The 71,894-nt window shown below is 43.1% G+C and overlaps 2 protein-coding genes across 8 annotated transcripts in view; both read right to left on the bottom strand.

The window, feature by feature from the left end:
- Gcna (germ cell nuclear acidic peptidase) overlaps nt 1-2,498 on the bottom strand; it is a 12,745-nt gene extending 10,247 nt beyond the window's left edge. For 2 of the 5 annotated variants that reach the window (XM_076562885.1, XM_076562884.1), the window contains exons 1-2: nt 1,033-1,313; nt 721-849 (exon numbers count right to left, since the gene is read on the bottom strand). In XM_076562885.1, coding sequence (XP_076419000.1) covers nt 721-849; nt 1,033-1,164 — 261 coding nt within the window. In that variant the 5' untranslated portion in view covers nt 1,165-1,313. Of the gene's footprint in view, nt 1-80; nt 657-720; nt 850-1,032; nt 1,314-2,406 lie in introns of those variants that run through there. The other 3 variants (XM_042268984.2, XM_076562886.1, XM_076562887.1) reach the window with 3 other exon arrangements.
- Nucleotides 2,499-3,747: 1,249 nt separating this feature from the next.
- On the bottom strand, nt 3,748-47,732 carry Ogt (O-linked N-acetylglucosamine (GlcNAc) transferase). 3 transcript variants are annotated; one of them, XM_015999616.3, is made up of 22 exons: nt 47,443-47,732; nt 44,566-44,746; nt 43,524-43,767; nt 35,310-35,378; nt 31,756-31,872; nt 24,854-24,933; nt 22,889-23,084; nt 22,494-22,634; nt 21,882-21,982; nt 19,384-19,537; nt 19,200-19,301; nt 18,669-18,848; nt 16,883-17,041; nt 16,680-16,769; nt 14,365-14,490; nt 13,706-13,876; nt 13,479-13,595; nt 13,213-13,383; nt 10,864-11,016; nt 7,396-7,648; nt 7,021-7,144; nt 3,748-5,941 (listed from the first exon to the last, which is right to left on the bottom strand). In XM_015999616.3, exons 1-22 carry the CDS (start codon nt 47,477-47,479, stop codon nt 5,767-5,769), a joined length of 3,141 nt encoding a protein of 1,046 aa, XP_015855102.1. In that variant the 5' UTR covers nt 47,480-47,732; the 3' UTR covers nt 3,748-5,766. The 3 variants fall into 3 exon arrangements, with proteins under 3 accessions (XP_015855102.1, XP_006981186.1, XP_076418998.1); XM_006981124.4 differs by having other exon boundaries at nt 44,566-44,716; nt 47,443-47,695; XM_076562883.1 differs by lacking the exons at nt 3,748-5,941; nt 7,021-7,144; nt 7,396-7,648 and adding an exon at nt 8,884-9,028 and having other exon boundaries at nt 47,443-47,695.
- Nucleotides 47,733-71,894: the final 24,162 nt, after the last annotated feature.

Below are 71,894 nucleotides of genomic sequence, written 5' to 3' on the forward strand. Positions count from 1 at the left end.
TTCACACACAGTGGGGTTTTAAATTAAATGTACTACACTTAAGTGAGACCACTGCCCGCCTTAGCCCACCGTTTGCGTACCTGCTCTTGCGGTGTCTGGCACAGGTCGGAGCCACCACCCGCTCCTCCGCTCCCGAGCGGACAAAATGGACGGGGGCACGGGTACAGCGCCTTTTACGGGGTACAGCCCCAAGGCAAGATGGGAGCTGACGTATTGCCGCCTTTGATGTACCCACCTATCACGGGTGACTACATAGCCGATTTGAATTTTGTAACTGACTCCGTGACACGAGCTTCCGTGATACCAGCTTCCGGAATCCGGGAATCCAGGTATCGCTCCCGAGATACCGCTTTTCACGGAGTGCGCCAGGTTCAGCCTGCAACCCACGGCCAATTCTCAAACAACCACCGCCCCCATTTTGTTTTTGAGATCTGGTCTATGTAGCCCAGGCTGGCTTGCCTTTGCCTTTGGAGTGCTGGAACTACAAACACGTAGCCACCATGCCTGGGTTTTTTTTTTCTTTGTTTTGTTTTTTTGCTCCTCCCCCGACCTCCAAAGGGTTTCTCTGTGTAACAGTCCTGGCTTTTCTGGAACTCTTTGTGAACTAGGCTGGTCTCCAACTCACAGAGATCCGCCTGCTTCTGCCTCCCGAATGCTGGGATTAAAGGCGCCTACCACCGCCGCCACCCGGCTGCCAGAATCTTTTAAAAGTTCACCTACCTGGTGTTTCAACTGCTCCGAGCACTGGCAGAGAGGATCATCTAGTCTCCTCAGTAACACCAATGGGGAGCAACACAAAAACTTATAGCAACACTGAACTGTGGTGCTGGCGTCCATAATTGTTAGACCCTGGAGAAAAAAAAAAAGCAGTACACTTTAACCTTTCTTGTACCCACTCCAAACGCACCAAGAAAAACAAGAAATGATTTTTATACTTTACCATTCTCTGGAAGACACCTATATTGGACAAACAAAAGAAACATCCCATGCATTTGCTCGTCTAGGCATTGTACCAGGTGTTTTGTTGTATACCTTTAATTCCAGCCAATGGAAGGCAGAGGCAGGCAGATCTCTGCTGAGTTCGAGGCCAGCCTGATCTCCATAGTGAGTCCAGAACGACCACAGTGATACCGTCTTGAAAAAAAAAAAACAAACAAAATACATGAGGTGCTGGATAGATGGCTGGTTCCGTGGTTAAGAGCACTATTCTTGCAGAAGATCTGGGTTCAATTCTTAGCCCCCATACAGTGGCTCACAAACATCCATAACTCCAATTCCAGAGAATCTGAGGCTCTCTTCTGACCTCCTCAGGCACCAGGCACACACGTGGTACACAGACATACATGCAAGCAAAACCTCATACATGTAAAGAAATCTAATAAAAAATAAAATAAAATATAAAAAAAATACATATATAAGCCAGGAACAAAGGCACTGACTGGTACGTCACCCTAGTCACAACTACTCAGGAAGCTGAGGCCAAAGAATCCTTTGAGCCTGGGAACCCAGGAGCCCACCTGGACAACAAAAGGAAAACTCTTGTCTGTAAACAATTAAAAATTCAATGTGAGGGCCTGGGAAGATGGTTCAGCAAGTAAAATGCTTGCTGGACAAGCATGAACATAGAGCACAGCCACCTCTTTAATGTCAGTAAGTGCAGATGGGGCCAGGTAGGTAAGAGAGATGTAAGGTGGAAATAGCTAGAAATAAAATGGAGAATCACAGAGAGAATACAACTGACATACATACACTATACACCAAGTTTTAAAAAATAATGTAGGGCTAGAGAGAGGCTCAGCTAGCTGTAAAGAGCACTGGCTGTTCCTCCAGAGGACCCGGGCTCGAATCCCAGCACCCACAGGGCTGCTCACAATCATCTGTAACTCCAAATCCAGGGGATCCACTTTGGGCTTCTGTCAGCACCACAAACATGCAGGTTATGGACACGTATGCAAACACCCATACACATAAAAAGAAATATTAAAATGCAATGTTACATTTCTTAAGAGGCTGAACAACTAGAAAGTGGCATAGCTAGAACTCAATTGTAACAGTACTAGTTCCAAAATGCACTATAAATAAGTGAACAACTAGATAAGCTTCTTGAACTAATAAGAGTAATAGTAACTTTCTCCTCCACAAAAATGGAGATTCCTTGATTATGTGGATTAGAAGTATAGGTTAAGAGCCTAAATGGTTAAGTATAAGTAACACAATTCAAGCATTATAGTACACACCTATACTCCCAGGTTCAAGGCCAGTCTGAGCAATGTTGTGAAACTGCCTTAAAACAAAAAACTTCAAATAAAAAACAAAAAACTGCCTTCAAAACAAAAAACTTCAAATAAAAGTTAGGATTCAAACTAAATCTTTATAAACAGTTCAGCCAGGTACGGCGGCACATACCTGTAAATCCAGGTCAGGAAGGAAAAATTTGAAGCCAGCCAGGGTTATGCAGTGAAATCCTGTCAAAAACAAAAAAACCCAGCAGGACAAGGTGGCACATGCTTATAAATTCTCTTTAACACCAGCACATGGGAAGCAGAAGCAGGAGAACCTGAAGTTGGGCCAGCCTTGGCTACATGGAATCCTGTCTAAAACTGCAAAAGAAGTTCAAATTCAGGCATTTCAGCAATTACCCAAATTTCTTTCATCTATTCAGGGAACTCTTAGAGTGAAGGCAGAAGCTGCCAGAGGTGAGATAAATGAAGCGCACTTAGCAACATAAGGGTGAAGAACAGACTTTTATGACTAGCTGACTTCATCCCACACTACCGAGTCATGAGGCAACCTTTCTTCCCATACCATCCTTTTTGTTTGAGACAGTTTCACTACATAGCCTGGGATGTCCTTATACCTCTAATAATTCTCCTGTCTCAGCCTACCAGTGCTGGGATTTATAGCTATGAGTCAGAAGACACAGAACCCAACACCATTAATCATTGTGACCTAAAGTACCCAGATTCCAACAAACACAAATCTCATTAAGGCTTTGGGGGTACAATAAAATTGGTAAGTAAATTATATGAAATTTTACTTAACATTAAATATTTTTAAAAGTATATTATTATATATATGGGTTTTGCCTGGTTGTATGCCTATACATCATGTTAACGTAGAGATTTTTAATTTGTGTTTTGCTTGTATGTAAACTGGGCACCGTGTGCACACCTGGTGCCCAGGGAGGCCAAACGAGGGTATTGGATCCCCTGGAACAGAGTTACAAATCACCAAGTAGGTGCTGGGAGTCAAACCTGGGGCCTCTGGAAGTGCACCCAGAATTCTCAACTGCTGAGCCATCTCTCCAACCCCAAATGTTTCCCTTTTATGTCTCTGGAAAAACCAGAAGCCAATCTTGTGGCTGAGTTCAACCACTGTCCACAGTAGAGGGAAGAGTTCTGTCTGTAAATACCATATAAAGAATGAGAGTATACAGGCCGTCCTGTAGCTCAATCTGTATACACTTGCCTGACATGCATAAGGCCCTCTTCTCAATCCCCAGAATGGAAGGTAAACAAAAATGACCCTTAACAGCAAAGATAGTTATTTGGGGTTCTGATGTCCCCTTAATGGATTATTTAGTATCTCCAATCCTCCCATCAGACTTGGCTAAGAAAACAAAGTTAATTCCTAACAAGATCACACCTAAAATAGGGAAACACTTCCTGGTTGTGCTGTTTTGAGCTACTCAAGTGTAAGTTTTGTCAGTAATATTCAACAAAACAAGACAAAATACATCAAGCCATATTAAGGGGAAATCATCCATTTATTTAAAGATCGCAAGACAACATCTGTATTTCTGGAGCACAATTTAAATGCTTTACTTTTTCAATAAAGCAGAATATAATAGAAAAAAAAACAAATTAGTTTCCAGTAATATCTATAACTATCAGAATTAAGTCTTCCACAGACATGTTACCTGGAAATAAAAGCCTGTTACAATAAGCAAAGCTTCAACCAGAGCGGCTACTTTTCGTGCCAGGAAAAAGTTCATCCCTATAGGAGGAATGATGTGCTATGTAATATGGCCACAGATCACAGCCTTAGTGGTACTGGAAGTCTATTATCCAATCCCACATTTAGTAGTTCCGTGAATTTGGAAAGTCAGTTTACCTGTAACCATGCTGGCAACCTTTAACTGATATTTATTCAGTTAAAAAATAAATAAATCCCTTAACTGGTGTTCCTGGATTTACATTACTAAAGGTACACAGTTCATCACAATGTAATTCTGCTTCAGAATTACACACGAGACTCCTTGCTTAGGTTTTAACTAGCAGTAAGAATCACAAATTCAAGTTCTTAATTATCAATAACTTGTCAGCTAAGGTACATTCAGGCAACAGCTGCAGCTACAGAATAGGTGCACTGCCTAGGTGCTTTGGAAAGACATCGTCTAAAGCACTAACACGAAACTGACCTGTGACTGGAGAGGAGAAATGCAGTATTGTAGTAGAAACATATTCATATGGCGGCTTCTTTGTTTAAGCCTCAAGCCCTCTACCTTGTATTGAAATGCAAGAATTCAAGCTCCAGGAGGGCAAATGTCTAACTTGTACTCTAAACCAAGTAGTGATGCAAATTCACTACTACCAAGGTTGAATCCATAAATGTAGAGACTAAGTCCAAAAGATATATATTAACACAGTCTGAAAAATAACTGCCTGTAGAGATGGTCCTGCAGAGCTTTTACCTCGAAATCTGTCAGTGAACAATATTTAATGTACTGGAGATAACTGCAACTTACTAATCAAATATTTGAATACTTATACTTACCTGGGATTTCATTTCTGCTGAAAGAAATAGGAAGAACAGGACTCACTTTAAAGAAAAAAACAAACTTTAGAAAGGATGGTAAAAGTCTTATCACACACTATCACTTTTGGAAGCAGCATAGAAGGGGCAGTCAGGGGCTTAAACACTGGTGAAACAGGTAAAAATTAGGCAAAAAAAAAATCTACATTATTATCAATAACAGTACCACAACTGTGCCCTTCGTGATTAATATTCACTCCTCAGAATTCTCATTTGGCACCAGATGGCGTGTTTAAGAGAAACACTCGAGGATGTTTGAAACAAGACTTGGTATCGTTAGCAGTCACAGGTGAATTTAAATGGAGGTGGGAGAAAAGAAATGAGAAAGAGGCTGAAAAATCTGAGTCGCCATCTAAATCAACAAAGCATTGCCAGCGTCAAGCATTAGGTCAGACACTAAAACGACTGATATAGACTCCAGTGGTTTATAAAACCTATAAAAAGACTACACCAGCAAGGTCCCTGTCACCCTGTCAGAGTTCACACACTAAAACAGGAAGCAACATTTTAGTTTAAAACCTTATCTCAGAACAACCAACATCACTTCACATGAGTAAAAATACCTGAAAGCAAACATTTTTAAAAGCTCCAATACCCAAAATATAAAGAAAAAAAGATGGATCAGAAGACTCGATCAATCCATGGCTGGTCAATCTCTATCTCCCTCCACATTAAGCATCCCATGGAAGACCAAGGGAGACCAGACCTTCCAGACCTCTGCACCACCTGCTTGCTGCAACACACTACAGAGATTCCTTTTGGAATAGCAGTTTCTTATCTCGTCTCTCCCGATCATGCAGGAAGCAAGTCTGGCTGTGCTATTCTATTATCGTTATATATCACCCATCTGCAACACGGTACTGTACAGATAAGCACAATGCATGTTATCTAGTTCCCTTTCCCCCAGAAGGTTGAGGCTCAGGTATAGGGGTAATTCTATGCAGTCTTTATTCAGGCTGACTCAGTGACTTCAACAGGCTTAATCATGTGGTCAGGTTTGTTGCCAGCTGCATAGTGCTCCCACATCTGCAGATAGAGCCGCTCTAATTCCATTGTGTATTGTTTGGTGTTGAACAGAGGGCTAGATATTCTCTGTTTCCAGACTTTGCCACGAATTTTCTTCAGGCTAGGTAATAAAAACAAAGAAAACCAACTTTACAAATCAGAACAAAAACTCAGAACTAGACCCTATAAATACCTATTTATTTTGTGGTATAATATAAAAAAAAATATCTTTTCTGATTGGCCTGTCAACTTAAGATAAACATCTGAGAAGAGGGAACCTCAAGTGAGAAACTGCATCCATCAGGCTGGTCTGTGGGCATGTCTGTAAGCCATTTTCTTAATTAATGATTAATGGGGGAGGACCCAGGCTAATGTAGCCTAGCAAGCAGGCTGAGCAAGCCACGGGGAACAAGCCAACAAGCAGTGCTCCTCCATTTCTGTGCTTCACCTCTTGCTTCTAGGTTCTTTCTTGCCTTGGCATCCCTTCATGATGAACTGTGACCCTTTGTTCTCCAAGTTGATTTTGGTCATGGAGTTTAACACAGCATCAGAAGTATATTGAAAGTTGGCTTCCATTGGTTAGGTTCAACCCAACTGTACTCATATTAATATTAATATTAATGCTGTCTTTCAAACAAAACAAAACAAAAAAGACCCTATGGACTCTATTTGTGTATTTGGGTATCTATGCATGTGTTTATGTGTGCATGTAATGGCCAGAAGACAACTGGCCTTGAACTCACAGATTGCCTGCCTCTATCTCCCAAATGCTGGGATTAAAGGTGTATCCCTCCATCACCCAGAAAAAAAATTAATGCATTAAACATAAATAGCATGAAACAAAGACAAATTAGAAACACTATTTCATTGAATGGATGAAGCTCCATTTACCATAGCATGATCCCTCTAATTCCCACTCATTTTCAAGCAACTAAGTTTTTTTGTGCTTTTTTGGTGGCAGTGTTGGTTTTGTTTTGGTTTTTTTTAGATCCTACTGTGAAGAAGTGGATTATTAGGCTCAAACATCTGACACTTTGGAAAGTTCTTTACTAAAGTCTAGTGATGACTTGCGAGTTTAGATCATGTCTCTTCTCATCCAGAGAGCATACAACTTACTTCACCTATTTTAAATTATCCTTAACTTATGGCTTGATTTTAGCCACATTCTCAGATATAGTTTGTTCCTGGCAGTTTACTTACTATTCGAGATCAGTTCCCAGTTTTACAGCTATGTCTTCATATTCTTGTCTGCTTTTAGCAATGAGCTCAAGACATCCTAGGCAAGTAAGCTGAGAAGCTGCAACTCGAGAGGCAAGTGTCTCTCCTGAAAAGGAAAGACAGTAATTGCACATCTTCGAACGGGGAAGTCACATAGTCGTCATTGTTAATTGCATTGAAGTACCTACACAGTACAAACAAGAAGGGTGCTGCCAAGTACTCAGGCTTGCAGAAGTCCCATTTTCTATCCTCCTGCCTTAATTACTTCAAGTACATACAATGTCACCTTCAAGTATTCCTCTTGATCAAAAACTTTTAATGAATAAAGAAGGATGCAATGATCTACCAGCCACTTACCTGGCATAGTCACCATGGGTGTTCCTGCCCAGAGAACATCCATCCCTGTGGTGTGCCCATTACATAAGGGAGTGTCCAGGCAGACATCAGCCAGCTGACCTCTCCTGACATGCTCCTCTTTAGGAGCCACAGGTGAAAAAATGATACGGTTCTGGGGAAGGCCCATATTTTGTGCATATTGTTGAATATTGGGTTCTCCCACTGCTGGAAAACGCAACAGCCAAAGGACACTATTAGGCACACGTTTCAGAATCTGAAAAAAAAAGAAGAAAAAAAATGAGAAGATTAATAGTAATCTGCCCTTTCCCAGAATGATTCTATTTCACTTTATTCTTTCCATTGAGAAGCATACTTGGGATGTGGTGACGCAACTCTGCTAGGAGACTTTGCCTAGCACTCACAAAGTTCTGTGATTGACCCCCAACACCACCTAATAGGGGCATTGTGGCACACCCCTATAATCCTGGCAGAACTGAAGCAGGAGGTTCCTAAATTCAAGGAGACCCTGCTTGGGACCCAGGTCTTTCCCTCAAAGAGATGAATCGTGTCATTTGAGTTACGCCTTTTCTCTTAGGTGTCTGTCCCCAGAGAGTCTGAGGACAGAGGAAAGAACTAGAAAACAAAAGTCAAGTCACTAACTGTTACAATCTGAGGCAACTATATCTGGCAGGAACTAATATAGGCGGTGGTCTTTGTTAAAAATGCGTTTTTGGGTATCTTACATTTAAAAAAAGATCTTGACAATTCCATACATATTTTTGGAAGGAGTCATTGTCACCTCCATTATGTCTTACATTTTAAAAAGATCTTGACAGTTCCATACATATTTTTGGAAGGAGTCATTGTCACCTCCATTACTCACCTTTCCCATTTTGAGGAACCCCTCCTACCTTCATGTTCCTATTTTTGTGTTTATGAGCCACTGAATTTAATTGGGGCTGCTTACATAAAAGTGGGTGGGGGTGAGTTACTGGAACATGGGCAAATTACTACTACAGAAAATGACTCTCCCTCCCCAGGAACCATCACTACTAATAGTTCCCAAGGGGGCGGTGGGGCCTCTCTCCCTACTTTTGTTTTTAAGGGACAGGGTCTCATTAAGTTTTCCAGGCTGGCCACAAATTCATGGACTCAAGCAACTGTATCTCAGCCTCCAGAGTAGGTTGGAGTACCAGCACATTTTATCACATCCAGTACTTCGAATTTTAAATCCCAAACCACACCACATAAGGAACAGTAACAGGATTTGGCCAACTTGCCTAATCTAGATCAGAAGAGGCAGCAGACTTCTATAAATGACCAGATAGAAAATAGTACTGGCTTTTTAGTCCCATGGACTCTTTCGTAACTGCTTACTTTGTAGCTTGAAAGCAGCCATAGATAGCAAGTGTCTAAGTACATGCGTACGTCCCTATGTCAAAGTTTTATTTATGAAACGAAGCAATGAGAGGCTGGGGATGGAGCTCAACGGTAGAGTACTTGCCTAGCATGTGCAAGGACCTGGGTTCCACCCCAGCATCAAAAAGAACCAAGCAACGAGCCAAGCAGTGGATTTGGCCTCCAGACCAGTTTACCTACTCCTGATTCAGAAGTGCATTTATTCAACATATCACAGAACTTCACACTTCCTCCTCTGAAAAATGTGAGAATAGACAAATTTCCAAATTCAGACTACTTCACATTTTTAAACATTTAAAAATGTTGTACAATGTACATACATTTATCTAGCGCTCTTGGAAGCAATTCCTTGATTTTTTTTTTTAAAGCACATTAGTAGCTCTATATTGAGATGCAGGAATATTCATAAACAGAATTTAAAAAAACAAAACAAAACTGAAACTAGCCTGTTAGGTAAGTTTTGCTTTCAGAGTTTTAGCCAAAGTGAGGATTCAGGGATAACAGAGGTTTAATCATTCACTTCCTCTCTTTCTATATTATCCTAACCTTTCAGACAAATAGAACAGATACTTGGGAGTAGGGAATGAAAATCAAACAAGGAATGATTTCTTCCTAACAAAAGGTGAAATAAAAACACACCACTTCAGTGATACAGACTCAGGGCCAGCTAGCTCCATGTACTCAGCGTTGCGCTTCTGCAAACCAGGCTCACGAGCTCACTGAAAAGCAGGGTCATCGACCAACTCTTTCCTGGTTCAACCCCATAGACCTGCAAGACTGTTAAACATGGGCGGCCACACAGCAAGTTTCGCTATCAGTTTAGGCCAGGGGTTGGCAAACTATGGCCTGCGAGCCAAGTATGGCATGCAGCCAGTTTTTAGAAATAAAATTTGATGAACAAGACCATGGGTACATTTACATAATACCGAAGACATTTTCATGACACATAGGATAAATAGGAAAGATGACTGGATTACTAATCACAAAATTGCAAATGTCATTTACATTTTGAAGAAAAAGTTTGTTGACATCTGGTTTGGGCAGAACACTTTGAATAAATGTTTTATAGCATGAAATTTAAAAATCACAAGACTGAAATCACTCATGGTGCACACCTTTAATCCCGAACTCAGGAGGCAGAGGCAGATGATCTAAGTTTGAAGCCAGCCTGGCCTACATACTGAGTTCTAGGGCATCCAGGACTATATAGAGACCCTGTCTTAAGAAATAAAAATAAATACATCAAAAGCTCACTGGTACAGAGCTTGCCTACTGTGTATCACACCCTGAGCATGATCCCCGACACTGGAGGAAAATACAACATTAGAGGGTGAAATCAAAACTGGAAATGGCTGTGGACCTAGCTCAGTTGGTAGAGTTACTTGTCTAGCATGAAGGGAGCCCCGGATTAATTCCCAGCACCACATAACTAGATGTGGTGGCAAACCCCCGTAATCCCGACAGTCAAAAAGGAGAGGCAGAATGAACACAAGTTCAGTGTTATCCTCTGCTATGTTACAAGGCCAGCCTGGGGTACATTGAGACCGCATGTCAAAAACAACAATACAAGTAACGTCAACCTGACTACGTGGGTTGTATTTAGGCATTTAGGAATGCACAGGAATATACACAATTACCACCACCGCCACCACCACCACCAAAGAAAAAGAAACACTGGGCAGTGGTGGCACACACCTTTAATCCCAGTGCTTGGAAGGCAGAGGCAGGCAGATCTCTGTGAGCTCAAGGCCAGCCTGGCCTACAGAGTGAGTTCCAGGACAGTTAGGGCTGTTACACAGAGAAACCCTGCTTGTAACAACTACTAAGGAAAAGAATTTGAAAGAGAGAAAAGGGACATGGCAGGGTTTGGAGAGAAGAAAGGGGGAAATTATATTAATTATAATCTCGAAAAATGAAAATGATTTAAAGCAACAGAAAACTTCACAATTCTTGGAAATAAGAAATAAGCACAATAGTCCATAAGTAAAAAGGGGGCAGCTTCGCGAGACAGCCCGTGTACATACTCTTTACTCATCAATAGGCATTAATAACAAATCTACACATACTCACATTTGCCCACATCTGCAGGGTAGAAGGGTCGATTTTATATAACTGATTAAAGTTACAATACACAATGGCATCTTCTGGTAGCCCGTACTGGGAACGGGTGGTTACAATAATGGTACGGGGAACCTCCTCTCCAGTTGCAGCCTTATTATTGATCTAGAATAACGAAAAGAACATGGTGATTAAAATTAGAGTTAACACAGACCAAAGAGAATTGCAGATGTAGTCCAGGGCCTGCTGAGCAAGCAAGAATCCCTGGGTTTGATTCAAGTACTTCATAAAACAGGAATAGTGGTACACATCTATATATAATTGTAACACTCGGGAGATGGGAGAAGACTGATCAGAGATAAAGGTTTGACGCTAGCCTGGGCTATATGAGAGCTCCACCCCACAGAAGCCTTCCAAAAAAAGAGACAAGCTGAAGGATGGGGGTATATCTATAGTAGAGCATTGATCTAGAATGCATAAGGCTCCAAGGTGTGTGTGTGCGCACACACACACACAGAATGGAAACAGAGTGCAAGAGTGAATGAGCAAGCTAGAGAGATGGCTCAGCTGTTAAGAGCACTAGCTGCTCTTCCAGAGGACCTGGGTTTGAGTCTCAGCACCCACATGGTAGGACAGCTCACAACCATCTATAATTCCAGTTCCAGGAGACCTAATGCCATCTTCTGGCCTCCTTAGGCACCAGGCATGCACATAGTACACAGACATACATTCGAGTTACACCCATAATTTTTTTTTTTTTTAGAAAAAGAATCAATTCATAAGATATAAAATGGTGTAAGCATTTTAAGTCCTGTCCCCGAGTTGTAATGAGAAAATGTTTTGATATAGTTCATGTTTAAGACATCAAAAGCGATACCACTATTTTGACTTAGGAGGAACTGCCCTAAGAGAATTATTGCTTTAGTCAGTCAAAAGACTCTCTAAAGGCAGGGGGGCTGCCAAGTTTGAGAACAGCCTGAGCTACATAGCCAGGTCCTGTCTCAAAAAGAACCAAACAAGGCCAATGGTGGTGGCTTTTAATGCCAGCACTCAGAAGGCAGAGGCAGGAGGATCTCTCAGTCCAAGGCCAGCCTATTCTACAGAGTTCCAGGACAGCCAGGGCTACACAGAAAAACTCTTGCCTCATAAAACAACAAAAAGAACAGACGTACTCAAAACCCTATAACCAATAGAAAGTTTTTGTTTTACTCCATTCTTCATGGATAAAATGCCCTTCTCCAAATCACAGCCTGTCTCCAAGGCAAATTTCAGTTACTCCCCCTTACACTGATGGTCAACTTCTTCAAGTACAGTCTTATCTGCAAACCCCATACTTTTGAGCACTGTGTCATGCTTTATGTCATGCTTTATGCTTTATGACTGTGGGTATCTCAATAAAGTAAAACCCTAAGAGGTCTAAGATCCTTGCCCTCTTCCACTCTTATTGATAGAGCTATGTATTTACCTATTCAAGTATGCTATACGCATGCACACACACTCACAGACTACATATTACTGTGATTAAGACATGAGCACTAAAGTAATTCCGTCTGCTGAAGGATACAAACACAAGCATTCTACTGCACTGTGCTGAATGTAACAATGAACCCAAACTACTACAGAAGCACGGGAGACAAGTACCAACGAGTATAGAAAGAGAGAACAGAGATTAGTACAGGAACTGGTTCCTCTAAGAACTATCTGAACTGAAAGGCTGTGCAGGATTTGGCCAGGAAATCGGTGAGTTTACAGAGGCAAAACACCACATGGCGCCTACAGATAAGAGAATAAAGGCACAGACAGGCAAAACCAAGACATTGGCACAGTGGGCGCTCACTAAGGAACTTGATGGCTGAAGCCAGATGACTTTTTTTTTTTTTTTTGGTTTTTCGAGACAGGGTTTCTCTGTGTAGCTTTGCGCCTTTCCTGGAACTCACTTGGTAGCCCAGGCTGGCCTCGAACTCACAGAGATCCTCCTGGCTCTGCCTCCCGAGTGCTGGGATTAAAGGCGTGCGCCACCACCGCCCGGCACCAGATGACTTTTAAGACCAGACACAACTACAATACCAAAGAGCCAGTTTTCAAGGAGCTCATTTCCTCCTCTATAAAACAGTGGTTTGGGGCTGGAGAGATGGCTCAGCGGTTAAGAGCACTGGATGCTCTTCTAGAGGACCCGGGTTCAATTCCCACCACACAAATGGCAACTCACAACTGTCTGTAACTCCCAGGATCCAACATCCTCACACAGACATACATGCAGGCAAAACACCAAGGTACAGAAAATAAAATGAATACATTTAGAAAACAAAACACAGCGTGGCTGTAAGAGAAAGGAATCGATGCATGTACGGTCTTCTCCACCTGTGTAGTGGCCAGTCCATTGCTAATACTGAATCCATTAATGGTGATCTGAATCTGTCCTCTGTTAATCATCTCAATGACTGCTTCTGCAATTGTATTCATGGGAATGACAGGCAGATTAAGAGCCGTGTTACTGGTGTCTGCATTGTCCCCTCCATCGGGACATTTCATCTGAAGAAACAAAAACATCAATGAAATAAAACGCATTCTAAGAAAACCTCACAAATTTAGTTCATTTTAATGACAAATGCTGACTAGGTTCTGACCTTGACAATCTTCACATCTGGTAGACTATCAAGAAATGCTTTGAGATCGATGCCATTCAGAACTATCCGGTTGTCATAAATGTGCCCATTGGATTTAAAATCAATGACTGCTTTTTTCTATTGGAAAAAAAAGTTTCAGATATGCCTTTCAGGGTGCATATGAACAACAATAAGGAAAACATGAACACAGTTCTTTGAATTCCCCCATAGCATTGTTTTCTGCCTACCTTCAGGTGAGGGAACATATTAGCATGATCACCAATAAAAAAAGTATGGGGCATGTAAGCCAGTTTCTCAGAATACTGCTCTGCAACTTCAGCTGGGGATGTTTCCTGATCAGTGATGATATAATCCATGAACAGTGCACCACTAGTCCCAGGGTATCCCAGCCACATTGCCTAAAAAAAACAATCAGACCAAAAACTAAGAACTTGCATCCATCTGCGAACTTACCAAATTACTGCAGGGTTGTTTTTGTTTGTTTTTGCTTTTGTTTTGTGTGTAGCAATCATTTCACAAGTTTTTCAAAAGAAGATCTTTATCAAAAGGGTCCCAAATTATATATGTAAATAAATACTAGAGGCTGACTTCTTTAGCCAAGAGCAATCCAGCAGCCTTTCAGACTAACCTTCTAAGTGGTAAGGTATTCTTCAAGTATATAAGACAAAGAGCTATTTAAATAAAACCATGAAATGCTTGTCTCCACTGACATTTACCTATAGGCACTAGGTCTACACCCAAAAATCCATCCTCATGTATTCCAAGAACACTATTAAAATCAAGAATGTTTATCCTGTTGTTTTCAAGGGCAGTTAGTCAGATGGAGGAAAACCAAAAACCACTGTCTTTTTAGTCCAATAAACATTGTCAATGACTATTCTCTTACCTGAATAGGAGCTGGCCTGAGAGCAAAGAGCTCATTTCGAGCACCCTTGGTATACCCGTTCATATTTACAAGGATGTGAATTCCATCCTGGTGGATGCGGTCAGCTGCTTTTCCATTGCACGGAATCTATGGAATAGACAGTAAGAACTATGTAGAATCTCAAGATTAATTCAATTTGTTTTCATGACATTAAACAGAATTCAGACCTAGAGGTTTAAAGAGAGTTGGGAAAGCTGGGTACAGTGGCTCACTCTTGTAATCCCAGCACTTGGGAGGTAGAAGCAGGAAGATGAGGAGTTAAACAGCAGCCTCAGCTACATGAGACCCTGTCTCAAACAAGCAAAGCAGACAGGAGATGAGAAGCACGTCAGTGAACTAAGTTAATGGAGGCAACACAGGGTTTAGCACCACTATAATAGCATCAAAGCATTCCATTAATGGAAAAGCAGAGTTTCCTTCTAGATTGGATGGATTAGTAGCAGGGTTACAGAAAGGAGCTAGTATTTGAAATGAGCCTTCGAAGATGAACAAGAGGCCAAGCACATTATTAGAGCCTTGAAGCCAAGCATTTAGGAAACCTGAGGCAAAATCAGGAGTTTGTAATCAGCCAGAGCTAAATACTTAGACTCTGTCTCAATCTCTCAATCTCTTAATCAATCAATCAATCAATCAATCACACAACAATTACTAAGAGTTTGACACACTATAATCTCAACAGGAAATGGTATAAATAGAAGACTAGAGATGACTCAGTGAGGAAGAGTGCTTGCTAGGCAAGCAAGAAGACCTAAGTCTGGAATCCAACATCCACAGAAAAAGCTAGATGTATGTGGCCACACACGTGCACCCGTAACTTCAGGTCCATGGGAGTTAGAGACAGGAGGATGAGCCAGGTTCCGTGAGAGACCCAGTCTTGAGAAAATGAGGCCAAGAGTGGTAGAGGAAGATCTCCACTCTTGGCTGGGTATGGTGGCATATGCCTTTAATCCCACAATTTGGGAGGCAGAGGCAGGTAGAACTTTGTGAGCTGGAAGCCAATCTGGTCTACAGAGTGAGTTTAGGTGATTGACCTCCAGAACAGCCAGGGTTATGTAGAAGATACCCTGTCTCAAAAACAAACAAACAAACAAACAAACCCAAAGATACACACTCTAAACCTGCAGGTACACCTACATGTACACACATCACACATTCACATATACATGTACCACATGCCAAAAATGGAAAAACCTAGGGTGACATGTGCCTATAATCCTAGCACCTGAAGATTAAACTACTTAGTGAGGTCCTATCACAAAAAAAGGGGGTGCAGGGTTAGAGAGCTGGCTTGGTAGTCAAGAGCACGTGTTACTCTTGAAGGACTACATGGAGAACTCAGCACCCACATGGTGGTTAACAACCATCTGTAATTCCAGTTCCAGGGCATCCAAGTTCTTCTGACCTCCAAAAGCATCAGGTGCATACATGATATACATGCATGGTGCATGTATACACAAGCATAACACTCATACAGATAAATCTATCAAAACAAAAATTTAAGCCAGGTGTGGTGGCTCAGGCCTTTAATCCCAGCACTCAGGAGGCAGAAGCTGGAGGATCTGTGAGTTCCAGGACAGCCAGATGGCTGTTACACAGAGAAACCCTGTCTCAGAAAACCAAAAAACGAAAAATACTGAAGGGGAAGAGGAAGCATGGTGGCGCATGTCTTTGGTCCCAGCACTCAGGGGGGCAGAGGCAGGTGGATCTCTGTGAGTTCGAGGCCAGCGTGGTCTATAGAGCTAGTTCCAGGACAGCCAGGGCTACACGGAGAAACACTGTCTGGGGAAAAAAAAAAATCAAAAAAATAAATTTGAAAAAAAAAAGTTTCTTGTCTCAAGTGCAGGTTCAATGTCCAGTAAAGTTATATATCGGTTATATCACATTTCTATTTTATGTACAACTTAAAAGTCATGCCAAATATAAATGTAAATGACCAAGGAAATAAGAGCAAACTGCCCATACACATTGTTCCTGTTTAACACCTGCCATCAAACTACCATCTTACAAACTTGAGGTTTAACTCCACACACACACACACACACACACACCAATTTGTATCGATATTCTTTTCTCAAATTTACTCACAATTGAGAAACTGCAGAGAGAAAGGTACTTGCTGAGGACCTGCGTTTGCTCCCAGCACCCATGTACACCCCTGTAAGTCCAAGTCTGGGAAATCTGACACGCTCTTCTGGCCTCCTTGGGCACAGCCTCGTACATGCACATGCCCACCTACCATACCAAACACATACACTGAAGTATGAAACCTTGCCTACCTGAGAGAGATCAATGAAATGGTTGGCTTCTGCCATCACCTTCACCCGGAAGTTTGTCCCGTCATCTGGACTCAGGGCATAGCAGAACACCTGAAAGGCAAACAGGACGGTGTACTTAATAACCTCGGCTCCAACCTTCGCAAGATAGTGGGCTTAATAGCAAAGATGACAGACTAAAGCCACCCGAACCTCTCTCTTCTTACCTCAAATTTGTCAGGATTGTGCATGCCTGGAATAGACTGCATAAGGTGAGAAGTAGGATGATTCCCAAAGTCAGAGCTCACATATCCCACACGCAATCGTCCATCACTGAGCTTCAAGTCTTTTGGATGTTCATATGGTGGTTTATGAAGGACATTAATCTACCGACAGAATACAATGTTCATTAGTAAGTCACGTCATGTATAAGTTTTTATCTAAAAATAAACAGATAACAGGGACTGGTGATGTAACTCAATTGGTAGTGTGCTTTGTCTTGCTTGTATAAAGCCCTAAGGGTTCCATCCCCAGAACTACATAAAAAGCGGGCATGATGGTGCCCATCGTTGATCCCAGCCATCAGGAGGTGAGACAGAGATCTTTGAGTTTGAAGCCAGCCTGCTCTATGAAGAGTTACAGGCCAGCCAGTGTGACATAGCGAGACAAAACAAAACAAACAACAAAAAATAACAGACATGTTGGTGCACTTCTGTGATCCCTGCAACTGGGAGGTGGAAGCATAAAGGATCAGAGGTTCAAGGTCATCCTCCTCAGCTACATAGAGAGTTTAAGGCCAACCTGGTATACATGAGATTTGTCTCAAAAAATTTAAGTAAAATAAATGAAGATAGAAATATAAAATCATGCCGGGCGGTGATGGCGCATGTCTTTAATCCCAGCACTCAGGAGGCAGAGCCAGGTGGATCTCTGTGAGGTTGAGGCCAGCCTGGGCTACAGAGCGAGATCAAGGAAAGGTGCAAAGCTACACAGAGAAACTCTGTCTCAAAAAACGGGAAAAAAATTATATATACATATATACATATACATATATATATTCATATAAACACATATTATGAAAAACTCTGGACAGCAACCTTCACTTAATTCATGTGGCCAGTCTGATGGCACCTTACAAGGTCAGCAGTTGTGTGATGGCCGGTTGCACAGTGCTCATGCTTCATACCTCATCTGTTCTGAGGCCTATGAAATAGCCTGAACAGACTCAAGCTTCGAGATGAAGAAAAGTGCATCGAGTATGATATTTTAGGGAATTCTACAGAGAAGCATTTTTGTGTTTAAAAAAAAAGATAATTTAAAAAAAATAAATAAATTTTGGGTTGGGGATTTAGCTCAGTGGTAGAGCGCTTGCCTAGCAAGCACAAGGCCCTGGGGGTTCAGTCCTCAGCTCCGGAAAAAAATAAATTACAAAAAAATTTAAAAAATAAATAAATCAATAAATTTTAATCTACCATTGTGTCCAAACTCTATCAACCCATGTTCCAATTCTCAAAGTTGAGTATATAATACCCTAATACACTCTATTTAAACACCAGTGGGGCTTTACATTGTTGTTGCCTTTAGTTTCCTTTTTAGATGTTCTTATTTGGTGAAGATTTTTGCTTGCTTTTGGTTTTGAGACATGAGCTTGCTATGTAGCCCAGGCTGGCCTCAATTAGCAATTCTCTGTCTGGGAATGTGTGAGATTACAGAAGTACTAGGGTTAAAGGTTTGCACCACCATGCCTAACTTGGTTTGTACCCTAAGAAAAACAGGACCATGAACTGGTTCGAACTAGAAATCCAAGTCTCCATCCTTTGGAGTGAAGGGAGTTGAGCTGAAGACAGGACACGGGAAGAGAGCCCTTTGGTGTAGCTAAGAAAGTTTCAGTTCTCAACTTGGGGGATGCAGACCACATGCCAGTTGGGAAAGCCATACCGTACGTTTGATCTATGCAATGGTTTTATTTATCTGCATTTTAGTTGATAATGGAAAAATGAAAGCAAGAGTCACCTTATCCAAGCAGAGATTGCCATGTCTCTCTGCAATAGCCTTCCTGAAGCCATGAGAAAGAGGGTACAGCATACTATGATGAGGATGCACAGAAGGCAGCCTATTCTTCTCCAGCTGCTCAGCTACGATACTAACCAATTTCTTCATTCGCTCATCATAGTCTGTCCAATCACAGACAATCTAGAGGAAGCAAAAAGAAATTATCACGCAGAAAACCTACCCAGGGATTTATTTTACAAGTATTTGACTTCCTAATACAGTATTAGGTAACCTACTAAAAACACAGTATTGGGGCTGGCTCAGTGAGTAAAGGTATTAGGCTTGCAAGCCAGACAACTGGGGTTCAATGCCTGGGACCTATGTGTTAGGAGAGAAATGACTGCTGAAAGCTGCCCTGACTTCCACTTGCTGAAAAAAAAAAAAAAACAATCTCCAGCCAGGCTTGGATTATTATAGCACTTAAAAATTCAAAAGTAGTAACAGTACAGAAAAAAAAAAAAACAAAAAACAAAACACTGGATTATTCTGTACCTGTAGGCAATGAGCCAAGTTACAATAGGCATCAGGAAAGTCAGGCTTCAGTTTCAGAGCTGTGCGGTAAGAAGCTATTGCTTCTGGGATATTCCCTGAATCCTGGAAAGAAAACAAGCTTGTAAGGAGTTTCCTACAATGAAACTTCAGTGCTAAGGTGCCTGTGTTAGAAGAAACTCAGTACCTTGTGAATGGAAGCCAGATTGCTGTGTGCATCTGCAAAGGCAGGATTAATCTGGATGGCACGAGTATAACATTGCAAGGCTCCCTGAACATCCTGCATCTCCTTTAGAGTGTTTCCCATATTAGAATAAGCATCAGCAAATGTCGGACTGATTCTGAAGGAGAAGACAAGGGCTTGATTATCTCGTGGAAAATCTTTGTTGTTATTAAAGTATTTGGGGGGGCAGGGGGTGACATGTGGTTTGGTGGTACAGTACTTGCCTACCAAGCATGAGGCCTAGCTTGAATCCCCAGCACCAAAGAGGAAGAGGGGGTCATTTTAGCACCTGCCAAATGCCAAACCTTTAACTATTAATAACAACAAATTATTAAATAATCCTTAGCTATTTAATAGTTGGTACTCAGCAGTTAAGAGCTCTTACTGTTCTTCTAGAACCTGAGTTCTGTTCCTAGCAACAATGTCCAGCTCTAGGGGATCCAGACCTTCTTCTGGATTCTGAAGGAATTTTATACACATAGTTAAAAGCAAAATAAACCTAATCCCAGTACTCAGGAAGCAGAGACAGGCGGATCTCTGAGTTCGAGGCCAGCCTGGGCTACAGAGCAAGCCACAGGACAGCCAGGGCTACACAGAGAAACCCTGTCTCAAAAAACAACAAACCACCCCACCCCACCCCCCAGAAAAAAAAAACAAAAAAAAAAGTAAAACAAATCATTTTTAAAGATGACAATAAAATGTTTAAAATGCCAGTGAGATGGCTCAGCAGGTGAACGTACCTGCAATCAAGCCTGACAACATGGGTTCAATCTCCAGAACATATAGAGGAAACAATAAGTTGTCCTCCGACCTCCATATGGGCACCACAGTATATGCCCACATTCCCTCCATGCACACAACATAAATAAAATATAATTAAAAAAAATCAAAGCAGGAGCCGGGCAGTGGTGAAGCAAGCTTTTAATTCCAGCACTTGGGAAGGAGAGGCAGGCAAATCTCTATGAGTTTGAGGCCTGCATGGTCTAAAGAGAGAGAGTTCCAGGACAGCTAGGGCTACACAGAGAAACCCTGTCTCGAAAAACTAAAGAAAAAAAAAAAACAAGAAAGCATAAAGCAAGCAAGAAACCTTGTCTTGAAAAAACTAAACACAAGCATAAGTAAGTAAGTAAATAAGTAACAAAGGGCTGACCTTCCAGAGGACCCGAGTTTGGTTCCCAGAACCTAACATAGGGGCAGCTCACAACCACCTTTACTCCAGCTCCAGGGGATCTAATGCCCCCTTCTGGTCTCTGGTGTAGGCATGCACTACAGATACCATACACAAAGAATTTTAAATGATTTTTTTAAAATAAAGAAGCCAGGCATGGAGGCACAGGCCTTTAATCCCAGGACCTGGGAAGCAGAAGCAGGTGGATTTCTTTGAGTTCAAGGCCAGCCTGGTCTACAGAATGAGTTCCAGAACAGCCAGGCTAGCACTCTTGAAAGCTGTAAGAGGGCAGATTCACTGGCACAACATTTACAGATGGTTGTGAGCCGCTACATGGGTACTGAGAATTCAACGCAGGTACTTTGAAAGAGCAGCCAGTACTCTCCAATCCCTGAGCCATCATCTCTCCAGTCTCTAAATTTTGTTTTAGATAGGGTCTTACCATCTAACACTGGCTGGCCTGGCTCTTTTGCTATGTAGACCAGGTTGGCCTCAAACGCACACAAATCCACCTACATCTGCCTCCTGAATGCCAGGATTAAAGCATGTGCCACCATACTCAGCCTTTAAAAAATAGAGATGCCAGGCAGTGGTGGCGCACGCCTTTAATCCCAGATTTGGGAGGCAGAGCCAGGCGGATCTGAGTTCAAGGCCAGCCTGGTCTACAGAGTGAGTTCCAGGATAGACAGAGCTACACAGAGAAACCCTGTCTCAAAAAAACAAAACAACAAAAGGAAGAGAAGAGATGCTGAAGTGGAAGGGGGCAAGCCCATGAAGCCTCAACCCTACACAAAGAACTACAGGCATGTAAGGAATGCTGGGAGCAGGAGAAATGGTCTTCTACAGGAACGAGCACAAGTGCTTATCCGATACCAAATGGTCAGCCCTGAAAATATATCTCTGGGGAACATTATACATATTGAGCAAATTATATTTAGAGACATATCTGCATATACATACAAATACATATATGCAAGTCACAACAATTCATGGAAGAGGCCATGAATTTGAGAGCAAGGAGAGGTATTCGGGAGGGTTTTTGGGTGGTTTTTTTTTTTTTCATTTTTCGAGACAGGGTTTCTCTGTGTAGCTTTGCCCTTTTCCTGGAACTCACTCTAGCCCAGGCTGGCCTCGAACTCACAGAGATCCGCCTGCCTCTGCCTCCCGAGTGCTGGGATTAAAGGCGTGTGCCACCACTGCCCAGCTACGGGAGGGTTTTGCAAGGAAGGGAAGGGGAGAAGATAGATTATAATCTCAACATTGAAACTAGAAAAAGGAGCTCTGAATTTCTTACCTTATGGCTTCCTTATAATGCATCAATGCTTCCTGCAGCTTGCCCTGTTGTTGCAGTACACTTGCTAAATTGGAATGTGCAGCAGCAAACTCCGGGAAGACCTACAGAGTCACAATTACAGATGACATTAGATAGGATTAAATAGGATCAAGAATCTCCCAATTACCGCCCACAACTCTGAGAGCTTCACGACGGACCTTAACTACTCTCCACCTTTTCCAAGTTTACTTTCTTCGGGTCTAGGAGCTTAAATTCTACTGCTTCCTCCATTTTATACCTATCTTCATTCCAAACGTGAGGTAGGCCTCTCTTCCTGTAACTCACACTGAGTAATGTAGCCTCTTTTCTAAACTCCTACCACACCTACCAACCACTAGACACCGACCTCAGTTCTTCATTGTAAGAGCTTTACTCAGCTTACTAGTCACTAGCTTTGTACAGATCTCATCTATGCAGAAAATAACGAACGCAATGTAGGGATGTCTTGCTTGTCATAGGCCCTTACATAGATAATGAACGATTCTCTTTTAAAAAGGTGAATGGCAGGCAAACTTAATGGCTTTCCCTCTACTGTCACACAGGCCAGACACCCAGCCACAGCATTCAACATACTTCTAATGCTTTGCGATATAGACGGACCGCCTCTTCAATATTGCCCTGTTCCCGTTTGATATTGGCGAGGTTATTCAAAGAGTCTGCATGGGTGGGACACAGACGAAGAGCTGTGTTGTAACAATCTTCTGCTTCGGCAACCTGGAAAATGAAACAAACCGTTCAGATACTACAAAGAATCAAAGAAACCACTGCTGTTCTAGTAATTTAAGTAACTGCATCACTGAGCCTAATGGCTGGTAATACACCACAAAATGAACACTTTTCAGTATTCTCCTTCCCATCAACCAAAACTCCGAAGAAAACCAATATAACCATCTCAAAACTTAGTATGTACAATGAAGACTTTGCTACCACATAACAAAGAAATAAAGACAGACAAAAAAAATCCTTACGCTGCCCTTCTCTTTGAGAGCATTTGCTAGGTTGCAGTAAGCATCTGGAAAATGTGGCTGCAGTTCTATAGCTCGCCTGTAGGTATCGATGGCCAGGTCTATTAGGCCTTGCTCATAGTACACACAAGCCAGGTTGCCATGCACCACCGCGTGATTTGGGCTCAAACTTAAGGCACGGAGATAAGCTGCCACAGCCCTGTGAGAAAAACAAAAATAAACATACAAACACATATACACAAAATGCAACTAATATTAAATGTATCATTATTCTAAGTGTGTTTATGACATGTGTACAGGTTGGCATAGACAAAGGTACACAAGTGGAAGCCAGAAGACAACTTTGTGAAGTTGGTTCTCTCCTTCCATTACTGGTTCCAGGGATCAAACCCAGGTCATTAGGATTGCATGCCAGGCACTTTTATCCGCTGAACTATCTCACCTGCCCAAAATCCAACTAACTTGAATGTACGGTATTTTGTTCCAATTAACACCAGACATAACTATACCAAGAATGTCAATTAATTTTAACTAGTGACAATTAATTTATGATATATTGTACTGAATACCAACATCTCACTATAGGAAATGTACCTTTGGTCGTACTAAGAACTGAACCTAGGGCCTCATGCATGCTAATCAAGGAAAGGCTCTACCACTGAGCAGTATCCTCAGGCCTGCACTTGTGGTTTGGAGCGTGTGGTTTGGTTTGGTTTCTGAGACAAGACTTTACTCCGTAGCTTAGGCTGGTCTCAAAGTCAGAGAAAGCCTTCTCCCTTGGTCTCTCAAGCGCTGGTGTTACAGGTGTAAACAACTAAACCCAGGCCCTGTTATGTTTTTTTAAGATAGGATCTTGCTCTATAGTCCAGCCTGGGCTTGAACTCACAGCAATCCTTCTGCTTCAGACTCCCAAGTGCCAGGCTATACAACATTTTCACAGGAAAAGTTGTTGATTCCCACTCCAGAAGTATGTTTCCTTTGACAACAAAAGTTAAAAGTCAAGGGCTGGAGAGATAGCTCAGAGAATAAGCACTGGGTACTCTTCCAGGACTCTAGTTTTAATCCTAGGCCCCACATGGCGCTACCAGCCATCTGTAATCCAGATTTGATGCCCTCTTCTGGCTTCCCCACAGAGTTCCCAGATTATATATATATATATATATGCATGTGGGCAAAACACCCACCCACATCCAATTAAAAATTCCTGGGGCTGGGAAGCTGTTCAGTGGTTAAAGTGCTTGGAGTGTAATTATGAGGACCTGAGTATGGCTCCCTGCACCCATCTAACAAGCTAGGCATGGCCATGTACATCCATGAAGCCTCAGGACCAGGAGAAGGGGCTGGGACAGGAGGGTCCCTGGGACTAACTGACTGCAAACCTAGCCGAAAATGTGAGAGACTGCCTCAACAGCATAAGGTGGAAGAGGGAAAGGATTGAGAAGGACACCCAGTGTCCTCTTCTGACTCCCATGTGCTGTCCACCTGCACACATGTGTGCATACAGCCCGTCTCACAAATAAGTACACACACACACACACACACACACACACACACACACACACACACACACACACACGATTAGAAGAGCAGTTTCTTAAAAAAATTAAAAATTTTTGTTATTCTTTTTTTTAAAGAAATTTTCTGTTCATTTTACATAGCAAAAAAGTCAAGTTTTACTTAGCTTTCTGAATCAGATCAAAAGAACAAATTTAGTCCAAAAGGTTAATATTTTCTAACAGTTTTACAACAAAGAAAATTTCAACTGAACTAAGTGGAAGGATAAAAGCATTCAGGAAAACCAACAAGGAAAAGTCAGCCAACAACATCTATAAGTAAAACGTAACAAAGCACACATCAAGAGGGAAAAACCACACTCTAGAAAAAAATGTACTTCAAGAAAAAAGCTGTTGTCACATTTTAGTCCACACTCTGCAAGACAAGGAAATTGATCAAACAGAACATTCTCACCTGTCAAAAATGCGTGCCTCTTTCAAGACATTTCCTAAATTGATATAAGCATCCAGAAAATTTGGGTCAAGGGTGACAGCCTAAAAATTACAAGACAGTTACTTAGAAAAAGATAGGATTTTGTCAGATTAACTTCTCATTCAGCTTTTATTCTGAAGTCAGTTTAGATATCCAATCACATTTTCCAGACTAAATCTCATTATTTTTAAAACCATTTCTTATTTAGTTCTCTCTCATCTATAAGCTCATTCATATTAAAATAACTGGAGAGAGGAGCTGGGTGTGTAGCCCAGTGGTAAAGCCCTTGCTTAGCATACTCATATCTAGCTTCCATTCCCTGCGTCACAAGAAAGGAAAAAAAAAAAAACAACTTCATGAGCACAATGGATCCAATTTAACTGAGCAGAGTACTTCTTATCCTTTTATCTGTTCTCCGAGAAAGGGTTTCACCATGTAGCTCTGGCCAGACTGGCCTCGAACTCAGAAATCCACCTGCCTCTGCCTCCCAAGTGCTGGGATTAAAGGCATGAACCACCATACAAGCAGAATATTTTTAATGATTGGCCTTATTTTATTCAGTCAGTCAGCTTCACGCTTCTAAAAGACAGTGGCAGAAACAAGCAGTGAGCTCTTAGGTATATACCTGTTACATAAACACAGCCTAGCAAGTCCTTAGTACAATGTGTCATTAGAGCTGTAAAATTAAGCCAGGCGTGGCACAAGCCTATTATAATCCAAGCAGTTGGGAGGTGGAGGTGGGTGGATGCAGAGCTCAGGTCATTCTGAACTACACAATGAGTTTGAAGGCAGCCTGGGGCTATATGAGACACTTTCTCTGAATAAACAAGTGATATTCTGGTGCAGGGGAGTAGCTCAGTGGTAGAATGCTAGCCTAGTATACCTAAGGCCCTAGAAAAGTATCCTTTCTAGAATAGTAAATATAAATTTAACCAAAACACTGAAAAGATAAAGGTAATAAATAATTTCAAGTATTTTCAAGATTCCTAGAGAGGCTTCTTCTATACACAGATAACAAGTCTCTCTCAGATAACAAGGTGACACACTCTGCTTAGGTTATCTACAGTCATAGATAGCTATCCTGAAAAGTTTTTTAACTTTGCTTTGAGATAAGCTCTAACTCTGCTGCTATCCTGGAATTCACTATGTAGCCCAGTGTGGCCCAGAACTCACAGCAATCCTACTTCAGCCTCCCAAGCGCTGAGCTTTATAGGCATAAACCACACCTGGCCCTCTTAAAAATGTTTTATAGAAAGTTTCAATAATACACAAAAACAAGACAAAGGCATGTCTTGGCTCATCATCTTTAATAATTCATAAATCATGCTTTTATCTAATATGTATTCTAATCTACTCCCCGTTTCTCTAGATAATTTTGAAGCAAATCTCAAACATTTCATCCCATTTAAAATTATGGATTCAAGGGAGGAGACAAGAGTGCTTTTTCATTCCAACATAACCAAACTATCATTATCATATCTTAAAAAATGAACTGGGTGCCGGGCGGTGGTGGTGCACACCTTGAATCCCAGCACTTGGAGGCAGAGCCAGGAGGATCTCTGTGAGTTCGAGGCCAGCCTGGTCTATAGGGCGAGATCCAGGATAGGCACCAAAACTACACAGAGAAACCCTGTCTCCATGGGGAAAAAAAATGAACTGGGCATGGTGGCCCACACCCTTAATCCCAGCACTGGGGAGGCAGAGGCAGGAGGGTCTCTGAGTTTGAGGCCAGCCTGATCTACAGAGTGAGTTCCAGGCCAGAAAAGGTTAGATGGTGATATAGTCAAGGGGGTGGGGAGGGGAAAAGCTCAGTAGTTAAGAGCTCAAAATGGTCTTGCTGAAGACCTGAGTTCAATTCTCAAATCTGCATCAGGAGACTTGCCACACCATAACTTCAGCTACAGAGAGAGCCAACACTTTTTTCTGACCTCCAGTGGCACCTGCACATACACACATACACACAACCACACACACACACAGAATTAAAAATTAAAGCCAAGCAGTGGTGGTGCAATCCTTTAATCCCAGCACTCCGGAGGCAGAGGCAGGCGGATCTAACTAGTTTTAGTATAGCCAAGGCTCCACAAAGAAAACAAACAAAATAATTAAAAATCTTCAAAGAATAAAGGTAATTTTTACACCAAATATCCATTCAGTGGCCCCATTTCTGATTAACTTCAGTGGGTATCCAAATAGGACCCACACAATTTCTCAACAAGCTTTAAATCATTTGGTTTTTGTTTGTTTATTTATGTAGGGTTTTTGTTGTCGTTTTTCATTGTTTTTAAGACAGGGTCCTCATTGTCCTGAACTCACTATAGAAACCAGACAGGTCTATACACAGACCTTAACTTACAGATGACTGCCTCTGCCTCCTGAATGCTGGGACTAAGGTCATGTGGCACCTGAATATTTAATTTCTTACAAAAGAACACAGGGAGATGACTCAGTGCCTGCTGGTCTTTCAGAAACTGAGTTTGGTTCCCATGATCCATGTCAGGTGGCACACAAGAGCTATTAACTCCAGCCAGGGGATCCCACACCCTCTTCTAGCCTCCATGAGTATCTGCACACATGTACATCACCAAATAAATCTTTTTGTAAAAAAGAAAAGCAGCTTATTTAGTATAATGTAAAAAGAGCAGCGGACACTATACTAAAAGAAGAACTGCCTATCTCTTTTAATCATCCAGATTGCCTTGAAACCTCTACTTTTACTCCTTCACCTTGCTGGAAAGAAAACTCAGATCAGTGTTAGACAAGGTCATAGTTGACATTTTTGCTGATGAAATAAATCCCTCTAGTATGTTTACCTGCTCTACACATTTCCTAGAAACTTTTTTTGGTTGGTTTTTTTGTTTTTGTGCTTTGGAGATAGATTCCCACTATGTAGCTCTGGTTATCCTGGAACTCACTATGTAGTCCAGGGTGGACTCAAACTCATAGTGATCCACCCACCTCTGCCTCCCGAGTGCTGGATTAAAGGCGTGCCCTATGCCCAGCTCAACTTTTTTTAAATGTGTATGGGTGTTTTGTCTGTATGTATCTGTGCACTTGCATGTGTACTTGGTACCCTCGGAAGCCAGAAGAGAGCCTCAGATCCCCTGGAACTGGAGTTACTAGTAGTTGTAAACTACCATGTGGGTACTGGGAATCGGAGCCTGGGACCTCTGGAACATCAGCCAATGCTCTTAAATCCCTTAGCCATCTAGCCAGTCTCTTGAAAACTATTAAAACTAGAAGCACACAAAACCTACCTGTGTGCCCCTCCACCCAGTACCGTGTGTGTGTGTGTGTGTGTGTGTGTGTGTGTGTGTGTGTGTGTGTGTGTGTGCGCGCGCACGCGCACACGCACGCACTAAGAATCAGAATCCAGGGCCTTGCACATGCTAGGCAAGCATTCTATCACTGAGCTACACTCAGCCCTCATTTCTTTGAAAGCCTACTTAATCGATGGGATTATTTAGTCCTATAACAGCAAATAGTGTCCAATGCTATCTTTCTTTGCCACTATTAAATGCCTAGCTTATTAATGGTAATAGTCTATTGTTCCTCCATTCATTATGTAGGATATTCTTTATAAAGAGGGTTCAGGGTATAGGTCAATGGCAGAATGCTTGTCCAGCATGTCCAAGGCCTTAGGTTTGATTCCTCCCATCACATACACAAACAAGCTTTACCTGACTGGAGGGGGGGAGTGTTACCTATGGGGTACAGTCTAGTTTGACCTATGGATATGCTGTCAAAAGATCAATCAAAGCCAGGTGTGGTGGCACCTGCCTTTAATCCCAGTACCCCGGGCCCAAAGGAAGAAGTACAGCTCTTGAGTTCTAGGCCAGCCTGGTCTACATAGCGAGCTCTAGCATGATCAGGGCTATGTGGAAAGGCCTCGTTTCAAAACAAATATTGTAATAAAATAAATCAAGGTCATGTATTCATCACCTCGCCAACTTCCTTTTTTTCTCTAAAGAGAACCTTTTTAAAAAAAATCTATTATTTTGGGGTTTTGGTTTGAGATAGGGTCTCACTATATATCCCTGGTCAGCCTGGAACGCTCTATGTAGAGCAGGCTTGCCTGGAACTAACAGAGCTCCACCTACCTTTGCTAGAACTAAGGGCATGTGCCACCACTTCCTGCCTTAAAGATGTAGTCGTACCAGGCTTGGTAGCATACATCTATAATCCCCAGCACTAAGGAAGCAGAGGTGAAAGGATCAAGTTCTAGGCCAGTCTAGGCTACATGATGCCTGTATCAAATATATGTGAAGAGGTTTCTTTAACTCAAAACTATTTCATTCATTATTGTTGTGGGTATGCGTATGTGTGTGGTGAAGCTCATGCATGTGTAAGGACAACTTTCTGGGGTCGGTTCTCTCTTTCCACCCTGGGTTGTAGGGACTGAACTCGGGTGTCACTCACACAGCAAGCACTTTACCCACTGAGCCATCTCACCAGGCCTCTCAAGATTGTGTTGTTCTCTGGGCGGTGGTGGTGCACGCCTTTAATCCCAGGCAGAGGCAGGCAGATCTCTGTGAGTTCGAGGCCAGCCTGGGCTACAAAGCAAGTTCCAGGAAAGGCACCAAAACTACACTACACGGAGAAACCCTGTCTCGGAAAACAAAAAAAAAAAGATTCTGTTGTTCTCTTATTATCTGAGGTCGAATCTTTCTATACAGCCCAGGTTAGCCTTGAACTCTTATAATCTCTCCTGCTTTAAGCTCCTGAGTACTAGAATTATTAGCCTGTGCCAGCAGATCCAGATTTTTTCATTTTGCTTTTCTTTTCTTTCCCTTTTTTTTCAGTCTTTTTTGTCAAGTGAGACAAGTTCTCACTATGTTGTCCAGGTTCACTTGGAACTCCCGGGCTTGAGCTGGCATGTGTCCAGCTTCTTTGAGCAATTTTGAAATATATAAGACATACAAATGTGGTTACCATCCAGGGTAATAGCTCACTAAATCATATTCCACAGTCAATTACAAGTGGATAGCCTTTAACAAATATTTTCCTACCCTACCTTCAACCTTATCTACACTAGAATCTATTAACCACCTTACTGCTTCTGTGAAACTGATGCATGTGAAGGGTATGTGCACACATGTTTGATGTATGTATATACACATGTATGTGCCAGTCAGTTTCTATATATGTGGATGCCAAAAATTGGAGTTACATGTCTTCCTTAATCATTCTCCACCCTATTTTTGAGCCAGAGTCTCTTACTGAGCCTGGAGCTCACCAATTTGACTAGGGTGGCTGACCATTGAGTTCTAAGGATCCTACCCCCACTTCCCAGCCTGACACTAACTTTTTTAGATTCCACATGTAAGTGTGATCACACACAGTATCTGTTTTGCTTGTATTTAAAACACAGGCAACAAAACAAAACAGACAAATCTAATGATATAAAACTCTACACAGCAAAGAAAATCAGTATCAAAGTAAAGAGACACCTCATGGTGGCTAAAACTATTGCAAGCTATTCATCTGAGAAAGGACTAATAACAACATGTAAAGACCTAAAACAACTCAAAGTAAGAGAGCAAATGAATTTTTAAATTTAAAAAGGGGCAAAGAATCTGAATAGTTATTTCCCAAATAAAGCCAGATGTGGTGTCGCTCACCTCTAACACCAGCACTGGGAAGGAAGGCTAAGGCAGGATTAAGAGCTCAAGGTTTGGGGCTAGTGAGAAGGCTCAGAAGTTAAGAGCACTAGCTGCTCTTCCAGAGGACCCTAGTTGAGTTTCCAGTCCCCACATGGTTGGTGGCTCACAGCCATCTCTACCTCCAGCTCCAGCGCCTCTGCACTGCACACACACGGTGACAGACATACTTTCAGGCAAAACACTCACAGGCATAAAAACAAAAATCAATGAGTCTTTAAAGAGTTGAACTCAAAGCCATCCTTAGCTATAGGACCCTTTGTTGCTTTGTTTTGTTTTTCGAGACAGGGTCTGTCTGTGTAGTTTTGGTGCCTGTCCTGGATCTCACTCTGCAGCCCAGGCTGGCCTCGAACTCACAGAGATCCGACTGGCTCTGCCTCCCAAGCGCTGGGATTAGAGGCGTGCGCCGCTGACACCACCACCCAGCACTATGGGACCCTTTTTTAAAAAAAAGACAAGTGTATCAATAAGTAAACAGATACTTCCTTGCTTTCTGGTATGACAAGTTATTGCAGACAATGTTGTGTGATTTCCTATTCCAGACTTGGAATCAGCTTTTTCAAGACACTTGGAACCCTCCAGTTCTCCCCATGTGGCCAGCTGTGTCATTCTTCAGTGTACCCCTCCCTCTATAACCCGTACTATTGCTTCACTCCAAATAGATTCCTTACTTCCTTGGAGGGAAAAAGGCATTTTAAAATCAGATGGGGTACTTCATCCGTGCACTCAGGAGGCTTAAGAGGATTGCCACTAGGTTGAAGGCCAACCTGAGCCACATAGTAAGTTCTAAGCCAGTCTATACAGAATGAGACCAAAAATAAATAAATAACGATAATAAATAAAATAGCACTTTCGCCGGGCAATGGTGGCGCACACCTTTAATCCCAGCACTCAGGAGGCAGAGCCAAGCAGATCTCTGTGAGTTTGAGGCCAGCCTGGTCTACAGAGTGAGATCCAGGAAAGCAGGAAAGGCACAAAACTACACAGGGAAACCCTGTCTCTAAAAACCAAAAAAAAAAACCACACATTTTCAATGACTAATGTACACTCTCAGTACAGTTCCCCGAAACTGCCATATTATTATATACCACCTGCAAATGCTGCAGTCCTGTCAAGGAAATAAAACTACTGCACAGCTGGTTAAGTAAATGCCTACTGTTTTATTCTAGTAAGAACATTCTGTACACATAAGCATTTCATAAATATCAATTATTAATGACTAACCTTTTCAAAGTGATGAATTGCCAGCCAAATCTCCCCTTGTGCATTGAAAACACAGCCAAGATTACTCCAAGCTACTGCAAAGTTTGGTTGCGTCTCAATTGCTTTCAAATAACATGCCTTAGGAGGGTTTAATGAAAGAAGGCGAGAGGGGAAGGAGATAAGGGGAAAGGGGAAAATTTGTAAAGGGGAAAAAAAAAAAGATTGGGGAGGGGGAAGAAGGTGATATCATTATTTCTTCTCTGACCAGCCAAAAGTGACCCTGCAGCATAGGCTCGCTTGCGCCAAAACTAATGCGCTGCCGCCACAGCTGGCTGCTCCTGCGCCTGCGCCACCAGAACCCAAGTGCAAACCACCATGTTCAGTTCTGCCAACCAAAGAGTAATCCTCATGCCGGGACTCATCTGGGAGGTTGGGTGCTGCTAAACACTAATGTCGTACTCCTCTTATCTGAATACCTTCGGGCTCTAGAGACTGGTGTCTAGAGACAGGATACCAAAGAAGTCTAAGTTCCCCAGCCCAAGTTTCCCAAAAGGTGTTCTGCAAAATGCCAAGACATAACACAGGAAAAACAAAACTAAAACAAACAAAAACAAAAACAAAAAACAAAAAACACCCAATTTCATAATCAACTAAAATAGAAAACAGATTTCTTAAACTGGGTATAGGGGCACAGGCCTGTCATCTGAGCACTTGGGAGACGGAGGCAGGAGGATCATAAATTCAAGATCATCTTCAGCTCTAAAATGAGCTGAAGGGTGGGAGAGGAGACAAAGCAAACAACAAAAAGTTTCTTTCCTACAGAACTTCCCCAAGCCTTCAATCTCTCATCATGCATTTTATAGAAAACCCAAAAAATTGAGGGAAATGCTGCTCACAATAATGTTCTTTTTCCTTAAGATGAAAACTAAGCCACTGAGCCATACAAAAATGTTTTTGCCAAGTCAGTCAGCATCATTTTACATTTTCAGTTTCAGACTCTTGAGACTCACAGCACACGCCTCTCTTCTGAGGAGGAAGAAAATAAAACCTCACATGACAGGATTGCACCTAGGTTGAGGTCCCTGTAATGCGAGCGCAAACATCGCCGGCGCCACCTAACAGCATCGCACTGCGCAATCGCTGCGAACCTGCTGCGCTCCATAGAACACCCCTAGACGCAGCAAACGGCCAACCAGATCCATTAATCTACTAGACAGGCCCGTAGAGAATATTTGCTTAATGAGATTAGTTGGACTCAAGGTACGTTAAAACCCAATTTTATCCAAAAAAGGCTACAGAATAGGGCTGAGAGAGCCAGTCAATCAGATTACTCATCTAGTCAACCGTTCACAGGGGCTCATTCGCACGCAATGCGCATTAACGCTGCGCAGCCTTTGCGCTACTGCAGGGTCACAGCGCATCATCAGAAGAGCAGAATGCTGCAATCCAAACAAAGAAGAAAAAGGAAAAAAAATGAACACGAGAAGAGTTAGAAGCTTTTACTAGTAAATTATCTAATAATTTTAATATCTTAATTAACTTTTACTTATTTTTGACAGAATTGTGGCTATAGTATAAAACATTCTTTTACATAACTTGCTTGTAAATAAAATTATTTTAAGCTGTTTCTGAAGCCACAAGACAGAAGATTCAGGCATGGAGGCAAATTGTTTTGCTGTGGCAGTTACAAACCCGTTACCATATTTCTCATCATGTGACTTTTCGGTGCGTTCCTTGCTGGAAGAGGAGGAGGAGGTTGTGTGTCTGCCCTAGATCCAGGCCTCGAGCTCCCTTCAGCGAGGCACCTTACGCATGGAATAGGAGGTTTCACCCACCTGAAACCTTCTAAATACAATATCAATGGTGAAAAACCAAAAACAAGAGAGAAAATAAAAACAAGATCATTAGTAAAAGTTCAACAAAGCAATTGAAATTCTTTGGATGTCTATTACATATGGGAATGAGGACAGTCTCAAGTCTGTAACATGGGAAACATGCAGAAGGGAGAGGGTTAATCAGGGCTATTGCATACAGCAGGGATTTTTGCTGGAAGAAAGGCTCTTCGTTTTCTACAAAGACAACTTAATTTTGCTGCCATCTACTAGGAATATATGCTGGCTTGAATTTTCAAATGCACTGATTACAAAAGAAATACATTGCATTTCACTCAAGAGTATTTTCTGGTTTACTAAGTTCTCACAAAAAAAATAAAAAATAAAAATAAAAAAACAGAATGACATTTTTCAAACTAGGTGTCTCCAGAGCTCTGAAATAAAGAAGTCAGCAACCTAAGGCAGGCGCAACGTCTCAGCCTAAACCGATGTCTAAAGCTGCAGTGAAGTGCAATTCATGTTAGCTGTCCGCTTGGTGGGGTGACAATTGATAGGAGCATATCAGATATTTGTTCTAGAAATTACCAATTGCTTTATCAGCTAAGATTGAAATCAACATAGTTCATCAGCTGGAAACCTACATAAGGTTAATCCATAGTGTTGGCAGAATTTGTGAGTTTTGCACTTAAAACTAGTGCTTTGAACATTAGGCGGTGCTGCAAAGCCTTCTCCCTCCCTGGACGAGCAGTCAAACAGACAGCTACGCTGCGCATACACTCCACGCATTAGCATGCGCGTGGGGCTCAGAGCAACAGGTGGGAGTTTCAGAAGCATTCTGGTTTCTCCCCACTCCTCACCCCTGCAGCGCGGTTGCGTAAGGTGGCTTGTAACAAGACAACTGCATTTATGAATTTAATTGTAAATTATACCAAAAGCTTTAATTAACCCAACCTGGTGTTCAAATTCATTATTTGGAAACACAGAATGCTAAAAGCCACCTTTCCACTTTGGCAAGTTTTCTTTCGATCAGTCCATTTCCCAAACAAACCAGCTTTGTCCTTCTGATTTTTTTTTAAAGGAGGTGGGTGGGGAGGAATAAAAGAAGGAAGTGAGGAAGAAAAAGAAGGTAGGCAACTAGGATTGGGGAAAGAGGAAAAAGGAATTTGGGGAGGAAGTGAGGACAGGGAGGGCAGGAGGTTCCAATCGATAATTTGCAATATTTTAACAGCCTTTCTTCCACTGTAAAAAGGGTGAGGAAGATGAAGGGAGGAAGGTTAAATAAGAATTTTAAATGCCAGTATTACAGGGTAACATTTGGATGAAATTCTTCTCCACTTACAAGCCACAAAGGACTTAGAAGAGCAGCGTTTTCAATGGCACCTGCATCATATAGGCGTCTTGAGCCAAATCACAGGCACTCTGCTTGTCACTAGCAGGCAAGCCTCAGATTTGAAGGAATGTTATTGATTCCCACATAAGATCATGATGGAGCCCATTGTTATAGAGATGATCTAGCTCGGCAGAAAGGCTCGCTCCACAGTGCTCACGGTCTTGCTTTACCCCCAGATTTAGAACAGATATGCCAAAGCCTGGTCCTGCTCTAGTCTGAGGCAAGTCATGCCGATAGTTTTCCTCAGTTTCATAGGACTATTTTGTGAAGATAGCTCAATGAAGAGTTGAAGACTTGGCAAAAGGTACAGGTTTTCATAACTAATGCTTAAATGTGTTCTAGCAAACACCTACCTTGGCTTCTTCCAAGCGACCCAGGGCTTTGAGCAGGTTCCCCAGGTCACTGCGAACACAGTACAAATCCTAGAAACCCAGAGATATTGTCATTAGTTATATTGTTTTCTCATCAAAAATATCCCACCATCACTTATACACAGCTAGCTCTGCCACTGTATTGTCAATTAAAAGCGGCACTTGACAACCTTAAGCACAGGCCCACAAGTCATCTTCTAATTCCCAGAAAATCCAAAGGTAACCTGATGGTGAAAAATCTAACCTGAATTTGCAAAATATTTACACAATTTATTTCTCTTGCTTAGTATGAATATTATCTTCGGCCACACAGATATAAATGTTTTGAGATCAGCTGCTGCTCCAGTTCTGGCTGGGAGATCGGTATATGGAACTGTCTAACATCCTTTTTCAAATGCATTTGGTCTCATCAGTTTCAAACACAAGACCTTACAACTACAAGACCTTTCTAGAGCCTCTCTCCCCTCCAAACATCACCTGGTTGGGGAAAAAAAAAATCACTGAATATTTATTCAACTGTTTAATTCAAGGTTATGATGAATCACTCCTGTAGCAAGGAGCAGAAATTTTCCACAGTAGGAAAAACAGTGCTGCACTTAGCAAGTGATTACCTGTCAACAAACTGACCCTCTGACTCCCAGGCTTATTTAGAAACCCTTACTTCACTTCCTGCCCAGGCAGGAGGACTACCATCCAGCCACAGCCTCAATCCTGCCACCTGCCACGAGATTACTCATTAGAATGAAGTGCCAGCAGAGCTGAGTGGGTGAATAATGAAAAGCGCTTGACTCTTTTTATTAGCAGCTCAACTGTGTTGCTAGCCCTGACACACCAGTCCGTTCATCGGATGACACGCTCAACAGATAGTGAGCTTAAATTTTTATTTGCACAGTCTGCTTTTGCCAGTGGAATTTACCAGTCAATAACAAGCAGATAATGGCAATATGTGGCACGTTTATCATCCCAAACTGTTACGTGGGTGAAAGAACCTTAAACTAAATCCTACAAAGTGAAATTTTATTAAATATTCCAAAGAATTGTCATGTATATTACCCTTCGAGCAACTGTATAATGGTTTCCAGAATCGGTTAGTTTTACTGATAAACTGCCTCTGTATTGTTTACGGTCATCCACTAGACGATCCAAAAAGGTAATGGCTATCTAAGCTGGGACAATTCCATGATCCGCCTGAGTTAGTGCTTGCTGTCCCTCAAGCAGTGATTGATGCTTTGGAAGAGTATGGTTATCTTGTAGTGGCCTTAAGAACAGGCTGACAGTAATCCTCAAAGCATCTCATGTACCAAGCACAGTAAAACACACCTGTAATCCCAGCACTTGGGAAACTGAGGCAGGAAGACCATCATGAGTTCCAGCTCCACCCCCAACCGCAGTTAATATCATAGTGAGTTCTAGGCCAGCCTGCACTACAGAATCAGACTGACTCTAAATAAATACACGAATAAATAAAACATGCAAACAACTCACAGGTACCATTCATTAATCTTAATACCAACTAATCACCTTCTGTAACTAGTCTAAGCACTTTGGAATCCTATTTGTGTTCTGAGAAATAATGAATTCTATAACCTTGCTATTCACTTTGTGTAGGTTTCCTCCTCTGAACCTTAACAAGGTAGCCCTCTGTTTGGCAGGCTACGTCTAAATCTGCTTACAGAAGCTCCCTCTACCACTTCTTAGTGGGGGATATGTTAGAGTCTCACCAATTTCTATGGCTGCTCTGAGCCACAAAAATCAGAAACACTACAATAACTAAGGGCCCAAAGGCTGCTTGTTGTTTGTTTGTTTTTCGAGATAGGGTTTCTCTGTGTAGTTTTGGTGCCTGTCCTGGAACTCGCTCTGTAGACCAGGCTGGCCTCGAACTCACAGAGATCCACCTGCCTCTGCCTCCTGAGTGCTGGGATTAAAGGAGTATGCCTGGCTTAAGGCTGTATTTTTTCTTTTTTTTTTTCAAAATTCATTTATTATGTATACACACACCAGAAGGCGGCACCATATCTCATTACAGATGGTTGTGAGTCTCCATGTGGGTGCTGGGACTTGAACTCAGGACCTCTAGAAGAGCAGTCAGTGCTCTTAAGCTCTGAGCCATCTCTCCAGCCCAAAGCTGTATTTTCTTAAAGATTTGTTTTATTGTTTTTAATTTTGAATATGGGGTGTGAACATCAGTGCATGTACCCTCAGAAGCTAGAAGTATTGCATTCTCCTGGAGCTGGAGTTACAGGTGGCCGTGAGCTGCCTGACATGGGTGCTGGGATTTGAAATTGGGTCCTCTGGAAGATAAAGTATGTGCTCGGGGCCACTGAGCCATCTCTCCAGCCCCACCTATATATTTTTACCCACTGTTACATAATTTTACCAGCTAGTTTCTATGAACTCTTAGTGGAAGATTTAGTTATATCATCTAGATTCATCACAGCATCCTACAACAAAAATAGATTTTCTTATGTATTGGCAATGTAAGTCAGTTGGTAGAAAATAATTAAGTAGGATGCCAAAAGCCCTAGGTTTGATCTCCAGAGCTGTAAAAAAAAAGAAAATGAGAATATAAATACCTTCAAGATTACAGTAAAATAATAAGTCCACTTTAGGAAAAGGCAAAACATATCCTATAAGTAGACAAGTAGAGTGCCTAAGAGTAGAGCTCTGAGGCACAGCACTTGCCTGGGATACAACAAGGCCTGAGTTCAATCCCTGGTACCACGAAAACAAACTCAACTCTCTCTCTCTGCTGGCATGGTGGCACATGGGCCAGGCAGTGGAGGGGCACGCCTTTAATCCCAGCACTTGGGAGGCAGAGGCAGGCGGATCTCTGAGTTTGAGGCCAGCCTGGGCTACAAAGTGAGATCCAGGACAGCCACCAAAACTACAAAGAGAAACCCTGTCTCAAAAAACCAAAAATAATAATAACTCCACTTGGGAGGTGGGAGCAGGATAATCAAGAATACAAAGTCATTCTCAGCTACTCAGTCAGTTCAAGGCCAGCCTAGACTAAGTGTGAATCACTCTCAAAAATGCCAAAATAGGGCTGGAGAAATGGCTCAATGGTTAAGAGCACATGCTACTCTTCCAGAGGACCTGAGTTCAATTCCTAGCACCCATATTAGGCAGCTGTAAACCACCTATAACTCCAGTTCCAGGGGATCTGACACCGCCTTCAGGCTTCCATGTGCACAGATACAACACACATATACATAACCACAATATATTTAAAAAACAAAATAATCATAATCATGAAATTCAAATCTACACATACATAGTCATGCATGCACACACACGCGCGCGCGCGCGCACACACACACACACACACACACACACACACACGAATGAATACTTAAATGTCTACAAAATACAAGAACACTACAATTCTCCAAAAGTCCATTCAAAACCCTGTGTCAAATTCTGCTTAATCTGTCAAATCAAAATAGTATCTAAGAGAATCACTTTGCTTAAACCTGGCTCATTCTGCCCATCCATAGCTAATATTTATGAAAACCTTGATTTAATAATATATCTAAAGCCAAGGAAAATAAGTTAAACATACACACTCAAAGAGATTTAAGCTGGGCCGACTTAAAGAAATAAGGCATCAAAAACAAGGGAAAAAGCAGTATGATTAAAGGAACCAGAAATAAGGTAGACCTATGTAACTATCCCCACCCCCACCCCCCAGTGTAACAACTGCTTCCAGCGGCTTTCCTCTTAATGTTCCACCTCTAGACCCTCTACATAGGCACACACTGAGGAAAATCGGGCTGATGAAAACCTCCAATGGTTCTCAACTGCCTCTCCAATTCAATTCAAACTCGGCAGCCTCTATTCTTCTCAAGTCTTCCAATTGACTCTGCTCCACGACACTCACTTCCTTACTACTTACTCACCACTTCAGCCTGGTAAGTCTACTTGCTGTTTACCTTCCTACAGAAATGCTTAGGTTCTAAGCACCTCTCAAGGAAGTCCTCTGATTAATACTCTCCAACAATAATCACCAGGAACTCGTATCATTTTTTTCCTTTATGGGTCAGGTGTCTCACAAGATAACCCCTCCAGAACACATTCCCCAACTCCTCACCAAGCACTGTAAGCAACAAGAAGCCCTTGAATATTTAAATGTGACCCTTTCCAGCAACCTTAACAAAAAGAGTACAGAGAAGTAGAAATGGAAGGTTTTCCTCACAGTTCAGCTCTCTGGGACTCTCACACGAACAAAATCAACATGACAGGAATGCATGATGGGATGCCAGTCACTCTCAGCACTGTGTTACCCACCATCCAAGCAGAAACAACTTCTCAACCACTTACACACTCAGGCTCACAGCTATCACACCAAGGACAACTGTATGCATAATTTATAGAGGGACTGCCAAGTTTGGGCAATTCTAACGAGCCAACATAGAAAGAACACTAGAGGAAACAGTGCCTTAAAATATAACACACGAAAATTTCAGCAACTGGATTAAGCTATAGAACATTACAGAAGGCAGCTCCAAATATAAAAATATGGAACCGCTCTATCTCAAAATTTCTGTAATACAGTCACAGACTAAGTTTTAAGTTGAGTATCTATAAACTTACAAGAGAAGCACTGCTGAAAATCAGTAAGATGAACTTAACATTTTAATTTTTCACTTCTACAAAACCGAAATAAGAGTTTCTCCAGCTGGGGCGGTGGTGGCGCACGCCTTTAATCCCAGCACTTACTTGGGAGGCAGAGGCAGGCAGATCTTTGTGAGTTCGAGGCCAGCTTGGTCTAAAGAGCGAGATCCAGGACAGGCTCCAAAGCTACACAAAGAAACCCTGTCTCGAAAAACCAAAAAAAAAAAAAAAAAAAAGCTTCTTTTCAGACTGCCAACTGCACTTACAATTTCAGCCCATGCTAGAGTAGCAATGCATATAGCACAAAGAACACGTTGTAAGGAACAGACTCAAAACACTGGCAGAGTTGAATTGTCGACAGGCATTTGACAGGAAGTTTCATCCTGAAAACTTAAAACACAACCACTGTGGTGTACTGAAGTGAAGTCGAGGGAGTTCACACAACTCCATTTTTATTCTTACTGTTAAGAACAGGGGCTGGGCAGTGGTGGCACATGCCTTTAATCTCAGCACTCGGGAGGCAGAGCCAGATGGATCTCTAAGTTCGAGGCCAGCCTGGTCTCCAAAGTGAGTTTCAGGAAAGGCAAAAAGCTACACAGAAGAAACCCTGTCTCAAAAAACAAAACAAAACAAAACAAAACCAAAAAAAAAAATTTAAAAAAAGAACAGGAAAATAAGGACTGGAGAGATGGCTCAGTGGTTAAGAGCACTGGCTGCTCTTCCAGAGGACCCGGGTTCAATTCCCAGCACCCACATGGCAGCTCACAACTGTCGGTAACTCCAGTTCCAGGGGATCCAACACCCTCACACCAGTGCGTGTAAAATAAAGTTAAATAAATTATTTAAAAAAAAAAAAAGAACAGAGAAATAAAAGTAGCTAGCATCTCTCCCTACAAGAAACAGAGCCAGGTGGGGGCCACCCCAATGCCATTAAGAAGTAAACTCATTGTTTTATTGTTATCTTGCTTTGGAAATACATGATGTTAAGTTTCCTGTTAATAGGTTAGATATTTAACAATACAAACTATGCATAGCATATATTTAGATAGCAGCATGGCCTGGTTGCTCACTTTAATTTCCCTTCTCAATATAATCCTATGGTCAACTGTCAGCAAAGGTAAACCTCTACTACACCGACAGGCAACTAAAAACCTGAGCCAGGACTGGGGATCTAGCTCAAGTGAAGAGTGCTTATTGGCCATGCACAAAGTCCTGGGTTCTATCCACAGTGCCACATAAACTGGGCATTGGGCAGAAGCAAGGGCAGGAAAATCAGGAGTTCAAGGTCGTCCTCAACTACTTAGTGAGTTAGAGACCAGCCTAGGCTACACAAGACCCAATGTCAAAATAAATGACCAGAGTAAAGTTAACCAAGATTACAACTGTGCAAAAGAGCCAAGCCGAGTTTACACAGTCAACAAGAAAAGGAGAAACCTAGCCCTGATTCCTGAAGGGAAACAATGGACTACCTGGGCCTTAGGAAGAATCAAGTCCACGCCCCAAAGGCAGCCCATTCAAGGTTAGCTGCCTAACACTCTGTTAGTAACTAGATAGGACTGCAATACAAATTACAAATGAACTCAAATTTCAAATACACACGGGGAACTTATGAAAGACTATGTAAGAAATTACTTTCATTATCTGCAAGCCTATGCAATTTCTCATTAGATTAAAAACTCAATGAATAAAAATCATTTATTGTAATGAACACACAAATAAAAATATGTAGCTATACTAAGGTAGTCATTCCAACAAACAACTGGCCCAGACCCAAACTCTATACATCTCAATTAACAGTTAAAACAGCCATTCCATACAGTGATTTTTATCTTTTTTTAAAATAAAAGCAATAGAAGTTTTTAAATTTTCAAAATTAACTTTAAAAATAATTGTTTAAAAGATATTAAATGAAAAATTATCACAAAGCTGGCAAACTACTAAAAATAAGCTTCAGTTTGCTAAATTATGAAACTGGAGTCAAGAGCCAGGCATATATGCAGAATGGTTTCCAGGCTGGCACAAGGGCTGCCTTTGGGCACAGAAGGCCCTTTTTAGCTTTCATTTTTCGTTCATGTCAACATTTGCTTCAATAATTCAACTTCAAGTTTCAACATCCACTTCACTACTGCTAGCTACGTGATCTCAAGAAAGTTACATAACGAAGTCTATTGGGGTTTTTATTATTGGTAAAACTGGAAATAACGCCATCCTCCTCAAAGGATCACGGTAAAGATTCAGAAAGACTTTTATCTGAAGCAGCAGTGTCTGAGCTTGTAGAAGACTTTCGATAATGGCAGCTGTACCAGTTAATCATTAAGCACTTCCAGGGTGGTTGCAAAGTCAATGTTGACGCAGCTCAAGTATATGCTCAGGCTGCCAAGACCCACCCCCATCCCTAACACTTATCTCTTAAAAGTTTCCAGCCACTTTCTCTTAATTACATCAACAGTTTCCAGGGCAAGTTTTACATCCCTGTGTTTTCTTTAAAAATATCTTTTTTCACACGCTGTATTTTGAACTTTCCCAGAGTCTAATACATTATGAGCCTAATATCTGTCAACCAGAATACACTTGCTCCCTTGAAAACACATGCAATTTAGATTAAAAAAGAATTGAAGAACTAATAAAAAGTCTGGTCTGGATGTATAATTGTCTTGATTCTACTACTTTTAACTATATTGGAGGAGGGGATATATTGAGATCATTTTGTACACATCACTAATATACTAGCTACTTTTAAAAAACCATTTTATATTACAGATTAAAATCTTTTACCCTCCTTGGTGCATGAGCTGGCTTTCTGGAACCTAGGGCCTATGCAGAGACACTTTGCTCAGCCTTGGTGCAGGGAGGAGGCAACTGGACCTGCCTCAACTGAATCTGCCAAGCTCTGCTGACTCCCCATGGGAGACCTTGCCTTGGAGGAGGTGGGAATGGGGGGAGGATTGGGGGGAAAGGTTGGGGGTGGGAGGAGGGAGGACAGGGGAATCCATGGCTGATATGTAAAATTAAATTAATTATAAAATAAAAATATTTTTTTAAAAAAAGATCTTTTACCCATCATTCCTTGAAAAATCAAGAAATGTTGTACATACCCATCAGAATTTACCCAAAGTTCACTAAAATAGCACAAAAAATGTGTCTTGTGCTTTATTAGCGGTACCAAAAGAATTGATATAGCTTTTTGTTTTGTTTTGTTTTTGGATTTTTCGAGACAAGATTTCTCTGTGTAACAGTCCTGGTTGTCCTGGAACTCACTCTGTGGACCAGGCTGGCCTCGAACTCACTGAGATCCGCCTGCCTCTGCCTCCCAAGTGCTGGGATTAAAGGCATGCCGCCACCACCGCCGCCACCGCCACCACCCGGCTAATACAGCTTTTTTACAAGGATAATTTTTATGCTATTTAACTTTTTAAAAAGGGTAGTTTTTTTTTTAACTCATGCAGATCAAGTCAAACCTATTTCATCTTTCAAGTGCATAAACATATTAAACATATCTCAACTCTTGACTTTCTTTCCTGTCAAATGATGTTTATTTTCTGGAATGCTGGAAGGGAAAACAACTGATAAACTTTTACTTACAGGATTGTACTGAAGAGCTGAGACGTAAGCTTGTACTGCTCCTTCCATGTCACCTGCTGCTACCAAGGCTGCTGCCAGGTTAATATAACCATCAATGAAATCAGGCTTGAGCCGCAAGGCATGTCGATAATGCTCAATTGCTTCCTGCAACTGCCCTCTTTCCTTGTACACATTCCCCAAATTCGAATAGGCTTCTGCTAGAAGGGGATTCTGTTTAATTGCCAAGGTGCTAAAGTGAGCAGATCTGGAAAAGTGGAAAGCGTTGATGCATGGATATGCATGTTAGAAAAGAGGAGGAACGGCTCGTCCGCAACCCTAACAGTTTCCAAAAATCCTGTTCTATGGAACATTACCCTTTAACCAGCACACACAAGAGAAGTTTGAAAACTAAAACTTTTCTAGCATGAGCATACCCAGATTCCATATAGGAAAGCTGGTTCTTATGTAAGGAGATTCTTATTAGAATCTATCACCAAACTGCTATTGTATAATGTCATCATTAAGATCTAGAATAAAAATGCTATGTGCATGAATCTCATTTTCCATTTGTTGTTAAGATTTAATGACACACATCTTCAATGCCTAAGTGTGCCAAAATGATAACTTACTAAAAGATCCAAAGCACAAATTCTTCTCTTTTGATTAATTCAAGTGATTAACTAAAAGCAACAACGATTTAATGAGGGTACTTCCAACTTGAATTACATATGCCCCTCCTGCCAGAGTCCCTTAAGCTGACAGGTCTGGATGCTCAGATGTACACTAAGAATAATTATCTAAAAAGAACTAATAAAGCAGCAGCCCCAAGTGATAAAAATCGAGGGGACAAAAACCTAGTCATACTTGATAATGTGCTCACCCCCACAAAACAGGGGAGAAAAAACTAGCAGCTAGGCATGTCAAAAATGAGCAAAAAAAGAAAGAGCACCTGGGCGTTGGTGGCTCAGATGAAAGCCAGCACTGGAAAACTCTCAAGTTCAAATATTTAGTTCTCATTTTTTAAGCTCAGCACCCAGAGGCAGGTTCCCCCGACATCTCCTACCTGTCCAGCCTTCGACACTGGAAGTGTATAGATGAAAGTAATAAAAGGACACCAGTATTGTCAGGCTCTTGTCGCCAGAGCTGCATGCAGTGTCTCTCAGCTGCCTCAAAATCTCCTGCCTGATATTCTCGATGTGCCAACTCAGCTAACCCTTGGAAGGAAAGCATACGTTTCGTTGGTTCTGGAGAATCATCAAAACATTTGAGGGAAGGAGGGGGGAAAACAAAAAGTTAGAAATGCAAACCAAAAAAATGTAAAAATATGGTAAATTAAACTTAAAGGTGAAAATGCTTGAAACTATGTAAAGCACTAGAGTGTTCTGCATTTTATTTAAAGCCCCCATCTACAGAATTGATCTTAAAATTCAACCATTACTAAAGCTTCCTTTTCTAAACCGCAGTAATATTTACTTCCAAATGAGATTCTTTTTAACTCTGTAGTTTTGAACTCTAAATCACGGGTAGTTAGCATACTGACAAAAACACTAAACATGAAATCTGCAAAAGTTACAGAGATTTGTCAGAATAACCAACCTCGTGCTAGGGTTTGTAAGGGCTGGGATAGTCGAACACTTTCTCGGTGTAGGTAACACCAGGTGTCCCCATAACTTTATACTGCTGTTGGTGAATTTTACAGCTTTATTTTTTTTTTTTTAGGAGCAACAATAAAAACAAGCCTAAGGAAAACAACTGAAAGTCCAAGTGCTACTTTCACTTTTAAAGCAGCTGATAATCAAGAATCTGTCAAGGGCTAGAGCATTTAATGGGTTCCCCAAACATTTTAAACAAAGACCCAAAGGGTGCTGCTCCTCTACTGGCAAGGACTCACAAGAAGACCAAATTAGCTCAATCCCACCTACGCTTCCTTAGCGCTAACCTTTTCCGCTGTGTTCCCGGCTTTCACCGAAGGATTAGGACATTGAAAACAACCCTGTACGATATCCAGGCAACCTACCATTGTAATAGTTTAAAAATATGCTACAATATAGAAAACTGGGCAAAATATAAAATAAACGACAAAAAATACTTTTGTTCTGTGGGACTTGACAATGAAAAGCTGAAGCCCAGGTACATGCCTAAGGCTCAGCTGTAAACATTTCTCTCATAAATGATGAAGTAGAAATTCAACCATAACACTCTCTAGTCTATCTAGATGGTTAGAATGGGAAACCACAGACCTAGTAGTACATAATTTTACCAAGGTCATGGGGACAAGCTCAAATTTAAGCCAAGCTCCCCCAGATCACAGCTAATGAGTGCTCTGGATACCCTAGAAAGCAATTTCCTGACAGAACGCACAGCTGACCACAAAAACAAAGACCGGGAATATCTGTGTCCAAATCTGAGGTCGGAGCTTTAAGATAAACTAGAAAATTACATTTTAGACAAGAATGCAGCACTTGCTAGCTCCTAAATTTAGCACATTACTTGTCGGCACTTATCCAAGTCGCTTATCTGCTCCTTTAATACTGGCCATTTCCTCAAATAAAGTTAACAGTCAGAAAAGGGCAAGCCCTCACAAAAATCTAACACGGAATCTTAAATCTTTGAAAATCACTGTGGGAAAACGGGAAAGCGGGGGTCGGACTAATTATTAATCCCACTCCCGTCAATTGTGGATGACATACTATTGAAGATTCATCCATTTATTATCGCACCATGTCCAAAGCCAGCAACTGAAATCTTGACACCCAACTGCCAAACAACAAAAAACAATATCCTCTTGGAAACCTTAGAAGCGCAGCTCGGTTCCTCACTCCCTCCCGCCCCAAATAGCCTCAATCTGGAAAGGCAGTTGAAGGACAATCCTACAATTCGGTTGTTTTCTTATTTTCAGTAGCGAAGGCTCGGGAATGAATTGTCGAAAAGGGGCAAACGCTTTGCACTTGTGCAGCTACACTCCAGGTGCTTTACAAACTCTTCAAGCAAGGATGGAAACTTTAAAAAAAAATACACACCCTATGAATAAAGAGATAACTGGGCTAAAGAATGGGGGTGAAAACCCAGAGGCGGCGGCGGAGGAATACATTGAGAAAGTGACACAAAGAGAGAATTGGGCGGGCAGGGTGGTCGATGCCAAGCACGCACCGAGGTGGTTTCTTCCCCAAGGATAGGAAAAGATCTTCGGGCTGGCACACTTGCAGAGAAAGGGTGTGGTTGCCACGAGCGGGGAGGGCTGACGGGGTGGGAAACTCAGGACGGGGGCAGCGGGTGCAATTGGGCGATGGCTAAGAGAACCCCTGGAAATTTCCAACCTAAAAACTGGGGCCGCTCAACCCAAGAACACCAGAAGGCGCTGGCAGGCAGGCGTGCGGACTCAAGGTCCCCTCTTCTTGAGGTTACTTGGAAACACATCGAGCAGCTTTCGCTAGTCTTTGCCTGATGCAAAGTGAGGCTAGGATTACATCAAAATAGCAGCCCGGCCCCAGACTGGCAGAGGGGGACTAAATGTGGCCAAGGGAAAAAGGATGGGAGGGTGGGAGGTGGAAGTGCACGGGGGGCGGGAGCGACAAGCTGGAATTGGGGGAGAAAGCAGTTGCGATGGAGACAGAAAGAGCAGGGATTCCAATGCAGCCCATTCCAAGACATTCTAAGCGCACACGTGTGCTAGAAAGCGTCCCGAGAGAGAAGGCTAGAACACTGGTGGGATAAAACAACAACGAAAAAGCCCAAAAGCAAGCAAAATGCAAGCAAGCAACGAGGGAATGTTTACGGAACGGACGACAGCATCAAACCCGATCAGATGGCAGTAGAACTCGAGAGTTCAGCAATGCCACTGATGTAATGGGGATGGTTAGAGGGAAGGGAATGATGAGAGATACAAGACGGCACCAGACCCCAAAGGGACGTCTGCCAAAGTAGAATGGGACACTGGTACCTGTACTGTCGGCCACGTTGCCCACGGAAGACGCCATCTGGAGCTTCTTGAAATAGAGCAAGAGGGGGTAATTGCTTCTACTGCCGCCACTACTGGCAAGAATGTTTCTAGAGGTAGCAGGAAAAAGGCAGCAGCCGTATCAGTGTTTTGGAAGGCTTAAGGGGCGGCAGCAGATTCTGGACTCGAATCTTAAGAACTCTTGTTAGACATCTACCTCTCACTGTCTTGAAATGGCGGCGATGGCTCCTCGATCGAAACAACACAGGCCGGAACTACTTTCTGTTACAATCAAGTACCCCGCGGAGGTAGCGCGTAATAAGACTACCGATCAAATGACTGTAATCAAAATCACTTGCTCTTACGTAACCTTCCGCCCAAGGTCCATTGCGACAAACACGACTAATAGAGAGCGCATGCGACAACCTTGTCAAGGCAACTCCGGGTTGAGGGCACCCTGTGGGGCAAGAGCCTGCAAGTTTTTAAGAGAGAGGCGGAAGGGCAAAACGCTCGTCGATTACACTTTTTTTTTTCGCGGCGGGGGCGGGGGAGTGCTAAAGTAGGAGTCTACTTACTACCTGGTCATTGATGTCGATATTAGCAGGAATGCCAGATACGTCTAGAAAAGTTTAATGAACTCCATTCGTAAGAAAATGGGTAGTTTACATGGCCAGAGTGTCAGTTCTAAGCAAATAGATGCGAATAATTGTATTTCCGAGACGGAACAGTTCGAAACGATGGGGGAGCCGGTACCGATTTGAATGCTTCTTGATTCGGACTCCACCCATGAATTTAAGTACTTTGATGAGAAAGAATGATACTTTCTCTGGGCTGAGTGAACCTAAATGTGTCCGATTTGAACCATATAGCCCGAAAATTCAAAATCGTGGTATTCGGGAGAGTAATAGTCTACAGTAACAGGGTAAATGCTCAATTACTTGGGGACCTGCTGCGAGTTTACATGCCAAAAGCAACCATAGAAATGTTAAAGATGACTCGTTTTCGTCAAAATTCCTGATTCTGAGTTGTGACTTCGTTTAGCACAACAGCTCTGCAAATCGTTATGGTCTGCGAATGCCATTGAGCTTAAGGCAATTCAGCAATACTAAATGCGTTCATTTGCCATCTGCTTAAACTATACATCTACAGTGAATCCCGAATTGCCTGCCTTTGACAAAACAGCTCATAGGATCCTCCTGCGGTTTCAAGTGCAGCGTTCGGACATTTTGTCATATTATTAATTTATACCTCCTGCCTTGTTCCTAGAAAATATTAAGATAACTTGTCACATCAGCAGGCAATTTTTACAAGCCACTAGAGGCTATAGTTAGATCGCTTAGAGAGCCTTTTTGTTTGAAAAAACTCTTTGATGTAAGAAAATCCAGTGAGCTTGTGTAAAAATGTTTGCTGTCTAGTCCCTTGGCAACATAAATAAGTCCTCAAGTGCTGCTTTAGTTTTTTGGAATCGCTGACCAAACTGAACCCTGGATATGAGTGTAAAGAAAGTTGATAATATTAATTTCCGCCCCATAGAATCACAGCATGTAGTGAAAAGGAAGGTTGATCACACAAACTCTCCGGTATACCGGCCTTATCTTTTCATTTGATATACCTGGCAAGCCCCTCCCCCACCAAGTGCGCCACCTTCCGTGAATGCTCTCAGCTTTTCCGCTTTAACAACAGCCATCTCAGATTCTACCAGCAGATGTTTAGGCCTTCCTGATTAATGCAAGGTGGTTAAGTAAAACTTGTTGCATGTCAGGTCATACTCCCAGTCGGACAGCTATTGGACGCATAGAAAACTGGTCTGGGTTTCCCTTATCTGAGAGAGAATTCCCAGGCTGTTATTAGATATTTTGCTACTATGAAAACAGTTGTTTTGTGAGGCTCATGTAGCTCAGCAAGGAAAGCACTTCAAAGAATCAGCCCAGGAGCCGGTCCCGAATAGCACCTGGGAGGTTTGGTTCCAGGAACTTAGCAGGCAAGCATACTTTCTTCAGCCAATAAAGTAACGTTTACTAACATCTCTATATTCTAAGCACTGTGGGAAACATAAAAGGGAAAAGAGAAAATCTTTGCCCTCAGGGAACTTCAAGTCCAGTTAGGTAAACCCAAAAGGTCACTTAACATAAGTAATACTGAGGGTTGTTTTAATGAAATCCATTTGACTCTACTGTCTGGAAAGGGGACCTCCACCTCGGACTAGAGGGGCCAGACGATGAAGGCTTGAGCTGGGCATTGCCTTGAAGGCGCTGTTTTTGTGCTCCATTCACTTTTTTTTTTTCTGTTCTATGCAGAAATTTGAAATTTGGAGTCATTTGTAAATATATCAGCTGCTTCGATTCTAATCCCAGACACTGCCACTTAACGCCAATGATGGTCTATTACCTTCCTATCCCTTGTAACATCCCCAGAAATCTACTGGCTTAAAACCCACTTTTCACAGCAATAACCATCGCTGGAGGAGGAAGCTGGGACATGCGGCTCCCATTTGTAATCACTGGAAGAGTGTTCCAAAGGTTAAATGAAGCTGAACTGAACAAAATCATTGATGAAGCACCCCAGGCTCTCCAGATGTGTGGAGATACTATTCTAGAGCCCCTTGGAGTCTGTAACCAGTCACGATGAAGAAAACTGGTCTTGAAACCTTCCAGAAAGAAAAAATTTCAAGAAATTGTTTTTAATATATTATTGTTGTTGCATGTATGATGTGTGGGCTCGTGTACCAGTGTGCATGCAACAGTATGCGAGTGGAAGTCAAGGGAAAACTTTGTGGCGTTCTCTCCACGTTTGGGGATTGAACTCAGGCTGAACCATTTCACTGGCCTCCTCCTCCTCCTCCCCCCCTTTTTAAATTGGAATAAGATTAAAGAAAAACAAACCAGTTTTATGGTAGTATAGCCACCATTAGCCAGTGAATTGGGAAATGAGAATGTATTTGCTGGCTGCTATGATGAAAACAGTGACCAGCTGGAATAACAGTGAAAAGACGGGAAAACAGCACACCTGTAACAGAGAAAGCCTAACAGAGAAAGCCCGAATGATAACGAGGCCAGATAAGGATCTGCAAAACAAAGGTGAGAAGCCTGGGGAGCCTTCCTGAGCTCTGCCTAGGGATGTGCTTTTCCTCAGGCTAGGCTGCTTTAAAGATGTGAGATGGCAGGGCTCGAAAGGCCATGTAGGTCCACTTCCTTCTTCAAAGATCACTTGGTTTCTTGGCCTAAAAGAGAGTATGAAAATGCACGTCAAAATGAAGGCAAAGCTGAGCCTGATCTTGCTCCCTCAGGCCTAGAATCCCAGCACTTGGGAGGTTGAAATGATCCTCCTGCCTCCACGAAGGGCTACATAAATGCATTCCGGGTTAGGCTGAACTACAGTGTGGGACCCTTCTCAAGGGGGAAAAAAGAAATAAAACAAAAATAAAGTGGAGGCCAAAACCTTGGTTCATCCTCCCAATCCAAGTCTACTGTGGAATGTTGTCCAAAAAGATGTTCGAAGGCTACAGCCTGAAACCATTTGCAAAGATGGAAAAAAAAAAAAAAAACCTAACTAAATGCACTGAAGGGCTCGGGATTTCAGAAGAGACTTACATCTCCTCCTGTGGCTATGTGCCTGCGGCACTATTTTCTGTGCTGCTTCTAGATAAGAGGCCATTGTCTGCTCAGTTCTCTCCTATTCTCCTCAAGTAGGAGCCAGCTCTTCCCTCAAGAAGAGAATCTTGGTTTATTTATTGGCACCAACAAGACTTTGATTGCAGAGCCCTGGAGTGAGTCATGCTGTCCCCGCTAGCTTACCCATTGCTACCTCCAATGCAGAATAAAAAATAAAAAATAAAAAAATCCAAAGGAGCTGTGAGAGCTCTCCAGCGCAGAGTCTGTGTCGGAAAGTACTTGCTGTCCTCTTCCTGTGGTTTCAGTGGAGAGCGGTCATGTAGCATGAGAAGCCTTCCGCAGGGGCTGAAAGAAACTTGTAGAAGACAGACGCGACAACAGCACAGGTGCTAGATGGTGCTTTTGTTCGTCTTCTTTCTGGGCGGCTCTGATGACCATTATTTTTTAAGCTTGAGCTTTTGTGTCCATGGGAAGCACTTCACAGTAAAATTGAACACTCAAAGGACAGTTTTGGCTTTTATGAACAACCAGATGTAGAGGGACAATGGTGGGTCTAATTGAACATTCAACAAGGGGCGCTGGAAATAGAGCTTTTTGTTGTTCAAGGTCCCCTTTGTCTGAATGTGCGATTTCCTTTGGATAGATTGACCAATCCAGTATCACCGGTCCTGTACCATTTACATTACGTCAGCATATCCTAATAGACTCATTTCCAAAACTGTCTTCCCAAACCAAGTGAAGAATTTCCTAGCATTGCTGAGAGAGTGTGAAAACACAGCACTGTACACTTTGTGAGCAAGAAAAAGAGGTTGAGCCTGGCGGTGGTGGCACATGCCTTTAATCCTAGCACTCGGGAGGCAGAGACAGGAGGATTTCTGTGAGTTCGAGGCCAGCCTGGTCTACAGAGCAAGATCCAGGACAGCCAGGGCTACACAGAGAAATCCTGTCATGAAAACAAAGGAAATCTTTTGCTGCTATAACTATTTCAGTTATGTAAAAATTTAATCAGTTTCTTCAGGGACACAAGTGTTAATGGGTTCCCTTGAAGTTGTTTTGGTTCTTTGTTTCTTGAGACAAATTCTCTCTGTGTGTAACAGCCCTGGCTTGCCTGGAGCTATCTATGTAGATCAGGCTGGCCTCGAACTCACAGAGATCTGCCTGTCTTTGTCTCCCAAGTGCTAGGGCTAAAGGTGTGCGCCACCATCACTCTGCTGGCTGTTTTGGTTCTTTACCAAGGAAAGTCTTGTGGTATTGGAAGTATGAAATATCATTCACAGCCGGGCGGTGGTGGCGCATGCCTTTAATCCCAGCACTTGGGAGGCAGAGCCAGGCGGATCTCTGTGAGTTTGAGGCCAGCCTGGGCTACCAAGTGAGTCCCAGGAAAGGCGCAAAGCTACACAGAGAAACCCTGTCTTGAAAAATCAAAAAAAAAGAAAGAAAGAAAGAAAGAAAAGAAATATCATTCACAAATATGCAAACAAACACTATGGATGACCAGATTCCCCTTCTCAACCCTCCTACTCCTTTGCTCCTCCATCATGAGTTTTTTAATTCATTGAAAGTGCATTTGGGGCTGGAGAGATGGCTCAGAGGTTAAGAGCACTGACTGCTCTTCCAGAGGTCCTGAGTTCAATTCCCAGCAACCACATGGTGGCTCACAACCATCTGTAACGAGAGCTGGTGCCCTCTTCTGGCCTGCAGGGGTGTGTGCAGACAGAACACTGTATACATAATAAATAAATTTAAAAAAAAAAAAAAGAAAGTGCATTTGGTGGGTACCCAACCAGAAGTTGAATAAAGATTTTAAAATAAACATTGTCTCTTTAAGTATCCTGTATTTCTTTCTTTTGAGACAGGGTTTCTCTATGTAGTCCAGGCAGTCCTGGAACTCGCTCTGTAGCCTGACTTGTCTTGAACTCACAGAGATCTTCCCCAGTATTGAGATTCAAGGCTTATGCCACCACACTAGGCCATAGCCAGTTTTGTTTTGTTTTCTTGTCTTTTCAAGACAGGGTTTTTCTGTGTAACAGTCCTGGCTGTCCTGGAACTCACTAGAAGGCCAGACTGACCTTGAATTTGCAATTAACTTCCTGCCTCTTTGTCCTATAATGCTGGAATCCCAGATCCTTCTTATCATACTGGCAAGATTTTAAAATGCAAAGCTACTTTTAAAAATACACAAAACAGCAGGGCAGTGGTGGCACACGCCTTTAATCCCAGCACTCAGGAGGCAGAGGCAGGCAGATCTCTGTGAGTTCGAGGCCAGCCTGGGCTACAGAGGTAATTGATGAGGAAAGAGCTAGTCCTACACTATATGCCAAACAAGCAAGAGATCTTGTATATGTGTGCATTCCTTTCTTTGGGCTCTTTTGATTTATTTTATTTATTTATTTATTTTGGTTTTTCGAGACAGGGTTTCTCTGTGTAACTTTGCACCTTTCCTGGAACTCACTCTGTAGCCCAGGCTGGCCTCGAACTCACAGAGATTCACCTGGCTCTGCCTCCCAAGTTCTGGGATTAAAGGCATGTACCACCACCGCCCGGTTTAATTTTATTTTTTTAATTAATTAATTTATTTATTTTTCTATTATCAGCTTGATACAGTATAAATTCTTAATAGTGAAATGTTTCACTGAGGCTTGCCTAATGATTGAGTAAACCCAAAACTTATTATAAGCCACAGTCACCCTAGGGTCCCCCCTGCTATGTAGCCTCCCTGGTTCTGTGGGTTGTAGTCTGGTTATCCTTTGCTTTACATCTAGTATCCACTTATGAGTGAGTACATACCATGTTTGTCCTTCTGGGTCTGGGTTACCTCACTCAGGATGATATTTTCTAGTTTCATCCATTTGCCTGCAAATTTCATGCTATTACTGTTTTTCTCTGCTGAGTAGTACTCCATTGTGTATATGTACCACATTTTCTTAATCCATTCTTCAGTTGAGGGGCATCTAGGTTGTTTCCAGGTTCTGGCTATTATGAATAATGCTGCTATGAACATAGTTGAGCATGTATCTTTGCGGTATGATTGAGAATTCCTTGGGTATATGCCCAAGAGTGGTATGGCTGGTGTTAGTTATTTAGCTGCGTTGTGTTCTTACCCTGCAAGGAAGTGTCACGAAACACGACAGAATCCGCTTATAGAGTTTATTAGAGATAAAGGGACAGAGAGTACACAGGCCTATGGGAGAGACACGTGCGTGGAGAAGAAGAGGAGAGAGGAGAGAGAGAACCGGGACTATGGCGCTCCGCTTTAAAAACCGGCTGGGGGCGTGGCCAGGTCACGTCACTACTCCACGCCTGTGCGTAGATCACATGGTCACGTTGCGCGCTTACATAGCCATGTAACGTCACAGATTCTGGTCACGCGAGATGCCTTGGCCGGAACTTGCTAGGCGGAGGTGTCCAGCCTGACCGGAATTGGCTAGGCGGAAGTGTCCGCCTGGTAAATGCGACCGTGGTGGGGGGGGCGTGTTGTGAACCCTTCAGCTGGGTCTTGAGGTAGATTGATTCCCAATTTTCTGAGAAACTGCCACATTGATTCCCACAGTGGTTGTTCAAGTTTGCTCTTTACTGTGAATGTAACAAGACTAGTTGTTTGAAGTTAACTTACCTTAATTTCACCACAATGGTAGACTGCCACATAAAATTGTGAACTGAAATAAGCCCTTTCTCTGTTGTACTGACTGGTTTTGTGTGTCAACTTGACACAAGCTAGAGTCATCAGAGAGGAAGGAGCCTTGGCTGAGGAACTGCCTCCATGAGATCCAGCTGTAAGACATTTTCTCATTTAGGGATCTGTGGGAGAGGGCCCAGCCCACGGTGGGTGGTGCCATCCCTGGGCTGATAGTCCTGGGTTCTATAAGAAAACAGACTGAAGCCGAGTGGTGGTGGCATATGCCTTTAATCCCAGCACTCAGGAGGCAGATGCAGGTGGTTTTCTGAGTTCCAGGACAGGTTCCAAAGCTACGCAGAGAAACCCTGTCTGGAAAAAAAAAAAAAGGAAATTGGCTGAGCAAGTCATGAGAAACAAGCTAGTTAGCAGCACCCCTCCATGGCCTCTGCATCAGCTCCTGCCTCCAGGATCCTGCCCTGCTTGAGTTCCTGTCCTGACTTTCTTCGGTGATGAACAGCAATGTGGAAGTGTAAGACAAATAAACCCTTTCCTCCCCAGCTTGCCTTTTTTTTTTTTTTTTTTTTTTTTTTTTTTGGTTTTTCGAGACAGGGTTTCTCTGTATAGCTTTGTGCCTTTCCTGGAACTCGCTTTGGAGACCAGGCTGGCCTCGAACTCACAGAGATTCGCCTGGCTCTGCCTCCCGAGTACTGGGATTAAAGGCGTGCGCCACCACCGCCCAGCCCAAGCTTGCCTTTTGGTCCTGATGTTTCATCACACCAATACAATCCTAAATTGCTTTTGTCGTTTTTTTGTTTGTTTTTGAGACAGTGTCTATGTAGTATTGACTGTCCTGGAACTTAATGTAGATCAGGCTGGCCTTGAACTCATTGTCTCTGCTTCTGGAGTGTTGGAATTAGCCTATCACAGCAGCAGAAATGAGACTAGGACAGATAAATAGGGGCTTCTCCCTACACGGTTCCTAGAGGACACAGTTTTGAGTTACTGCACAAGCACCCAAAACTAGCTTATGAATGCCCAGCCTTCGCTTGGCTTAGTTTCTAGCCAGTCCCCCCTCCCCTCCCCCCTTTCAATACTAAGAATTTATTTTTCTTATGTTTGTACTTTATTAATGAAGTTCAAGTAATTAGGATAATGGGGAAGCCACATGTCCTGATCTACCTAGGGCAGTCTCATAGAAATATATTGTCTCCACTTCACTGTTCATTCTTTTACAGAGACCTGGAATGGATGAAAAATTACGTGATCACCTGTTTATTAATCATTTCCATCTTCATTCTCCCAGGATCTTCTTTTTTTTTAATATATTTTATATCTTTATAGAATTTCTTTTTTTTCTTTTTTCTTTTTTCTTTTTTTTTTTGAATGCTGAATGCTGTTTATTGAAGGAGGGAGGAGGTCTTAAATACAGTCTTACAGCACAATGGGAGAACCCCGGAGGACCGAAGTTCTCTACTGATGTTTTACAGTCTTGCATCTAAGCTGTTAACACCCATTATGCAGGACACACAGACAAGGAACTTCCCTTAAGCATTCAGGAAGGTGGAACCTGGCAGGGAATTAGCATAGGGAGGATATCAAGGTCAAGGTCCGCAAGCAAGGCAACATTTACCCAAAACGGGGGTTAGGGCCCTACAGGTCCCTCTTCCACTAAAAAATGAGCTTCTGACTTAGGTTGCGTGGGATGTCAGCAGGTCACTTTACCCGTCATGGAGACGCCTGCCCAGGCCACACAGGTGCTCTGTCTTAGGTTGGTTAGTGCCCCCTAGGCATTACACATCTCTGAATACTCATTATCATACTGGCTCATTCGTGTGTGAGCTGCAGAGTTAACTGCTGCCAAAGTTCTCAAAGTGGCACTAGGCTTGCAATCTGTGTGTTCGACACAGAAAAGACCAACAGAGGTCCTATCTCACCCATAGCCAGTAGGCTAAAGGCAACTGAGCCATTCCCTTCCTTAACGAGCCTTACTGCAAATTGGAGTCCTTGTAAGATGGTATCCCAAAAGCTAGCCAGCTTTTCTTAACTTTAAATTATCCCATCTACCTTTTGCCTCTCAGCTTTAATTTGTTTGTTTTGAGACAGGGTTTCTCTGTGTAGCTTTGGAGCCTTTGCTAGAACTCACTCTGTAGCTCAAGCTAGCCTCAAACTCAGTGATACGCCTGCCTCTGCCTCCTGAGTGCTGGGATTAACGGCATGTGCTACTACTGCCCAGCTTCAGTCTGTTTTCTTCCAGCAGTCCTCCTCTGTCTGCTAGATCTCCTTCTCCCAGATTTCTATTTATTCTCTCTGCCTGCCAACCCTGCCTATCCTTTCTCCTGCTCTGGTATTGGCCAGTTCTTTATTAGACCATCAGGTGTTTTACACAGGCACAGTAACACAGCTTCACAAAAGTTAAACAAATGCAACTTAAACAAAAATAACACACCTTAAAACAATATTCTACTACAAGTTCAGGCTGATAAGCCTTTTTATTCCTCTTGCCTGGATACTTGGGGATATACCCAAATAGAAACTGCCTAAATTTTATCCAAGCCTTTAGTCCCAGCACTTGGGAGGCAGAGGAAGCAGATCTCTAAATTTGAGGCCAGTCTGATCTACAGAGCGAGTTCTAGGCCAGCCAGGGCTACACAGAGAAACCCTGTCTCAGAAAGAAAGGAAGGAAGGAAAGAAGGAAGGAAGGAACTGCCTAAATTTTGTTGCTAATAGGGCCAGGGAAACTTACTCTATTTAGAGACATGGAGTACTAATGGCCTGATGCAGGTCAGGGTTCCAAGAGTTCTGAGGTTGCTAAGTGCATTGTTTGGAAGGGTGTGCACATAATATGCACAGGTGAAGGAGCCAGACTGCCAAGTGCATTAGAAAAAAGCAGGCATGCAAAACAAAAACCAAACTGAGATCCAAGAGAAACTATTTCACTTGCTTGCCTGCCTCACCATCAACACACATACAGACACAAAACAGTAATAAATAACAATTTTTAAAGTTGTAAATATGTTCATAATGTCATACAACAGATCTCTAACCCGTTTAAAACCAGTTCCAAGGGATGAGGCTGGAGCTCAGTTGGTAGAGAGCTTGCTGCATGCATGGAGTCCTGGTTCCCATTCATGCACTTCGTGAAACCAAGGCGGTGCCTATAATTCCCGAACTCAGGAGATGGACAATGGAGCATCAGAAGTTCAAGGTAGATCTGAAATTCAAGGTCATCTCCTCTGCCTTTGGCTTTGTATCAGGTTCAAGGCCAGTCTGAGCTGTCAAAAAAAAAAAAAAAACACCACCTTTTACCCTCCAAGCAGAGAAGGAGATTCTTTGGAAACCAGTTCAATGGCTTTTGCTGCTTATTCTTTTTTTTTTTTTTTTTTTTTTTTTTTTTTTTTTGGTTTTTCGAGACAGGGTTTCTCTGTGTAGCTTTGCGCCTTTCCTGGAGCTCACTTGGTAGCCCAGGCTGGCCTCGAACTCACAGAGATCCTCCTGGCTCTGCCTCCCGAGTGCTGGGATTAAAGGCGTGCACCACCACCAAGTTTAGACATACACTCTTAACAACTGAGCTATCCCCAGCCACAGTATTTATACATTTATATTTTTATAGCCTCATCCTATGACTGATCCAAGTTGGGGCCGAGGAGATGACTTAACAGTTAAGAGCTCTGGCTGCTCTTCCAGAGGACCCAGGTTCAATCCCCAGCATCCACATGTCAGCTCACAACTGTCTGTAACTCTGCTTCCAGGAGATCTGATACCTTCTTCTGGTTTCAGCAGGTACCAGGCACAAAAGTAGTGCACAAATACATGCAGGCAAGATATCCCATATCAGATCCCTTGAAAGTGGAGTTACAGATGGTTGGGAGCCACCATGTGGGTGCTGGGAACTGAAGTAGAAAGCCTGGGCTTTTTATCCACTGAGCAGTCTCTCCAGCCCCCACATATGGAACTTTAGGTAATAGAGCACTGAAAAAGATAAGAACAACCGGACTCCACAATGTTGAAGGCATCAAGTTCTTAACTCAAGGCTTTAAAACAGGGAAACAAAAGCAAATTCAGAAAACTAAATGACCTGACACCTGAAGATCTTTGATTACTTGTCCTTACACAAGTAGACCAGAGATAGTCGTGCTAGAGACCCCATTCCCAAAGATCCTAACAGCTACTCCTGGGTGAAGAGCTGGACCGTAAAATAGCATCAGTGGAAAAAAACCATAGCAGGCCTCATATTGCATGCTGAAAATAGGTGAAAGGGTGTGGAGCCAGAAGAACACATGTTAGGTATCAAAATAGCTCTGGAATTCAGCCTGCACCTCCATCTCGGCTTTGCCCCTTTGGTCTTACAACTGCTCTGTCTCTGGGCACTAGTTCTGCCTGCCTGGTCTTCCATATTTGACCTTCGGCTATCTAAACTGCAGGCCAGAATGAAGTCAATACCTGCATAAAAGCCCTCGGTGGTTGTCTAGCATCCAGTTTCATGTGCAAGGCCCTCCATATGTCAGCTCCTCCAACTAACCAGCCACATCTGCTGCCACATCTTGTACTCAAAGTACAATGCACATTGCATTTCCCTAAAAAGATCTGACTACTTCACATATCCAGCCGTGCCTTTTCCCTATCTTCTCCTCAAGCCAAAATGCCCATCCTAGACAAATCATTTTATTTCACTTATTTTTTATAGGTTTTGAGACATAGTTTCATACACCCCAAACTAGCTTCAAATTTCATCGCTTTGAACTTCTGATTCCTCTGCCTCTACCTCCCTAGGTCTTGGATTATAGGTGTGGGCTAGTCTTTTGTTGTTTTCTTTCTATTAAGTTTTATTATCTTGTGTGTATGGCTGCATTGCCTGCATGTATATCTGTATACATGTGCATGCTATGCCCCTGGATGCCTGAAAAGGGGCATTAGATCCCCTAGAACTGGAGTTACAGTTGTAAGCTGCCGTGTGGGTGCTGGGAACTGAACTTGGGTCCTCTGCAAGAGAAATAAGTGTTCTTTTGTTGTTGTCCTTGTTTTTTGAGACACAGTTTCTCGGTGTAGTTTTGGTGCCTGTCCTGGAACTCACTCTGTAGACTAGGCTGGCCTCGAACTCACAGAGACTCACCTGCCTCTGCCTCCCAAGTGCTGGGATTAAAGGCGTGCACCACTGCTGCCACCACTGGGCACCACATCCTTGTCTTAACTGCTACCTGAACGCTAAGAACTTCAAATATCTTACTACCTGCTAGATATCTGCGTTAGTCCTCCAGACCCTGGAAAAAGTACATGCTTCAAATGGAACTACACACACACACACACATGCATACACACAGAGACACAACTATTCTATTCTGTGTGGAGCTTTTTCCATCCTCCTCATCCTCCCCTTCCTTTTCTCTTCTTTTCAGACAGAGGATTTCCAATGTTTTCAAGGCTGACTCCTTGAAGCAACGGTCGCAGTTTCCTGCTGTCCTCTGTGGGTGGCTGTGTGTCATTCATCCTGGCACTTCTGCAAAGCTTGGGGGCATTCTTCCTGGAAGCTGAGCCTCCCGCATGGTTCTCCACATCTCCCTGCATTCCGGGAGCCCACTCACACTTTTGAGAAATGTCTTTTCTGCTTAGTCAGCCTTTATCTTTGTTGCTGTCAACAAATAGCTATGACAAATATAGATTTCATCACGAAACAGGAATCTGGACTCATTCTTGACTCTCCAGAGACACATGTAACCAGTCAGTCCTGGAAACCTGTTTTTTGTATCCTTCCTGTTTCTGCCAGTTGCTGCTTCCTGTGTTTTTTTTTTTTTTTTTTTTTTTTTTTTTTTTTTTTGTTGTTGTTGTTGTTGTTTTTCCAGTACTGGGGATGCAATGTAGGTCCTTGAACATGTTAAGGAAGGCCCACTACCACTAAGGTCTTTCCTTTTGTTCTTTTATTATGTTTATTTGTGCTGTGTGTATGTGTGTGCTCGAATATGCATAGGTGTGAATGTGCACATGCCATGATGCACATGTGTAAATCAAAGGACAACTTGTAATGGTGGGTTCTCTCCATCTTCCACGTGAGTCATCTCGGGGGAATGAAACTCAAATCAAGTATATTGATAACTTTTCCATAGCTTCGATAAAACAGCATGACTGAGGCCATTTAGAGAAGGAATGGTTTATTTGGGGCTTACAGTTTCAGAAGGCTGGGGGCCCATTACCATCACGGCAGGGAGCACACAGCAGGCAGGGAGCACGCAGCAGGCAGGGAGCACGCAGCAGGCAGGGAGCACACAGCAGGCAGGGAGCACACAGCAGGCAGGGAGCACACAGCAGGCAGGGAGCACACAGCAGGCAGGCATGGCACTGAAACAGCAGCCGGGACCTCGCATCCTGATTCAGAAGCAGGAATCAGAGAGCACACTGAAAATAGCTCATATCTTTTGAAATCTCAAGTCCCCCTCCCAGAACTGCAATTACAAATGATTGTGAGCTATCATGTGGGTGCTAGGAATCCAAACCAGTTCCTCTGAAAAAGCAACCAGTGTTCTTAACTCCTGAGCCATCTCTCCAGCCCCTAGGCTTACAGATTCCTTTGCTACTGTCTGTGTCTGGCTTTCACATGCATTCTTTGAATTCTAACTCAGGTCATCAAACCCACGTGCCATTCACTCACTGACTTATCTCTCCAGTCCAGTGATTTGTTTCTTACCGTTTTTTGCCCGCAAGGAACTTCCATACTGTTTTTTCTACAGTGGCCACATCAGCGTACATTCTCCGCAGTAAAGCATGAGGGCTTCCATTGCTCCACACCCTCACTCGTAGCTTTGGTTGCTATGTAACCCAGGCTAGATTTGAACCCTTGCCTATTCTACTGTCTCAGCCTCCTGAATGTTTCTTTTTTAAATTACATTTTAAAATTTACTTTGTGGTGGGAAAGTGTTGGCGCACGCCTTTAATTCGGACACTTGGGGAGGCAGAGGCAGGTGGATCTCTGAGTTCGAGGCCAGCCTGGTCTACAGAGCGAGATCCAGGACAGCCAGGACAAAGAAACCCTGTCTCTAAAAAACAAACGGTAAGGATTTGGTCCTTAATTACATCCTTAATTACGTCATCAGCCTTCGCTGGCTTCCCAGCCTAAAAAGCGGGTGAGCCCTCTGTGGGCTCTCTCTCCCCTCTCCTCTCCGCTCCTTCCTCCCGTCGGCCCCCCTCTCTATCTCCCTCCCCCCTTATGTGTCTCTCTGTCTCTCTCCTTCTCTCCCCCCCCCAAATAAAGCTCTAAAAAGGTAACCATGGCTATGATTCTTTTAATCAGCACGCTCCTCCAACGGCATGACCGCCGCGGGCGGTGACCAGCCACGAGGGGCAGCGGCGTGGCATAACTAACATTGGTGCCGTGACTCGGACACACCACCGAACACCGAGGACCCGCTGTAACTACTGCTGCCCCTTCCCCCATCCAGCGAGACCGCCAGCGTGCGCTTTCCTCACCGCCTCTGCTGGACCCTCACCACTACCGCCATGATTCTTCACCACAGTAAGTCCGCTGTTCTCTCGGCTGTAGTCTGAGCTATATTCTTTGCGACGGACACCCCCCGGGGGTTGTCCTCGGGATGCACTGACAACGGCACATTTCCCTTTCTGACGAGAAAGTAAGTGCTGTCCTGGTCTACTGGGTGGACCAAGTGCAGTGCAGCCGCAGCCCTCATGAGATCCCTTGACGAAGAGGATGGCGAAGTTGAGCTGACTCATGGATCTCGCTCCACTCTTTGGGAACACCCAAGATTGTAGTCTGATCCCGGTTTGTTATTTTAATTTTTTTATTTTTTCTCTTGGCTACAGTCATGGGACAAAGGGGCAGATACATTGGCGGACAGGGGCAGACACCAGTAAACCTGGCCAGGTAACAGAGTTGCAGGAACTTCTTCTGCCAGCAAACGGGCAAATAAGAGTTTCTTTATCTCCAAGCTTTCTACTAAAGTTCTAACTAAACCCTTCTCCTTCCCCACTTCTGCGTCTCCACGTGCAACCTTTTCCGTCCTACTTCCGCTGGCAGTGGGCGGGCTTAAGTGGACGGGCTTGGGTGGTTTCCACAACTCGCCCTAATTCACCTTAACTCCACCCTCCCATTCTCAAACTGCCTTGAGAAGCACAGATGGGTCTGGTAGCGGCTAAGATCCATACAAATAAGTTTACAGTAGTCAGGATGGCTCTTAAGCCAAAAAGATCAGCCTATAGCCTCAGACAAGTCTTCCAAAAGGATCAGTTTATAGTCTGCCTACTGGGAGATCTTCCAAAAGCTGTCCTTAAGCCACCAATCATCAGGAAAAAAAATTCAGGACATAGAGTAAAATCTGTCTCTTGTTCCCCAGACCTCCCCGACTAAAACTTAAACATCTGGAGAGCAAGGCTCCTGACCCCATAGGCAAAAGAGTCATCTGTGGCATTTAAGGTGTGCCAAGGAAGAGATAAAAGCCCGAAAACAAAATTGCCAAGTGCTGGCACTTGCTGACTCCCAAAAGCTGCTGGGTTCCTTTTTTAAGTGAGGAAAAGGCCATGGACTAGAGAATGCCCTGCCAGGCCATCAACAGCCTTGTTAAAAGTGTCACCTAGAAAGACATGAGTCAGCTGACTGCCCCCAGGCACCAAGATGCATGGGTACATCAAGCTAAGACCTCCAGCAGACCTAGGCTTGGCTACAGACATGACAGGGAACCCAGAACACAGCAGGGAAGTGATCCGTTTCTTTCCTTCTGGACACCAGAGCCACTGACGGGACGCAGTCCTGAGAGTTTTGGGATGCCACCTCTCCTTTATTGTCGGGTACAGAGGACAGCCTTACCACCTCACCAGATTTAATTGCACTTTCAGAGTTACTTAATGAAAAAAGATTTCCACCTAAAGTAAGAGCTCATTGCCTCACTCCAGATCCACTGCCTGTGTTTCTCATGTGCATACAGACAGGGCCCTGATCTTTGCCTTGTCCCTATTTGCAAAATAAATAAATAAATAAATTCTCATGTACCATAAGCTTTTCTCTTCCCAGTTCCCTGTTCTAACTCGCTGTTCAGCTAATGGTACAGGACCACCACAGAACCAGAGTCCAGAGATCATCAAGTAAGAAACTCTAACAGCTAAAAGCATCTTGTCAAACAGAAAGTTCCCAGCCACAGCCAAGAGGGACACATGTCTCCAGAGCAAACCGACAGCAGACAGCATCCCACAAAGCCTGTCTACCTCGTAAAACTCCCCTTCTCCATCCCCCCAGAGCCAACCAATGTCCAAAAGTCAGCTGGAAACAGTTTTTGAGAGGAACGACGCCCCTAATCCCATCTACCTGCTTTTTTATAATAAGGGAAAGTCTGGGATGTAAGGATTTGGTCCTTAATTACGTCATCAGCCTTCACTGGCTTTCCAGCCTAAAAAGCGGGTGGGCCCTCTGTAGGCTCTCTGTCCCCGCTCCTCTCCTTCCTCCCGTCGGCCCCCCTCTCTCCCTCCCTCCCCCCTTCTGTGTCTCTCTTTCTCTCTCTCTCCCCCCCCCATAAAGCTTTAAAAAGGTAACCATGGCTATAATTCTTTTAATCAGAACGCTCCTCCCAACGGCATGGCCACCGCGGGCGGTGACCAGCCACGAGGGGCAGCGCCACGGCATAACCAACACAAACAAGTTTACTTTCTTCTCTCTCTCTCTCTCTCTCTCTCTCTCTCTCTCTCTCTCTCTCTCTCTCTCTCTCTCTCTGTGTGTGTGTGTATGTGTGTGTGTGTGTGTGTGTGTGTGTGTGTGTGTGTGTGTTTGTAGGTCAGAGGACAACTATCTAGGATCTGTTCTCTCCTTCCTTCTGAGTTCTCTGTAAGAACAGCCAGTGCTCTTAACCCCTGAGCCATCTCTCCAGCCCCTCTGGATTTTTGTGGGGGTTTTTTTTTTGGTGTTTTGTTTTACTGCTTTGGGGCCTAAATCATGATCCTTATGCTTGCTAAACATCTGCTCTACTACTGAGCTTCACCCGCAGCCCTTGTTTCTGATTTTCTTGTTTGTTTTGAGATTGGCATCTCACTGTGGTGCTCAATTGCCCTCAAATTCCTAGGCTCAAGTGATCCTCCTGCCATGTGCCCAGGTGTATATTTTTCAGCCATTGTTTACTCCCATCAAGCAAGCAGCAATACAGTGGTTCCAGGTGACAGAGCTGGCACACTGTTCCTGACACTGGGAAAGCCTTCCCGGGACCTCCACAGAGCTTCCCCCTTGTCAGAGGCAATGACAGCTTAAGTGTCCCTAAGTACTCACTCAAACTGAGAGCAGATAAACTGAGCAAGTGCTTATCAGGAGAATGAGCTGAGCTCCCAGGTTAGATGGAGCAAAGGCTTGGAAAGATGTGTCCGGGGTCATTCAGAGAAACCGTACACACACACACACACACACACACACACACACACACACACACACACACACACACACGATCCATCCCAAGAAATGGGTTCTTGGCTCACATGCTAGGGGCTAGCAGGGCAAGTAGAAAGTGCACAGGGCAGGGCGTGAGAAGGGCAGGCTAGAATTCACAGGAGCAGGCTGATAAGGTCATTACAGGGAGAATATCTCTTATAATGGAAGCCTCAGCTGGGAATAGTGGCTCAAATTTGTAATACCAGTATTTGGGAGGCTAAGGCAGGAGGATTGCCAGGAGTTTGAGGCTAGCCTAAGCTACAATGTTGATACCCTTGTCTAAAAAGGAAGGGAGGGACGGAAGGAAGGAAGGAAGGAAGGAAGGAAGGAAGGAAGGAAGGAAGGAAGGAAGGAAGGAAGGAAGGAGGGAGGGAGGGAGGGAGGGAAGGAGGGAGGAGGGAGGAAGGAGGGAGGGAGGGAGGGAGGGAGGGAGGGAGGACTGACTCTACTTTCCAAGTCTTTCAACAGATTGAATCAAACCCACCCATAGTCCCCGGTAATCTTCTTATAATTAACTAGTTTAGACACTTCAATAACATCCGAAAGCTACCTTTGGGTTTGGAGGTCCAGCTCAGTGACAGAGGACAGTACTGAATCTATAACAACCAACAATTTCAGTGATAGATGGTGAGACCGTGTATTAAAAAACCCCAAACAAGCAAAGGACCATCACAGCAACACCTACATTCACTCGATTGAGTAGCCACAACAAGCTGAAACCCAAAAGTATCACAAAGGGGGTGGGGGGGGCGTTAAAGAGAAAGTGTGTAGTTGGAAGAGAAAAGGAAAAAAAAGAAAGAAAGCGAAGAGGAAGGTACCTGGTTGGTCGAGAATTAAGGTGAGGACTAGTACAAGAACAGCGGAACTTGACCACTGCGCAATAGGCACAGAGCATTCTCTGTGAAAGGATTCATATAGCCCCACTGGACAGATGACACTGCTGACAAAGAGGGCATGTTCTGCAAGTGGAAACACTCCCTGCCTTCTGCTGCCGCCGGGAAGTGCAAGCTGCAAACGGATGGCTTGTGACAATGTCTAAGAAATGACTGGAGGAGCTCAAGTGACGGCTCATCCTTTAAGAGCACTTGCTGCTCTGGTAGAGGAAACAGGCTAGGTTTCTACCACCCAGGCGTTGGCTCCCATCTATCCCGAACTGCAGTTCCGGGAGATCCCATGCCGCCTTTTTACCTCTGCCAGCACCCAGCACAAACCCCACTCATTCATACAAAATTAAATTCAAAACATCGAAAGAGGTGAGATTACTGGATACAGCTACCACGTGACCAATCAAAAGTGAATAGTGTCAGGGCTGGAGAACTGGCTCAGCAGTTCTCTTTCTTCGCTCAGCAGAGGTCCCAAGTTTGAACCCCAGCATCCACATTAGGCAATTTTCAACTAGCTCGAACTCCAGCTCCAGAGGCTCTAACACCCTCTTCTGGATCCCATGGGCACTCGTACTTACATGTGCACACACTGCCTCCAAATAAAAGTAATGGTGTTATATTCTTGAATCTAGAAATTCTACATTAAGAAATGGATTTCCAGCCGGGCGGTGGTGGCGCACGCCTTTAATCCCAGCACTCGGGAGGCAGAGCCAGGTGGATCTCTGTGAGTTCGAGGCCAGCCTGGGCTACCAAGTGAGTTCCAGGAAAGGCGCAAAGCTACACAGAGAAACCCTGTCTCGAAAAACCAAAAAAAAAAAAAAAAAAAAAAAAAAAAAGAAATGGATTTCCACTGGGCAAGCTTCACTGAAACATTTCACGATTAGGATAAGAATTTGTACTGTATCAGGCTGATAATAGAAAAGATAAAACAAAATATAAAAAAAATTAGTTTTCTCCAAGGGAATCTCACTGGGAAATAAACTACTCTAAAGGGTAGGCTGTATGCCCAGCAATAGATAGTCAACAGAAAACAAACTCAACAGCATCACTGGCAGTTCCTTATCTCATAATGTCATATCAGGGCTTAATTTTTTTTACCTTATTTTTTCTTTTTAATATATATACATATATGGATATAAATATATATTTCTAAATGTATACTTAGTTAAATGTGTTTCATTATATGTTATGCATAGATGTGTGTATATTTGTGTGCGTGTATATATATGTGTATATATATATGTGTGTGTCTCTATTTTTACTCCCCCCAAAAAAAGAAATGGATTTCAGCTAGGCAGTGGTGATGCACCCCTTTAATCCCAGCACTCGGGAGGCAGAGCCAGGCAGATCTCTGTGAGTTTGAGGCCAGCCTGGTCTACAGCGTGAGGTCCAGGACAGCTAGGGCTGTTATACAGAGAAACCCTGTCTCAGAAAATCAAAAAGAAAAAAAGAAATGGATGTTATGGGACTGGAGTGATGGCTCAGTGATTAAAAGCATTGGCTGCTCTTCCAAGAGGTCCTGGGTTCAATTCTCAGCACTCACATGGCAGTTCACAACCTTCTATAACTCCAGTCCCAGAGGGCTCTGATGCCCTCTTTGGCCTCTGAGGGTCCTTCATGAACATGATGTAGATGTAGGTAAAATATCCATACATATAAAATGAAATATTAAAAAATCATTAGTAATAAAGAAAACTCATAACCACAGGGAGGACTTTTGAAAGAGAGTAGTTTCTATGCTATATTTGAAAACAAAACACTACCACCCTGGCATGGTGGCTCACACCTGAAATCTTAACGCCAGAGAAACAGAGGCAGGAGGAGCTTCTGCAAGAGGCCAGCCCTGCTCTACACACTGAATTCCAGGTCAGTCAGAGCTACACAGTGAGACTTTGTCTCAAAAATCTCCTTCCCCCAAAAAACCCAATGTGTTTTACATCTATTCTATGTACTCTATACATTATTCTCTATATAGTTTGTAAATAAGTTCTTGGAATGGCCCACATACAGAAGCATTCAGTGAACTACTGTCTTTGAGAGCAAAACTCGAAGTAATCTTAAAATCCAGAGATGAAGAATTTGCATTAATAAAAGCGGTTCAGCTAGCAGGACAATACTATGCAGTCACAAAACGATGAGTGACTGTCACCAGAGACTGATCTTCAGGTGTGATGGTTGGCTTTAATCTTGGCCTGACACCTGAGCAGGGAGCCCCACCACCTGGGGAAGTGTCCTTGACTATCTAATGTAGGACACCCTGATTGTGGGCAGCATCTTCCGGTAATGGCTCAGACTTTTAAAGAGGGGGAGGGGCTTGCAAGGAGAGAAGCTATTGTCCCTCTGCTCTCTTGACTTGGCTTCTCACCTTCAGAACAGACCCGAACCCTCTGCCTGAGGCCAACCCAGGGCCCAGCTGCCGATCCTACGAAACCCAACAACTTGGAGGTGTTGGTGAGACTACCCTGCTCAGCTGAAATCCATCCGGGAGAGGTTTCAGAACCCTGCAGTCTGCAGTCTGAGGAAACAAGATCAGCTGAGGAGTTGACGAACGAGCAAAACGACCTGAGAACACAAAAGAAGGCGCCGCCCAGCCACCGAACAAGATCACCAGAATCAGAAGCCTACTCTACACCAACTGGGAACAAGTAAGCCCCCATCTCCAGACGGTCAGACCAGGTCTCTAGCCCCTAGGCCCTACCCATTGGAGTCCCAGGGACCAGACAGCTAACTTTCCCTGCTCTCCATCCAAACACACACACACACACACACACACACACACACACACCCCTCACCTTCAAGTTGATTTGCCCTGTTGCTGCTGCTGCTGATCTGTCACTTAAGTCATTGACTAAGGACAAGGGACTATCCAGGAACCTTCCAGGTTTTGGGCTCCAGGTTGGAACTGTTGAGGCGCCTAGCCTGGTGGACTGAGAAACTGTCAGTGTCCGTCTCTAGAGCCGTGGTTCTCAACCTTCCTAATGCTGTGACCCTTTAATACAGTTCCTTATGTTGTGGTGACCTCCAACCCTAAAATTATTTCGTTGCTACTTCATAACTGTAAGTTTGCTACTGTTATGAATTGTAATGTAAATATCTGTGTTTTCTGATTATCTAAGCCTACCCCATGAAAGGGTCGTTTAACAAAAAAAAAACAAACAAAAAAAAAAGAGTCACGATCCATATATTGAGAACCAGTGATCTATGGTGAGAGAGAGCCACTGTGGGCTCCCATTGCTGAGGCACCCAGCCTCGAGGACCAAAACAACTACCATGTTCTCAGCCTCTCAGGTGTGATAAAAATGCTGAATCTACCAATTCTTTTAATACGGATTTTCATCTCATGAGTTCTGTTCCTCTAGCGAACCCTGACTCATTATCAGGATATATGTATAGTGGAAAGAGCAAGGCACAATGCAGTGGACATTGTACCCTGCAGCTTACGTTCTGTGAAAGCATCTGTCAACATATAGAATCTTTCTAGAGGATATATTAGAAGGCCGCAACTGCAGTTGACACTAGAGAGGAAAATGAGGTGAAGAATAGAGAAGGAAGGGGATTTTACTTATCCTTTGCAATGCACCTTCCTGTAGACTTTGATTTTCTTTGTGTGGTGTTAGGAATTAAATCTAGGCCTTGGATATACTGCACCACTGAGCTACATTCCTAGGCCCAGATTGTTTCCTTTTTAAGAAAATATTTACTATTTGGTGCTAGTAAAGTCCTGGTTATTGGGGGAGACTCTGCAACCACTAATTTACTAAACCAGCATAATCTCTAGCAACAGCCTATAAACATTTGTCCTTATACCCGAAGATTAAGTGTAGTCCTCATGCTTCATCAAGGAAACGTCTCTTTGCAATAGATGGAGACCACTACAGAAACCCACAACCAATCAGACTGCAGAGTTGTGGGGCCCAGTTCCAATGCACACATCTATTAACAGTCCTGCACCTAAGGCGCAGGGAACATTGTGGAAGAGGGGGAGGAAAGACTGTAAGAGCCAGAGGATCCTGGAGTTTGCTGTGAGCCTACGTCTCACCAATGTGACTGCCCAAACATGCGCTGAACAAGGATGCCACCAATGAACTTACCAAAGCAGATGGGGAAAAGCCCACGAGGCTTCAAGCCTCCACAGAGAACTGCGGGCAGCCAAGAACAGCTGAGAGAAGGAGAGGCAGTCCTCCCCAGAGAAGAGCACACCACCTGATTGTTCAGTGCCAAACCATCAACCGTGAAAACTTACACACAAGTGACATTATATGGACTGAACAGGTTATATTTAGGAATACATGTATCCAATAATAATTAGTGAAAAGGGAGGCCACAAATGTGAAGGAGAGAAGAGGGAGTATGTGGAAAAGTTTAGAGTAGTGGTTTTCAACTTTTTTTTCCCCTCCTGGAGCTGAGGACTGAACCCAGGGCCTTGTGCTTGACCACTGAGCTAAATCCACCCCAGTTTCCAACTTTCAAATGCTGTGACCCTTCAATAGAGTTCCTCATCTTGTGGTGCCCCCCAACTGTGGTGGTATTCTAATTGTACTGAAATGTGATTTTAATTGTATGTTAATAAATAAAGTTGCCCGGGGGTCAGAGCTATTAGAGCCATAGACAGAGCATGGTGGTGGTGGTGGTGGTGGTGGTGGTGGTGGTGGTGGTGGTGGTGGTGGTGGTGGTAGTGGTGGTGGTGGTGGTGGTGGTGGCAGCACACGCCTTTAATCCCATAGATCTCTGTGTGTTCAGGGATACAGCCAGCATTGGAGACATAAGCCTTTAAGACCTAGAGGGCTGTACATACAGATAGTGACGAGGCAGTCACTCACGTGTTTGGGTTTACAACCAATGAGAAGGCAGAACAAAATTCTTGAAAAGACGAACAGACAGGATATAGCTCTCTTTCGGGAAGCTGGGACACCACAGGCAGAAGGGTGACATTTTAGCTCTGAGCTCTGAGCTCTCGGCTTTCTCTTTTACATTGGTTCTATGTTTCTTATTTAATAAGACGGTTGGTTAGCCGGGCGGTGGTGGCGCACGCCTTTAATCCCAGCACTCAGGAGGCAGAGCCAGGCGGATCTCTGTGAGTTCGAGGCCAGCCTGGGCTACCAAGTGAGTCCCAGGAAAGGCGCAAAGCTACACAGAGAAACCCTGTCTCGAAAAACCATAAAAAAAAAAAAAAAGACGGTTGGTTACATCTACACCCAACCATAAAATTATTTTCAAGCTGCTTCACAACTGGCATTTTGCTAGTTATGAATCGTAATGTATATATCTAATATGAAGATGTTCTTAGGCGACCTATGTGAAAAGGTTGTTTGACAACCCCCAAAGCAGTCACAGCCCACCAGTTGAGAACCACTGTTTTTGAGGGAGAAGGAGGAAGGGAAAAATATTGTAATTATAATCTCAAAAATAAAATGAAGCTGGGGGGGCAGGAGAAGGGGAGGGAGGGGGAACTGGGGTTGGTGTATAAAATGAAAAAAAAATTAATAAAATCTAAATAAATTTCTCACCAGGCGGTAGTGGTACACACCTTTAATCCCTGCACTCAGGAGGCAGAGGCAGTTGGATCTCTGTGACTTAGAGGCGATCCTGGTCTACAAATAAAGTGCCAGGACAGCCAGGGCTGTTACACAGAGAAACCCTGTTTCAAACAAAACAAAAACAAAAACAACAATAACAAAAAAGTAAGATCTTGGGGTTGGGGATTTAGCTCAGTGGTAGAGCACTTGCCTAGCAAGGCCCTGGGTTCTGTCTTCAGCTCCAAAAAAAAGTAAGATCTTGATTTTAAAAAAGTTTGTGACTTATCATCAGTAAACATTTGATCTATGTATGTATTTTATAGTTTTAAAAATTGTCTAGGGGTTGGGGATTTAGCTCAGTGGTAGAGCGCTTGCCTAGCAAGAACAAGGCCCTGGGTTCCGTCCTCAGCTCCAGAAAAAAAA

Source organism: Peromyscus maniculatus, chromosome X (genome assembly GCF_049852395.1).
Source record: "Peromyscus maniculatus bairdii isolate BWxNUB_F1_BW_parent chromosome X, HU_Pman_BW_mat_3.1, whole genome shotgun sequence".
Classification (NCBI taxonomy): domain Eukaryota; kingdom Metazoa; phylum Chordata; class Mammalia; order Rodentia; family Cricetidae; genus Peromyscus; species Peromyscus maniculatus.

What these genes read in the sequence shown, in the direction of transcription:
- Ogt (XM_015999616.3), bottom strand. Translation starts at nt 47,479, where the DNA reads ATGGCGTCTTCCGTGGGCAACGTGGCCGACAGTACAG. An exon ending in CAGTGTCGAAGGCTGGACAG is followed by an intron (nt 43,768 to 44,565) that starts GTAGGAGATGTC and finishes CCACTTTTCCAG; the next exon opens with ATCTGCTCACTTTAGCACCT. An exon ending in CTGGGAACTGATCTCGAATA is followed by an intron (nt 5,942 to 7,020) that starts GTAAGTAAACTG and finishes TTTATTACCTAG; the next exon opens with CCTGAAGAAAATTCGTGGCA.